Here is a 70,797-nt window from a genome sequence, read left to right as displayed (position 1 = left end):
CCTATGATGGCAGTGCCAGGCAGAGAGACAGAGCGAAAGAGACAGAGAGTGCGACAGAATCTGAGGATGAGCTCTTGTAGTCTGGCTTAGAAAAAAAAAAAGACTTAATCCACAAGACCGGCTCGGTCGAAAGCTGGAAAGATTGAAATTCTCTTGACTCCCTCACTCCTCAAGAGATGCTGCTGCTGCTGCTGTCACTACTGTTACTGCAGCCCCCTTTTCCCCCTCCTTGCTGGGCCTATTCTGTAAACGCAAACTTGTCAGAGGAATCACATCACAGAGGCACTGACTGTGTACACACACACACACACACACACACACACACTCTGGCCCACAGATACACGGGTAACAGAGTGCAGCAGGGCCTTTAAAATATTCAGTGCAAATCAAGCAGTGGAAGGTGAGCCGGTACCGGTAAAGAGTTTCCCTGACAACCGCAGCACATGGACCAATGATGAGGTGGCAGAGTGGAAGCGAGAGAGCAGAGGACAGGCACACTTTAGTGTAACGTGTACACACACACACACACACACACACACACACACACACACACACGTAGGGATGCACGCCTATGCACACACCAAAGCAAATAATGCAGTGCTGGAGCTCCCTGGAAGGGGTGTGCTCTTAGAGCACATGGTATATGACCCCGCCCCCATTCTCCACTTAAAGAGCCATCAACTATTTGAAATACCAGGGTCGTACAATAAATATGCAAATCTATTCTTGTCATGTCCTGCTGGCTCTTTACAGGAACAGGAGGACACAGGGGTAAGATATATGCAGATCAACAGGTATATCTGAGCAGCATTAACAGATACCGAGTTGTGCTTCAGTTCATACACTGACAATATTCTGGATATGAAAGGGTGAGAAATAAAGAGGGTAAAGAGAGAAGATCTGCTGAGCATTTGAACCTGTCAGACACACACAGTATGGCAGGTGCCATGGAAGGGAGGGAGAAATAATAATAGGCCCATGAGAAAGATATTGCAGGCCACATTATTGGAGGCTTGTCCAATAACAGTGCAAACATCAGCCTGAACAGCCATTATAGTGGTGCTCACGCAGGCTAAGCTCACATCTACCAAGGCAAATACACACGGAGATCAAACAACCAGCATGACAGCTTGAAATCTTTCTAAAAAAAATACTGTGGCTCAAGACAGCAAGGCGACAAAATGATTAGACACGACCACTGATACCCACGGAGACAGAGTGCAAGTAAGTCCCGCCCACTCCGGAGGGGCAAACAATTCATCGCTCTCCATTGACTTTGCATTGTGTGAAGGAGCCTCCTTGTCACTTTCTTAGTATTTATTAAAGAACACATCCAATTCACATTTCCAAGCATCTGCCGTATAATATAAAAGACATTCAGGGCAAGACTTGCTGCCTCATCTCCTTCGGGTGCACAAATGCTGTACGACCACACATTCACGAAAGAGCAATCTGATCTTTGTCCCTGCAGGATAGAGTAATGCTGTAATCCTATCCTGAGACTTAAACCGGAGAGGCTGGGCTGCACACCCTCCTCACACCTATTGAATATGTGTGAGAGAGACACACCAACACGGGATTAGATCAAATATTTTTGACTGCCGTATAGACGGATACATTTGGCAACGCACAGATATAAGATTATTGTTGCATTTAATTCAAAGATGAACAGCTAATTTAGTTGGCAGGGAATGTCAGCTGATAAAGAAAGAGATATTGAAACTGGTCTTGCCACTTAGTGAGACAAAATAAACAAAGCATTTTTGCGCAGGCATGTTATGGGGCAACTATTGGATGGCACAAATTAGAAAATAAAAAAAAAATAATCCCGTAGGACACAGTCACAACATTATAAAGAGCTTCACTGTTATGATCAAAGGTGGTCGAACGGCTCACAGCATCATGGTTCGCTGATTAAACAGTTTGAAGCCAACAAGGTGAATAGCCGAGGTTTAGAAATGGTTGAGTAAAAACGTGATATTGTAAACTCCTTATTCGCGCACAGTGAAGTCACAGCGAGATACATCTGGGACAGCAGAGCTTATCACAGAGTCCTCAATAGGTGTCGTAGACTTAACTCAGTCAAATAAACAATAAAAGAATGCGCCCACTTGATACACTCAACGACACACCCACTTAACATATAACATCTGTATTAAGGTTGCTAGTGAATGAAGATGAGGCTGGATAAGTAGTTCAGGATGTGAACACACTGTTGCACTGCTCTAACGACATCCCAATCAGTGACGTCACAGCAGGTGTTTTGCCATTAGCAGCTAATTGAAAACACCTGTCGTGCGTCATTACTAATTGAGAAATGGCCAGAACTGAAATAATACAAATATTACTTAAACGCTCTGCCCTTTTTTGATTCAGTATTGAACTACAATAAGGGGATTATCCACAGTATTCTTCTTTCTTTGATTCTGGCGACACGTGGCCATTGCTTTGATGATTTGCCCTGAAGAGAAAATGATTTAGACTGACAGCAGCTCATACACTGTCAAACACACCACTATTTTATTTTGGCTTTTAGGTTTTTATGTAACATTTATTTCACTACGCAAAGAGAAAGTGTGATTCAAAAATGACATACTGCCCGACAACACAGAACAGGAGCTACATAAAACAAAAACCGCACTTCATTGCAGCTCATTTTCAGTCCTAACGTTGATACAAAAACGACACCATGAAATAACAGTTTATTGGGTCACGTCCGGTTAACTGGTGTTGTAGAAAAGTTCGAGGTATTAACACGACAAACAAACCCTCTGCTCGGTTCCATGAATTCACCTGTCACGTCAACTGGAGACGCTTTACGCACGACTTGACAAAATGTCAGCAACAGGTGTCCGACAGCGCAGGAGGAGCTCAAGACGTCTTTCAACAAACAACAGGTGAAAATAAAAATGTTGTAGTTTAGAGAACAGCTCGTGTTTATTAAACGTCAAGCAACCGGTTGGGTGAGTCGGTTTCGTAGTTAATCCCACTCCCGTGACCGACCGGCTCAGAGTCTCTTCTGGAGTTTCAGCGTTTCAAACGTCGACAAAATCAACAGAAACCCCTTCAGCTGAGCAGTGCGCGGTACTTTAAATATCAGCTCGTCCTTTTTTTAAATAAAAAGCTTTAAAAAAAACTTTTCCGTCTGTAGGAACTCACCTTGGGACTCTGGAGGAGATGCGTCGATGCCATCCTGGTCCGCCATTTCTCCTGACGTCAGCTGAGAGGGATCAGCTCCAGGAACCCGAGAGGACCTGCTGCGGTGATGTCGAGACGGGCCGGGCACCCTCCCACGGACAGGTGGGGGGACGACCCAGGCTAACACCTTCTAGTGTGTTTACAGCACAGAATAAACTTTTCGCACACTATTAGTATCAATCATCAGACATTATCAGACATTTGCGTAATTCTGGACCTTTAATGCACCTTCATAAACCAATAAACCTCACCTGTTGTGTTCTTGCCTAATCCACTTAGAAATTAAACATTTAGTGATTTTATGTCTGGATAATGATATTTGTACTGCTTGTACAATGACTGCTTGATAAACATGAGACAGGACAAGGTACACTGTTCAAGTGCAACATGGTCTCAGGTCTGTCTGAAGTATAATGCTGACATCCAGTGGCAATGTGAGTGTAACAGAACGTCTTACCAATGCTGTGATCTTTTGACCTGTATGTTTGGTGTCTGTACAAGTTTAGCAAAGCGGTCAGTCATACTTAGTCACCTTTTTGACATGTATTTATTTGTTATATATTAATTAATGGTGTTTTCGATAACTCTTGCTAATTTTACCTTAAGTCAGGTTGAATTTGGGTGGAGCACAGTTGTTACTAATATCATTACGTATCGCTCTGTTTTATTCAAGTGTTTCAGTAAGCCATGACAGTGTGACACTGAGCCCAGCATGCACAATACCAATACCAGGGCCCAAGCAGTTGCTTGGAATTTAACCATCATTAATTGTATCATATACACCTGTGCTTTTCATACTGTGACCTACCAGAACATCCTCTGTGAAAAAGCCCTATAATATGGGTATAAATAGTGCCGTCCTACCAGGTGCAGCAAAGTGAACATGTCGCTTTGCTGCACAATATGTGACAACACCTGTGTGGGCTGATTATGGGTGTGTAGCACATTATCTTATATATCTCCAGATAAAGTTGTGCTCTGTGACAGCTCTTACTGGTTTGTTTTTAGCTTTGTGACTGATTTATTTTTTAATGGCTTTCAGTGATTTTTTAAAAAATATTATGTGGCTTAACAAGTCGGATAATTTTTTTTCAACCCAAAAAGGAAAACTTTATCTTTCAAGTTGTATGAAAAATTGAAACACACCTGATGTGGAGCTAGGATGGTTTTTCGCTGGACAGCAATTTTTAGAACAATTTTAGAGCAATGGTTTGAACTAGCAAACAGTTCAATGTATGGCTATTGTTATACATGACCAGCAGAGGGAGCCCTCTTCTTAAATGTATAATGTTTGACTCATCAAAACTACACTCAATCCCATTATAGGGATTCAATGCCGTTCTCATTAGGTTTCATTGATACATCAATAAGATGTTTAAATCACAAGATTCAGCTACTGGCAGAGCTATTAAAACGAGTATTGTCTAATACCTGGAATATTTATGCATGAATAACAGTAGCTTTGATTTATCACATTACCACAGATTTATCAATTCACCAAACATCAAAATCTGGCCTCAATGAATAACAGTGCATAGAAATATATATAAAGGCCGTTTCACCTCACAGTCACCCTTTAACCCACAAAGAAGCATTTCAATTAAACAAAATGAGATTTGAGACTAAAATAAACCAGACCAGTGCTATTTGAGCAAGGATTCGCTGCTCCCTGCTGGATGTATGCTAATCTCCGCTCATATCGCTGCTATTTGCCAGACTGTGCAGGTTTGATCCCCCCCCTCTTGGACCCCCAGTAGTAAAACGGCTATTGATTGGTGCAGGGACAACCAAAACCATGGCAACCAGCTGTTTGGCAATTCCTCTGATGGAGGAGGTGGAGGGAGGAGGTTTTGGCCTAGAATAAGTGCATCTCTGGACTTGACAGGGTCGGAAAAGGAAAGAATGGGGAAATGCTGATTGCAAACAGGGGAATGCACCTTTTCAGCTCTTTTGCAGTCGTATTTATACTCATTAACTTAGATTTGATCCTAGCCCCTTATTTAATTAATTTTCAGAGAAAAGCCCCTCAAGGCAAAACTACCCCCTGCTCCTCTTTAGCGTCTGTTTTTCTGTTTTTGTTGTGTCAGAAGCCAGGAGGGTGAGTACAGGGTTCAGTCAGTGTGGGGTGGTTAAGCCTGAAGTGGCGTTCAAGGTCACATGTGCATGATGAAAGTCTCCCCAAACTGCCTGTAATTGGTTCCCAAGGGACAGGCATCCTAAAGATTCTCCCTACACAGGCATCGATCCCCTCAATGAAAAGAATGTACACACCGAGTCTCTGCATGGCATCGAGTATTTACTTTCTGATCTGACGTGAGAGAAATTTTGTGTGTTTGCTTGACTAAATGAGTGCAGGATTCCGAGGGAATGGATGTCAGACGTTTCAACTTTGGGATGCTGATCCTCTGGTGGATTAATGCTCCGGGCTCCTCATGGAAGATCAGCTCAGGGTCGAGCAGATCGAGGAACCAATTTTTGAGGACAAGCGGCCTCTCCTTGCTCCTCGCTGATTTTATTTGGATAAATTTGTGTGCTTACGTGTTTGTGTGTGCGCCTGCACAGGACCCACAGCGTGGGCCAGCAAACATCAGAGCGGAGATCAGATACGTTTCTAGATGAAGCAGGCGATCTAGAGGGATGTGGTATTGAAGCCCCCTAAAATCCTTTTCTATAACATCAACATACCCATGACTAAATAAGCAACGATCAAAGTTTAAGTCTTGGAAAAATATTTAAGGTTTTATTTAAGAGTTTAACGTTTAAGAACTCAAGCCAATCTGCTTCATTAGGACTGTATTGTGGTTTGATTGGTTGGAATTGGTTAAAAAATTCCTAAAGCCTGATTGGTGCACGGAAGAACGTCACCTTTTTTTATTTTCAAATGAGCCCAGACAAAACATAAACACACAAATCTCTAATGTGACATAACCAAAATTCTGTGAATTTTGAGTGTCACGTAAAATCAAAGCTTCTGTATTGTAATTCGTATAACTATTTGTTTTTAAAACCGTAATTATGAGGTGCTGAGCAAGTGAAGAAAATCTAAGAGATAATGAGATAAACAATGCATAGACTGCAAAAATGAATTTCAAACCAGCTTGCAGAGACATGCCGCTGTGTTAACGATAACAAAATACAAATAAACAGATGTAGCGGTGATAACACTTTAGCAACAGATATTGGATTATAGATGACTCCCATTGTGTTTTCCCATTTGATTTTTTATTCATTAAGGTTTGCAGATGATCTCATCATGGTGAATCCACACGTACTCTGGCAATTAATAATGAAGCACATTGCTATGCAGGTTTAATTGCTGCCGTCGAGTAACCCACATACTCTATCACTGCTGCCTTTTCACAGCAGAGACAAAAGCAGATTAACTATTAATTGTTATTGCACCACGCAGTACTTCTTCACTCCTGTGTTTTTTTATCTTACATCTTGTCCTTTTAAAACTGACTCCACCTGCCTCTCCGTCTCTGTCCTTACGTGTGCCTCTGCCGCCCTGTCTCTTTATCCTCGTGTTACCTTTCATGCAGCAGACAGACGGGACCATGTCTCCATAGCAACTCGCAACTTTTGTCGTTGTTTTGACAATTGAGACCGTTCACTTTAAGCCTCACTTTTCATTTTTGTGATCAACAAAACAAAGGAAACCAGCAAATCACAGGATTCAGGATGCTTTAACTTGTCTGTTTTTTTTTCTTGATGAAACAATTGTGTACCTATGGATCAAATAAGACCATGCAACGCCCCGAGCATGTCGTCTGTGTTGTTGTGTTAGTATAATAGCCTCTTTAATTATCTCTGTCTCTACATAATTCACTAGAAACAGATGGCATAATAGAGAATGATCTGAACTCGCCCCCTGCAGATAGACAGATCCCCCACCAGCACTCCCCCCATGTTGTCTAAATAGACTTGCCCTGCCTTGAGCACACACTTGTACACACACACACATACTCAGCTGCACAGGGCATGCTGTATCTAGGAATGAGACCCTTTACATCGGACCAATCTAATCCCACTGCATATGCACAGAAAGGGCCAATCACAAGAAAGAAAACAAACCTCAATAACAAGTAGTCCACACACAAACATGCCAGCAGACATATGGCTATGTGAACCAAGTAAATAGTGCTATTAATTCTAAATCCCTGCCATTAATCCCTCGGGTGGTCGCAGTGTTATTGTCTACACTGCAGTGTTTTACTGACATCCAGGCATTTATTGTGTTGGGTGGGGTTAGGGTGCTACTTAACAATAAGGCTTTACATACACAACATATGAAAATGGTCTAGCACCTGTCTATTCTAATGATTTGGGATAACTAAGGACATTTATACAAAATGTTGTCGTACAATTTTGAGGTGCTTGTACTTTACTACGCTTCTTTCTACTTCTACTACAATACATTTCAGAGTGAAATAATGTACTTGTTACTCTTGTAATTTTACTCAGTTCAGGGGTAGAGTTGGGTACTTAAAACTAGTTCCAGTTCGTCAAGCTACCGCAGTAAAAATATTACTTATGCATTGATGCATCAGTATTGGCATTGAGTAATGTACATTTGTACATTCATACAATCTCTTTACTTTCAAGTACTCAAGTACTTTCATTTTGTACTTTCATTTTGTACTTTCATTTTGTCCAACCCATCATCCATATTAGTGATGACAGTAGTCACTGAGGTAAATATTAGTATAAAGGCTTTATATGAACTTCTCACCAAAACTGCTTCAGACAGCTGCACTAAAGCAATTCCCACTCATTCAGTCAAGTCTGCTATGTGTGTGTGTTCGCCTCCAGCTGCAGCAGCAGCAGCAGTAGTAGTAGTCAAAGTAGTAATGGCAAAAGTGGTCGTTGTTGGCAACAAAGTCTGTGTGGTCATGTGCACACCTACCTCTTTTTATGCTTGAAGAGCAAGAGTTGTAATATTCATGTCTGGGGTGCTGGAAAATTGAATGTGCTCAGCGAAGTGAAATTAAATAGATTTCCCACAAGATAAACTGCAGGTTTTGCCACACACACGTATGCAAGCTGTGTAAGTGGAACACGTGCATGTGTGTTATATAGTATTTATAGAGTTGGGAAAGGAGGTTGTTCCCAGGGATTCGGTTGTACTTAGAGTTGAAGTAGAATCAAATATTCATCAGTAGATGTCAAAGACACACAATCCGGCTGGAAATTACTTAATTTGGCGTAACCTCGTCTGGCCCACTTTGCAAAGCACTTTCTTTGTCTCTAGTAACGTTCCCGTTGTCCTAAGATCACTTGCAGGTTACAACAGGGATGGTAAGGAGAGAGTTCTGATGGAGCAGGTCTAGTGTGCAGGGTTACCCCCACTTCTCTATCTCTCTGTCTGGGTAATAAGTGATGCTGTATGGCTGAATCGCCTGTCATGTGAATGAATGAGCAGACCATAACAGCGTGACACGTCGGCTCAGCATTTGTCTGATGCTGCAGTTGGGTTCCACAGCAGTGGAGACGAGATGGGATCCATCTTCCAGCAGAAGGGAACTGGACGGGGGGGAGAGAGGCTGCTGGTGTCAAGGCCGTCTCTCATCTCTCCTTTTACCGCCCTGGTCATATTCTGTGTCTGCCTGTCTATTTTTGCTATTCTCAATCCATCCCCCCCCCCCCCCCCCCTCTCTCTCTTTCTGTCTCTCTGAAGTATTGGCATGATGGATCACTGAATCCACAAGGGAAGGGGGGAAAAAAAAGAAGAAGAGGAGAGTAAGCGGGGCGGAAAGGAATGTATAGAATCAAGAGAGAGAACGACAAAATGAGGAGGGGGATGGGAAGGCATAACGTTTACAGTGGGGTTTGCTTGGCGATTTCACATTAGGAGATGTTTTTTCTATTGTATTCCTTGAAAATTCACTGTGGCTTCAACAGTGTAAACAAATAACAGCTCGTGTAATTTTTCATTTCCTCACTCTTGCCAATCACATTTCATACGTCCATACAATTTCCCTTTCTTCTGACAAACAACTGTCTCCATTCACATCAGTTTTAATGGTCTGAAACGGCATGACCGACAGCCGCTCGAGGACTGTTGTGCTGGTGTGAGATCTGCTGGTGTGCAGCCAGCTGACTGAACCGGGCACGCTGGCTGTCGGGGAAGGGGGGGGTGCTCCCGTCCTTAGCTATTCTCCTCACATTCACCTTGCAGTCCCAATTATTCAAGGGAGCGTGCACGAGCGCTCCCTGCCAGCCAGGTCCAGCTGTGAAAAGTGGGTCATGGAATTTAAAGGCACACGCAGCCTTGTAGCACTGCACCGCTCAGGCTTTCTGTTCCTCCCAACACGCAGTACGTGTGTGCAATTCTGCCTCCTGCATTGAAATCCACGAGGCTGTTTGGGAATGTGTGTCAGTGAATCAGAAGACATTCACGTTCTCTGCGGGGAATAAAAGCTGTGGCACATTCACCAAGTGTGTCTCTCTCTGTCTGTCTCTTCTCTAAACTGGCCTATATTCTTCCACATGACTTCCTTTTTTAGAAATAAAAATGTATGAGCTTTGATTTGCAGGGAGATTGACTTGTTCCCAGACAGATTGGTGACCATGCAACTTAAAGCTTCATTGTGATTCTTTTTTTCCCTCTTTCTTAGCACCCTCTCAAATTTCAGATCACTTTCTACCTAGCAACAGTGTACAGTAGGGTAGTCCATATGGGACTAGACATGCTGCAGAGAAAGGCTACTCATGCGCACATTGAGCAATAATGTCATACCCTGATGAGCTCTTTACAGAATCAGACAGGGTTGTCCTACTGAACTACTGCCACATTGTGTGGCACTGAGAAGGAACACATTGGCGACCATGATGCTCTAATATGCCCCTTGTGCAGAAACACAGACACACACACACACACACACACACACACACACACAGCAGCTGGTTAACTTAGCTTAACACTAAGACTGGAAACGGAAACTTGTCAGTTATAGACTTTAGTTTTTGTACAAATTAAACAAAAAATATATATTGTGTTAATTGGTGAGATGTTGTTACCTTTGAACGGAGCCAAGCTGTTTCCAGTCATTTCCAGTGTCAAACTATTGCTTTAAATAAAACACAAAGACACACATTCTTTACCCATTAAAAAAATAAGATCACACAGGGAAGGCATCTGTTTAAACAGTACAGAGTCCTTCTGCATTTTTATTATCAGCAAAAACAAACCACACACCACATTACATTTTAAAAACAAGAACGCTTATTGTGGATGTAGAGAAAAAACAAAACTGCAGCTGCAAAACTGAATATTTTAGTCTTAATAATAATAAAGGTATAAAAAGGAAAGTGTATTATTTTGTGAAATAAAAAGCTTTGGGCCAACAAAATGTTCCCCTCAACATGCGACTTTAAAAATACATGCAAACGTAAAGCTTTCTAGTATATGGACACTTTTAAAATACTCTCTACATGAGATCCCGTAAATTATAAAATATCAGCCTATTACCCCTGAACAGTTTCTTGAAAAGAGAAAATCCTATGGAGTACCTCAGCATGAGCCCTGGATGCATCTCATTTGCCTATAATGGCTTCCTCTTCAACTTTTCCTTCCAAGTCACTGATCCAGAAAACACATGATCTTTTTCAACCAAATCAACCACTGCCCGGTCCAGATTGAGGAAAGGAAATGCAAAGAGGACGTCACTGAGAGACTGTATGCACCCCATCAATAAAGACAGACACGGTTCTTCAGACACATTTCTCTGGCATCAATTAACAGTGAAAATGTGTTTTATACAACAAAAACCTGGGAAGAACATCAAAAACAGCACCATTTTTTAAATATTCCTGGATTCTCTCCAACGTGACCGTCACGTTGTTTCAACACAAAAAGGTTCTACAAAGTCGCACATGGTAGCTAAGTCAAAAATGTATTTTTTGCTCGATTATAAGTTCATAATATCTATACTCTTTATCAGTGTTTCTTTTCTCCGTTGTTAGCATGCAAGACGGGTGCTTTGCGAGTGTTATGTTAAAATGAAACATTGCCCTGCTTTTGTCTTTGGCAGCTGAGGGTATATCATACGGCAGATTTAAGTCTGCTCCATTCCTGTCGGTACACGATTGACTGCTCGGAAGTGAAACTGGGCCCAACCCCACAACAGAGTCATGATTGTACCAGAGCTTACAGGTTTTTGAGTGTGTTGGTGCACATAGACAACAATAAACAACTAAATCCACCTCTTAAACCTGGGATTATGCAATTACAACATATTATCTGCAATCTGGAAAAGTTTTAAACATCTTTAAAATTCTGCGCCCACTCTAAGATGTTTTAAAATCTTCTACAAACAATCTCTGTGGAAATGCTGTGTCACACTAATGCTGCCGTGACGTATGACATTTAAGATGTAATACTCCCAGTTTTGGCACACCTTCCCTTACAGGAGCTGACAGGTTTCAAGTTGTCCTCAGGTTCTGACTCAACCATATCTGCCTTTAAGGTCGTCAGTAGTTAAGGTTCAGTGCTGAGAAAAAAGGGAACTGATCCTGAACGTCCTATAAAGGCAAGCAGTTAAGTGGACCAGAGTGTGCGAAACAACTACAATGAATGGGCTTTGTGCTTAAACCTAAACAACCGATATGTATTCTGATGAGGGAGAACAACGGACCACACTGCATAACATTGCAGGTGAAAGGCTGCCAATCATACAGGTTTTGTAGCCTCGCACAGAGAACTGCAACACCCATCATGCCTTGCTGTGGTGAAAAGTATACTAGAGCAGTGGGGGAAAATGCTAAAAAATCTTCACTCTATTTTAGCCTCGCCTGCTAAAATGTCCCCACCCTTTCCAGAGTTTACACGTCACAAAAGGACAGAATCGATGTCTTAACGCCTTGTGCTTAAAATAAAACTACAGAGCTCCCTTACATTTGCAAGCACTGACAGAGTAAGGACAAGCAGGGTGACTTTAAACATTTCAATCACATGAACAATAAATGGCAACATACAGTACATTTTTTAAAAGAAGTAACAGCAAAACACCTCAGTAAAAAAAAAAAAGACAAAATCATGAAGCACTGTGTTTACATAGTGCTACAGCTAATTTCACAATTACTGCAGTACAAACATTTTATTACCACGTCGTCTGTATGGCTGTGTGGATTACAGCATCAGCTTGTAACATGGCTCTGAGATGTGGAGTTAGGTGGTATTCACGTTAAAGCACAGTTGCAGTTCTGGCATGTTTCCAGGGCTTGACATTTTATTGTGGCCGTTTGCTCCTGTACCTTTTCAACAGTCAAATACAATAATACACCTTGTTATTCTACGTGATTGGGAAATGAATGACTAGTGCTATATGCATGGAGTTTATGGTGCCTGTTTTTGCAGGTTGCGAAATAGTTACTAATGCTGTTTACATAAGGTATTCTGTGTGATGACAGTCCATGTTGAATGGGTTAAGTAGGTGGAGCTGAGATGACGTAGTTTATGGCTGACTGATGGTTGACATCACAGCTATTATAGGCCCTTCTTAGTTGGCGCACTGAGTTTTCTCATTCCCCTTATCCTGCCCAGCAAGTCACGGACGAAGTTCTGCAAGGAAGAGAGAAAGAATAGTTAGGAAGACAGGTGCGCACAGACATTCACACACAGACACACAAGCAAACACACAGTCACAATATGTATTTCAAGATGCAACAAAGTTATAAAATCGGATCACTAAATGCTAAAAAAATGCAAAAAGTGCAAAAAGTTTGAGACCACTCTCATATTTCTACGCTAAAGCTAAATCTACAACTAGCAGACAGTTAGCTTAGCTTAGCATAAAAACCAGAAACGGGTGGAAACACCCATCCTGGCTCTGTCTGAAGGTAGAAAGATCTGCCTACCAGCACCTCTAAAGCTAACTAATTGACATGTTATATGAAATAGACAAAACCAGACAAGCTATTTCCCAGGTTTTCCAGTCTTTATGCTAAACTAAGCCAACCCGACTGCTGGTTTGCGCCTCAAATTTAGCATACAGACATGTGCGTGGTATCAATCTTTCGGCAAGAAAGAGAATACGTGTATTTCCCAAAATGTCAGACTATTGCTATTCTATTAAGAGAAGAAAAAAATCACAGCAACAAACTCCTATCATGCTGGCATTGCCCTTTAAATGACAATACTAACTAAGTCAGTAAGGAAGGAGGAGAAAGAGAACCCACATCTTGGGTCTAAGCCAGAGGTTGTATAGAGGTCCACAATGGTGTAACTGTGGTGGCGAATATGTTGGAATATCATCCCCCTTATTATATCAGGGGTGAGTCTGCTTATGACCCAGTTACTGATGCCTCCCCCTGCTCTCCCTCTCTCCCTCCTCCTCCCTCCCCTACGCTGTTGTCTGTCTTTCTGCCTCTAGCTGTCTTTTCATATATTCCGCCGCATCCCTCTGTTGCCTTCTCTTTGTGATAGCTTCTGTCCCTCACTTCATCTCCTCTTATTTTCCCAGTGTACCTTTTTCCTAACAGTGCTCTCGTTCGTTCTTTCATCCTCCCTCCATCACTGCATGCCTTTGTCACATTTCTCTCCATTGCTTCTGTCTTTCACTGTCAATCCCCCAACCGATGCCTTCTCTGAAGGATTGTGTTCAAAACGGCATCTGTGCTACTCCATTACCAAGGGATTACAGTGTGTTTGTGTGTGTGTGTGTGTGTGTGTGTGTGTGTGTGTGTGTGTGTGTGTGTGTGTGACACGTATCAGCGGCTGTCAACCTGGCTGAACACTTGTGTAGCTTTGGATACCAATGACCTTGGAGTGGTTGTCACAGTCTGACCTAATGCCACACACACACACTTGCAGATGACAGATGGGGAGTCCAGACTGGACGAGATCGCCGTATATAGAGGTAATGTGATTGGTCTGCGCTACCTGTACTCACCCAAATAGCTTAACCCAAACACCAATAAATACAAATTTAGTGCGTTATTTTGCTAACAGTGTCAAACAGCGCCTTTTCCATGTTAGTGTGGGTGTATGGCTTTTAGTCCTTTTAACCCTTCGTCGTATTTAGGTCAGGATGACATTGGCAACGGATAATGAATGTGTGTAAGTGTCACGAGACATTAATTAACCACACGTACACATGTAGGACACAATGCTTCAACATGCAGTCTATCCACTGCAGATCGACACGTGAGCATCAATAATGTCTATCTACACACACAAGCTGCTGGGTCGATGGTGTTGAGCGTTTTATTGTTTGACAGACACACTAAACATACTCACCTCTGTTGGTTTGTAACAGTCTATTAATGATTCCTGTGGAAAAAGCAGAAATGGAAGAACTGAGTCAGATGTTGAGGGATTAGATGTTTTCAAATTTTATCTTCACAGGCTTTGGATTTTTCATTTATTCACCAAGATAAACGGTAAAATGTATGTACAATTCCACGCGCTCTGTCATTGGTTAGCCAGCATGATGTCAGGCTATGGTAACAGTCCGACCAGCATGCAAAGCAGTCTCGCTTTTCCTCGTCTGGAAAGCGAGGATTTTGCTTCATCTCATCTAGAAAACATGCTGTCGAGCTCTTAAAGGGTAACTTTGGTATTTTTCAACCTGGACCCTATTTTCCCATGTTTTTGTATTCAAGTGACACATTTTTTAAATCGGTCCAGTATTATGGGAGAACACTGCAGACGGCAATCGCTAAACAGGCTGTAATGTAATCACTGCAACTCCTCAACGTCAATTAAAGTCCATTAGAGGATTTCATTTTAACATTTTATTTGTGTTTAGTGGACGTACATTGCTAGCGGCTGCAGCGTAATCCCTCAATACTGGAACAATTTCAAAAGTTGAATTTCACTTCGACACAAACAGATGGGAATACAGGGACTGGGTTGAAAAATGCAGAAATGATCTTTTAAGGTGGACACCGATGATGTGTAGGTATACCTGTAGTTTGCTGGCTCTTTCATCGTCACTGCTGACCTCCAACAGGTCATCGATGTCTATCTCTACCTCTGGCATCTCCTCCTCCTGAAACACAAAAACACTCTTGGTTAGTGAGCTGCTGAAACAGATTTCCCTCAAGAAGACAACAACAGACACGAGAGAGAGGAGGCAAACAGGAAATGAAATCGGAAAACTAAAGAATCTTTGTTCACAAAACACTGATGCAATGGCTTGTCATGTTTTTACATCCTTTTTCTGTTTTTAGACACTAACCCCGGACCAAAACCAACCTCAATTACAGCTTCTCTCATGTCTAGTTCCTTCATTTCCACTCTGTATTCAAAACACTGTTTACACATTTCTGCACTCCAAAGCTCCAAACAGCTCCAACACATATTTGCCTATTAAGAGCAGACATCATATGGAAATGTCATTGTGCTACACCGCGCTGCCGGGGCCGGGCCGTTTAGTAGCTCGGTGGTTAGAGGCTGTATTCTGCTCAACACCACTTCAAAAGGTCCTGTGTTCCTCTGGTTCATTTTATTCCACCACAAGGCTTGTGCAAAAGAGGCACACAGGGAGGATCAACCCTTTCCTCCCAGCTACCACTTGATGTATCTTCAAAACTTTCCCTTCTGGGAATTAATGCCCCAAAAAAAAAACATCTGCAAGTGCAGCTTCTCTGTCCAATTTGTGGCATTTACCAACTGCTCGGTAACAACATACTGCATGATTGCAAGAAAATGGACTCTGCTATCTCGCCCCAATAGCACATAGAAAATACGTCCATATTAGATGATTCTGCACCTCACAATTTACGTCCAATGCCAACATATATTGTCAATGCAGGAAGGGTATACCCTTTACTGAAGGAGGTGGGAGGTGAGGGTGAATGGGCGTGTTGCAAATGAGACTTTCATGCCGTAGACCGCCATTTGCGTCACGTTGCAATCCTGCAATTATGTTTATGTGTCTTTTTATTACCCGTAACCACAATCTTTCAACGATCTTTGCCTAAACTTAACCATACCTTATCGTTTGCCATAACCAATATCTTTCACAAGCAAGAACTTAAAAAATCATCATTCATCTCTCTCAGCTTATTGATTTGGCTGTTTGGTTGAATCATAATGGCTCTCGGCCAATTCAAAACCACATATAAAACCATGGTCAGCTGTTTAAAGTAAATAACTGGCTGATGATAAGGCGATCATATATTAAGGTTTTGTTGCCGTTGGTGTGTTTGAACGTTTCTCACTTCCTTGATGATCAAAAATTGATGTAAAATAGTTTGCTATAACCTAGACAAAAAAAAAACTTGCTATTTTAGATTGTTGGGCAGTAAGTAAGAATGTAATAACTTCTTTGGTGCATGGTGGATGGTCCCTGGTTCCCTCTGCACAGGACACAACACTAAAACTGCTTCTAGGTTTAAATCATGCCGTGTATGTGTGTGTGTGCATGTGTGTTTATGTGCTCTCAGAGGACTCCTTTATGCTTTTGCCCGGAGCGTGCACTGGTATTCAGACTCGGGAACAGAGAGGATGGAAGGACGATTTGATTTGTAGCTCTCAGCATTAAAGAGCAGTCGCTGTGATTTCCCTTTCTGCGAGTGTGGGTTGATGTGCACAGAATGGAATTAGCTCACAATTATACCTTTTTGAAATTACAATACCAAATGCAAAAACAAGTGGTAAGTGTGGTACATTATGTGCTCCATGTTTGACAGCACGACTGAAAATGAAATAACTATTGCAACTGGAGTTATTTAACATTAACTGCGAGGATGACTATGAAACATGCTTCACATAAGCAATAAACACAGATCCCTAATCTCAAAGAATCCACTTGACATCAGTAAACTCAAACCTTGTTTGCACATATCTCATTTGCATTTGTTCACGCACACACTTTAGCATCATACATACACTTGCACAGAAGGCTACGCCACCTTCATCCTCGCCTCTGAGCCGTTAAGAGGCATTTACGCAACCTGCATTTTAAGCATCTCAGTCTCTCTACAGACGAGCGTCCCCTTTGACCTCTTCCTCTGAAATCACTCGCAGCGTCTAAGCGAGAGGGTCTCGCTCTGAAACCCCCCCCTCGTTAAGGAAACAGAGAAGGAAGGCGGAGAAATGAGGGAATGTGGCATCATATCAAAGCCTGTCATCTATAGAAGTGTGCGCTGTGGAAGCAGAGGACTGAGGTTATATGCAAATGCAGAAACATCAGAGGAGTTATTTCAATCTGAGAAGAGAGATTAAATGGATGGATTATGTTGCCATTTAAAAGTATCATATTAAAGGTTTTGTCTATTTTCACGTCAATGTGGTCCTCTATACTGTCCTAGAAAGCCAAAGTTCATATAGCTACTTTATTATTTAAGATTAATTCAATACCATATCAAACTATCATGCCATAGAAATTTGCAATTTTGGAAAAAAGACCCGTTTTCTGTATTTGAAGAATCATTTTTGATGCGCGAACATAGTGATTGAGTCTGTTATACCACATAAATAACAAAGTAGCAAATTTGAATTATTATGAAATTATTATGAAAAAAATGTAACACCAGATAAACTAGTCCTGCTAAATTGTAGCTTTACCGAGAAGCAGTAATTGCCGCCTCGTCTGAAATTGACATGATTTGATGCGGTTAAACTAATGGTACCATTAAATTACATATTAACTATAGGCAATTAAAGATACGTTTATTACACTAGCTCAAGCAAGAAAGCTAAAGAAACAAAAACATGTTGTCTTGTAGATACTGCCTTTGAGTTGTACGCTTTAGATTTTCTATGGCAGTATGGGTGGAGAAAATCCCCCGTCCTTTGGGTGGCTCATTAGAAAAACTCAAAAAGGCCAAGCAACAGCATTCTTAATTTAGGCCTTAAAAACATTCACAGACAAAGATGAGCGAGTTTCATTCCCTGAGGACGGATGAAACCCATTAGAGGTCCAAACGAATCCTCACAGACGGATGCCCCTTCTTCAAAAGGTCAGCTTGTTTACACCTGTCAGCAGCTACCTGACGGTTCTAAAATGTGAGCAGGGCACTGAGATAACGACCTCGGTCATGAATGCCAAAAACAAGATACGAGGGATAAACCCAACACCCCCAAAAAAAACAGTGAGTGGTCTCCTGCCTGCATGGTTTGCTGGTTTCTATAGGCTAGAGAACAGATTTAACATAATAATAGAGAGGAATAAGTGAATCTATCTATCTATAGTAAGGTGGTTATCACTCAGTCTGACTGCTGTGCGTGTGTGTCTGAATATTCCACTTGTCAGCAGGCAGTCTGTCACCCTCTGTCACTGTGATTGGTGATGACCAGGTCAAGCATGGCCTGTGTGTGTGTGAGGCATGACTGCAGGCTATCGGCAACGACGTGAACATCCTCACACACACACACACACACACACACACAAAAGTCTTTGCCACCATCCGTCAGAGAAGCGCTCACCACAGGGCTTTGTCTCTCTGTGGAGCTTGTGAGAAAGTCCCTGAGTGTGTACTTAGTACACTGCGTGCAATGACAAGAATGGAAACACTCGCACTCTTAACATGTAGATGAACACTGAAGTTGTCGCTGTTCTGCTGGTGATTGAGAGTCTGAAATAGTCGAGGTCACACCCACTGCCCACGGGGAAAATCATTTTCCGTCTTGCCAGCAGTGGAAGGGTGATAAAATGACAGCTCACAAGGCCAGGAGACATAAAGGGACACACACATACACACACTCACAGGAATACTGAAACATGGTGCCAAAACAACATCTAATTTTGCGCAGATTTTGTAAGACATAGAGGAACATGTTGAAAAAGCATTCATACAGCTCATATGACCTCATTCTAAAAGATATTACATGGGAGATACAGCTTGATATTCCTAACACCGTGTGCCGAGATGAAGAAACAACCTCAATATCATCATCAGTGTGCCTGAAAGCATACTGAAGTGGTCAGTTGCAAACTACATTTGAATTCTTCCTGTGTTTTGAGTACGTTGGGCATTCACACGACAAACAACGAATTAATTATACTTCGAAAATTATAATGAAAAATGACTTTGTTCCTGAGTGTGGTGTTGAGGATTTTCACAGGTAGAAAAAAAGTGAAAAAATTGTAAACAAATATTTTTTGTGGCGGTTGTGAGTGAAGTTATAATATTAGAAATTGTTACCTCTCTGTGCATATTATATACTTAATGTTAGTAGAAAAGTGTGATCTCTGTATTTAAGTGCCAAAAGAGGGCACTGGCAACATTATGTATAGTTTACAATGCGATAGTGTGAAATTGGGCATGGGATTAATAATGTGTGTGTGTGTGTGTGTGAATGTATTACAGAAGAATAAAAGCATAATCTGTGGCCAATGAGAGCAAATGTGTGTTTGCATATAGAAGAAATACATAGTGATGAAAACAGGAAAAGAGTCAGTGTGTATCTAACGTGTAGACGATAGTGTGTGTGTGTGTGTGTGTGCAAGAGAGATAACAAGGAGCGAAGTGTTTGTTGCAATGAAGGCAACTCTGAGTCGATTTTGTGAGAGAGCCAGCGAGCCAAAGAGAGCGAGACAGGCCCGCCAGTGTGTTTGTTTTTGTGTTTGTGCAGAGAAAGTGTGTGTCAGACTTGTTTTCACCAACAGCTAAGCAGCCGGCAGCGTTTTCAGTCTGGTTCGTCTGCAATGAGGTGAATTTAAGTTAGTGCCCGACCCCGTGACTCACCTCAAACTCTGTTCAGACTCCATTCAATCACTCTCCATGAACAAAGAGTCAAAATCCCCTGTGACAGGGAATCACTTCACTTGGCCTAGTGATTCATGATTATTCCTATTCATAGACGACTTACATGAACTGGAACTACCAGTTGCATTGAACAGTGGCTAAGACTTCTTGAATAGATAATTACTAAGGCCAGTTATACAGAAAGATAATTATGTTAGGCGGGTGCAATATAATTTTTTTCGTGCGTGCACAGAGGTCCACAATCTACCAATAATGATTAGATCATAGCTGCTAACTAGTGATTGAAATATCAAAGTAGAACTTTTGTTTCAGCTCAGAAATAAAGTCAGTTTGTAGCCTAGCTAGCATTCATCAAAGGAAAAAGCACACAACACAACTGTCCCTGTAACCTCCTTAAAAATACAGCATATAGTATTAGGTCTGAGTGATGTGGAGAAAATCAAATATCACAATATTGATACTGGTATGTAGGGCTGACCATTTGTGCTTTTAAAAATATTTACACCATTACATTTTTGATAAAAAGGCTAATATTTAAGGCAAATAATACAACAGCTCACAGTCTGGTAAGTACAGAAAATTACATAACTTTACTGTGATTTAACCTCTAAAACCAGGAAAAGGCACTTATGCTATATTATGATAATTATACAATATCCAAAATCAAAAGTGGTATTTAGTCTCATATCACAATATCGATATTATATTTATATTGCCCGGACCTCGTATATATCCCTCAACTCTGCTTGGTGGAAGAAAACCTGCCAAATTTGACTTTTAGACATTACTATGCCATAGAAATGTGCAATTTTGCAAATAAAATAACAAATAAATAAATAACAGAGGTAAAAACTGAGCTGCAGTAAAACGTAACAATGATTTTCTAAGGAACATAAAAACACAAAGTAATCAAACCCACAGCCAGTGTAGTCCATATAACATAACACTGTTATATTAGTTTATTTTGTCGGGACAATCATGGCAGCTGTCAGGTACAGATGCTGAAAATGGAGGCTTAGCAGTCGACACTGCTGTCTGTCTGTTGTTATTTTCTCTCAGGGCATTTTCAGTGAGTGTGTGTGTGTAAGTGTGTTTGTGTAAACAGACACGTCATCTGAAAAGGGTTTCATATAGAGGTAAATAAAATAATAACACCCATGGCATCTTTAATCACAGCTCTGTATGCAAAGAGATTTCATAAGTGAAATTTCAAGGCATGTTTGTATTGAGACTATGCAGAGATGAGATTAGGCCTATTAGAGAGGTATGCAAGGCCGCAAAAAGGGAAGTGAAAAGAAATGGAGACGGCTACGTATGAGAGTAGTAATTAGAATACATAAGAGAAATGAAGATGCAGGTAGATGGGGAGTGCACAGACGAGGTGGTCACTGCGATGATGAGGCAGAGGAGGATTGTACAACACAGTAAAAGCTCACAGCTCAGCTTTCTGTGTCACATCAAAAGGATGAATTCATCTGAGGAGCACCCGTGTGAGCGGAAGGAGCGAGAGGAACTACTGCATGTCGGAGAATGGAGGGCGATGGATGGGACGAGTAAAATCAAGGTATACAAGAGGACAAAGTTTTCCATGTCTAACAAAGTATAGGAAAACAAAGAATGTATTATAGTAGATTCTATCGACTATAGTATATCGTGATACCCCTACTTGGAACAGTAACGTCGGAATGTGCAACGGTTGAAAGACGTTGTTTCCGACTGTGCAGCTATTTATACCGTGCTCCCACCCTCGTCTTCGAGCACCTCCCTCCTCCCCCTCCGGCGATGCAATTTGCTGAAACCATACAGCAGGGATGATGTGACTTCACTGGATAAAGTTAGCTGCTGCAGCAAAAGCTCTTTCCCACGCTGATTCAGCTGTACTCTGGAGGACATTGAATATCAGAGAGGGGGATTGGGAGGGAGGAATTAATCCTCAAAGGAGAATCCCAGTGGAAAATAACAATGATTCTGCATGCTGAAATTTGGAAGCTAATCGTGATGTAAATGTCTTAATCCTTCATTCACTGCTCTGTGTGCTCCATGGTCCTGATGTCACTCAATCAACAAGCTCAGCTAGGTGTTGGTATCCAACCATCGTGTTGCACCTCCAATCATTTCCTGAGGAGAGAGCCACAAACTCAGACTCATAGAGCCAGGGGTCAAAGGCAGTCCCACTGTAGATAACTAGCGTAGTACTGATTCAGTTACAGTAAGCGTTGGATGTCATGTGTTATATACGTGAGCAGCATATATTGTGCTTTAATTGTATTCCCCAGAGCAACTGTGTTCCCATTCATTTTACTTTGTGATGTAGGGTGACGGTGAGCTACGCGCTTCCTCAGAAGTGCTTGTCGGATTCCGACATCCACACCCACTTCATGCCGTGGTTGGCCAGCCATGCAGAGGTGAGACAACCTTCATTTGTTACACAACTGTATCTGTCACTTTTGACAATAGGAATGCCTTCCAGGAGGAACACTGTCCCACATTTAAACAATGCCAAACGCAGTGAAGATCATGCACTTCAGCGCTAGAAAGACAACATCGTCCGCACACAGAAGAGATGCCACTAAATGTCACTAACCTGAGAACTCTGCCAGACCTCAGAAGCAGCTTGAAATGCGTAAACAGAAGATTTGAGGCCTCTTTATTGGCACCCACATCCACCTCTAGCAATTCTTTGTGTGGCAGCTGCTGACGCACACATGCTGTGTTATGCTACTGCTGCACAAGGTCAAAATCACCTCATCCTCCTTTTTGTCAAAGTCCTGATTTAAAGCCCAGACAAAGTATTGTTGTGGATTCGACCATGAAACAGCATCCGTCTTGTGACACTATTTCACAGTTTTGTGATTTGTGATTCATTGTACTGTGTTTACCAGGCACACAGCTCCTCCCCGAGGCTAATGCATTGACAGCTGGGGCCGATTTTGGACCTTTGCTCTCGGTGCAAAGCGAAGCTTCCAGCCAAACTGGACTTAAAACTTCAATAGCACCAGGGTCATACACTGTCAGCCAGTCAAATTAATGGATTTATTCAAATTCAGAGGCAATTAGGAAAAAGCCTTTGTTGTGAGGCCATAGAGTGGAAGCAGGGCTTTAGAAGCGATAAACCAAATTGAACTTACCAAGTTACTTTGTACACATTTAATAGATACGGGTTGTTCCTTGCCGAATGTGCACAGTCATTCAGCACATGCAAAAGTAGACCTGCAAGTAAACAACACACCGATACGAACACACCCCGCTGCCTTGTCAAAACAATAATCTTCCTCCGCTCCGTCTTTCCCTCAGTCTCCCTCTCGCCGACACGTGCAAATGACGACAGTGTTTTTGCATCTTTTTCGCTGTGCCAACCACAGAGAGTGAGTCAGTGTTATGTTTATAAATTGTGTTGGCCTGCTGACAATGAAACCAGTGATTAACTGGATCATCTTGGGATGGAAGAGGATGTCATAGTAAGACAAGAAAGTCAGTGTGTGAGTGTGAAAATTCAACATCTCTTACCTTTCACGTTCTCAGCGGCCTTTTCTTTTTTGCAACTCTGGTTGCTCAATTTACATCTGGCATGTCACTCGACTATGATTGCCAATTACACTTGCCACTTTCAGACTATTATTTTTTTTGCCGTACCGCTATGCCTCGGGACTCGATGGCTATATTTGCACGACCCATAGTTCAAGTTAATAACCTGCAGACATTTCGCTCTTCCCAGATAATTTTCTCTTCTATGCAGCTGGCAGACTGATATGCCTCCCTGGGGTTTGTAGAAACATCTCAAACCATTATGACAGCATTGTAGTATCACAGCTTAGCCCATAAACACAGCATACAGGGTTAATAGAGTGGGAAACCATGAAGGACAGGGAGGAAATGGAACAAGAAAGGTGTAGGCTGACAGCAAGAAATATGACAAAAACGTTCTCATTTCAATATTTTATCATCATTTTATTACATTTTGGGATGACGTTCGGTACTCTATTCTGTGGTGAGGTTACCACACTCTCGATGTAGCAATTAAACCTTTTCGTATACTTAGAAGCCATATGTGATTAACGGTGTCAACTACAGACATAAAATGGCTAATGTACATGTATGTGAAAGCCACCAGGATGACAGCAGAACAAAACGCTCAAGGGAGAACAACTGAGAGGAGGAGGAGGAAGAGGAGGAAGAGGAGGAGGAGGAGGAGGAGGAGGAAGAGGAGGATGGAAAACAGGTGGGTGGCTGTCCCGGTGGGTCGGAAGTTGAAACAAGAGAGGAGGATAACGGTAGAGAACGTCAGCAGGATGAAGCATGTTTGAAAAAAAGAAAAGGGGAACAAACACATTGTAACCTTTGTAATAGATATTTGACACCTTTCTGCTGTTTACAACAGCTGGTGGCTATCTGCTTGCTAAAAGGTCGTCTTGTCAACACCTCTGATTTGTTTAGCAGCAGATTCACGAAGCTGCAGGTGCTACGTGAAACGTGTCAACACATGCTCGGACACAGACGCTAAGCGGGCATCTATTTTTGTCCGTGCAGTTTAAATGGCGGGGAGATAAATGTCTGCCCTCCCTAGCACAGATAACAAACTCAACAATGACCTTCGGTGCCAGATCCATAAACACATCAGGGTCACCCATTAAAACAAACATCCAAATTGACTAAATCTCCCAGTGGGTGGATCTGTCAGCCTGGCTGTAATTAAATTAATGGTGGCAATTCTGGATCCAAGTTTATAACGCGCGCATGCATTGTTTCTTCCTCTTTTTCTTTTTCTATTCCCACACTTTCTCATTGCTCATTCCCCTCGCCCCGTTCTCTTTTAATACAATTTTGACCCTGAGCTGATTAACTGTAACGGGGAGCTACCACTTTCAAAAGTAATGAGGCAATCAAGCTTAGTCCAGTGAGATGTATTCAATTGGTCACTGAATTAAATCACATCCATCAAGTAGGTGATGGATGCACATTTTAATGGGCTAATGAAGGGGGGAAATAATGACGACACCCCATAAACCTGCAGCTTAACAGGAGCCTAGATCATAAAGTAGTGTCTGCCTACACATCTGTGTCTACAGTATTTGTGCAATACAGTAACTTCAACGGTAACGTAATGCCTTTGTGTGTCGATATGTGTGTGTTTATCCCCGGTGTGCTATTCCTAAACTTATCGAACACTGCTAATGACTTGGCTTGAATTGCACCGTTTACTCCTCCTCTGCTGCCCAATGAGGTTCACATGATACACTGCCGTCCTCCTTCCCAGCAAGACAAACATGAAAGACGAGTAAAGTGTAATGTTATTGACCAGGTCACAGGAAAAGCAGGGGGGAGGAGGGGACAACGATACAGACAGAGAGAGATGAAGATGTTTCGGGGGGGGGGTTCACCCGAGATGTCAGTGTTGATGTCAGCAACCAAACGCACATTCCTTTGTCCACATCGCGCACACAGAAACCCACCGCCTTGAGACATCCCTCCTACACAACACAGTGTGGAAACTAACCAACCCCCCTATTGAGGTGATGATCTAGAGAGAACGAGAGCAGCAGACATAAGACTTAGTATTATCCAGGAGAAGATGCTCCATCTCTTGCTCCATTTGGTCCAAATATGCACATTGACCTATGTGTGTGAGTGTGTGTGTTACAATTGAATACAAGGGCTCGTGCTCATCCATTCATGACCGATCGCCACCCCCATATCTGCCAAAGAGCAGCGGAATATCATCAACCCAAAAACAGCATGTAGGGCCTCTAATACACGGGTTGATAGAAACCCATAGACACAAACACACACACACACACACACACACACACACACACACACACACACACACACACACAGAGCCCGAGGGGCAGAGCGCTGCATGTCGGCAGTGTCTGTATCTCGCACACATGAATAAGCTTCATTGAGTGGGGCTCTATTGATGCAGAGCCATGAGAAAGTAGGGCATTACAGAGTCCCTCATTCTGCAGCATGCACCCCAACAGCACACGCATGAAACTGCAGAGTCAGATGTACCGCTCTGTTATGTTCTCTCACACACACACACACACACACACGCAGAGTGAAGTCGTTTTCTCAACAGCCTCCATTGATCGTGTTGAGGTGCTCTCAGACGGACATCACCGTGGTGACCAATCTGCCTTTTAATCAACAAGACTTGACCTCAGCATTAATCGGCCCTCCGATACAGTCTAGTCGGGTCGCTCACAGTGGGCTACTGAAAGGGTGACTGGGCTGTCTTTTTGTCAACACATGCTTCAAAGAACAAGGGCTAGAAGCTTAAAGGATTTTTGGTTTTATAGATTTGAACTTCAAAATGAACTCAAGATTAGACCCGAAATAAATCGTTTGAAATAGATATTGATTTTAAACAGAAAGGCCAAACATCCTGTGGTTCCAGGCTCTCCAATATTTGCTGCTTTTCTTTTTATTGTGTGATAATTTTGGACTGTTGGTTGGACAATTAGATGACATCCCCTTATGCTGTAGGAGATCTATAAAGGCATGTTGCACTTTTTTCTTACATTCTTAGACCGTCATTAATGAATAATTAACAAGTACCAAAAATAATCTGCTCTTATCGAGATATAGATCGATTCACTGCTGTGTAGCATCAATGACGGACAGTAGCCAAACGGCTATTTATTTATACAAAAGTGTTTGTGATTATTACTCTAAACTGTCATTTATGGACAAAAACATAACAAGTGAGGAGAAGTACTGACTGTGAAGGAGTTCGAGGGAGAAAACACTGCAGCACCATCTTTAAAGTGTGGCTTTGTCAGACAACAACCGAGCAGAAAATGAGAAGGAGATAATAAGATGCTGTGTTCCAGGGCTGCGCTGTATTAAGAGCTGTACTGGGAGCACTCGAGTCTGTGGCATTTCTCTCTCCTCTCTCCTCTCTCCTCTCTGTCCTTTTGAACAGCCAAATGAACAGAGGCAACATATCCTAGGAGAGCAGAGGGGATCCATCTCTGACAGAACTCACCTTCTGTTATCCTATCGCCCAGAGAGAGGAGGAGGAGGAGGAGGAGGGACAGAGGCTCAAGGCAAATTAAAACCAAAGTCGGACAAAAGAATTTCAATAAAAGATACAGAAAGAGGAAGTAATGAATTTGTTAAGTAAATGTCACATTCAGCAGCAATAGTTCAAGGTTAAATAAATAGTTTGACATCTTGTGAAAAGAGATTTCAGTGTGAAGCTCGATACCTCCGTCATGCCCGTCATATGACGCTAGGTCGAGCAGAGTGTTAGCTTAGCTTAGCATAAAGACTGGAAACCGGGGGTTAGCTCTGGCTCGGCACTTAAGTCTTCGTATGAATTAAACAAAAAAAACATACACTGCGTTGATTAGTGCGCTTTAGAGATGCTGGTCGGCATAAACGTATTATCAAGTTCATCCCCTGATGCAATCTGCTAAATATGTCTGCAATTACCTCTTGGGGCTTGTAGGATCTATTTATAGGGACCTACTTTATTTTATGCATGTGGTTTTGATAGGGTAGAGGCAAATTAGATTATTATCAAATATCTATTCATTGATGAAGTGTTTGCCGGTTGGCATTTTGTGACGCCTTGCTGCATTTATTATGTATTTATTTACAAATGCAGATTTCTTTCATTTTTATTGGAATCTGACCATTTAATGTAAGCTTTTTCTGGCCATATTTGTGATTGCTACTAAACAGTGTTTTATATGATACTATATATACAATATGATATTAGTGATTGCCATAGAGTTTGGTATTTATACCTTGCTTTTGCATGTCAGGTATGAAATGGGTGATTGGTTGCAGCCAATACCTATTTAATAAGATCTAGTTTCGATACAACGCATACAAATGTACGTTTGCAAGTTAGACAGTGTGCGGGATTTTGTTTGCAAAGCAGATTTAGTTACCTTTAGACAGAGCAGCCGTCCCTGCAGTCTTTATGCTAAGCTAAGCTAACGGCTACTGGCTGTAGCTTAATATTCAGCACACAGACATGAGAGTGGTATCAAGTCTTTTTAAATGTCCCTTCTCCTTTTAAGTTGATTTCTGTGTAGGGAATAATATTTTTAGTTACTTTGAGCTCATTGCGATGCTTTAAATCAGCTTGCTGTTTCTTGGACTTGCCGTTCTTGTGTGAGAGTACTTTAGGTCTTTGCTTGTCCTGACCTATGACCTGAGACATATTTTGGACAGGACAAATTCTCCCCTACCTGTTATTGAAGACAAAATCCAATTTCATCTCTGAGTTAACCCTTACTGCACTCCATCACCTTCAGCATCAGCACCCCCCCCACCACCACAAACAGACGCTCTCTCGTATCAGGTTTTCTTATGACATTGATACAGCGGCTGACCTTTACGCCAAACCAGTAGTCTCCCCCCCTCTCTATCACACACCACATAGTCAACACAAATAAAATACACACCCACGTCTAATTTAGGTCTTGACATGGAGGTGTTAACAGGCGTGAAGGGAGTGTGACTTCCTGTTTACAGTAACGTGACCAAACATCATGAGTAAAGCAGTAAAGTTCAGCTGCTCGAACACTGCCGTCATGTATCTATTCATGGACCAACAGATGAAAGCAAGCCTCAACAATGCACCACGGTGACAACATGTTAAAAATAATGATGTACGGGTTTCATTCCCTTCTGTCCTCTGAAATGCTGCCAGCTTCCATGTCTCTCTACCAACAGCCAGCAATGATATCAGACTGGCAACAATTCCAGAGAGTCAGGGGATTATCAGGTGATATTATCCCATTTGCTGTGTGAAAGACACAATATGAGGAGGTGTCATGCTGCTGTTAATATACACTGACATCTAGATTGAAGAGAAAGGCGAATATTGCTCGACTGAGATGCGTGCTGTCCGCTCATCGAAAACATAAAATAGATCAGTCGATCCACGCGGGGAAGCATCATACGACTTGTAGATCAAGCGCACCTGCTGACGGCAGACTGACACGCAGCCAAGAGCTCATCCGGCATTGAAATGTAAACCAGTCCACACTCAAGACGGGCTATGCAGCTCTTTGCAACTTAAGTCAAAACCACGGCAGGGCTCTCGGGTCCAAAGGGTTAAAGAGAGGAGGAAGCTTGCAAACAAGATGACAGCTGTAAGAACAGCAGCTTCGGGTTATAGATGGCTGCAAAAAGATGAACCTTTGTTGACGTTTAGGTAGGTGGAAGCAGTTTGGAGCTGCGGGAAATCGTAATGGCGGACAGCCAATTTGCCTTCAGCATGGGGAGATCATTTGCATTGCAATTGCCAGCATACAAACTACTGAGACAGATCATACTGCTTTGATGTTGACATTCAGTGTCCTGCTGAGATTTGTGCAGGTGTTTCCCTTCTGCACATGCGCACACACTGCAATCAATCTTAGTGATAGTCGGAGACGTGTTGCCGAAATGAAAAACCACACGCGCCTTCTGCTTCATATTTAAATGAAACGCATCAGCAGCATCTTCTGGCATTTTCATGCTCGCAGGCAGGTGTGGACGCACGCGCACGCCGCCTGTTTCCTCTCTGATTGGCTGAGTCTGAGGTGACAGACTTAACTGTATGCCGGCGGTGTGCATGTGTGCATACAGTATGCGTGTGCCTGGCGGACCCTCTGTTGCGAGGAAGGGGGTTAGAGCCAGAGGAGGTGATTGGCTGGTGAGGAGTCACAGCATCAGCACATCCTTAACCCACTGCCCTTCTTACCTCCCCCCATCCTCCCCCTTCCCCCCTCCCTGCGAGCATACTGTGGGGAGAACACACATGCACTTACACATCACCTATAGAATCTCTCTCCAACGCCCCCCCCCCCCCCCCCCCTTCTTAAATGTTAAAGAGGGCGCAGAATAATGGGGCTGTCAATGTCGTGTTGCGACAGATCATCCCCTGAAAGGTGAAATGGGTTTAAAAGGTCAGGAATCTGCCTCAGAAACGACGGAGGAATTAATTCCAAGCGTCGCTTCACACACACACAGGGAACCTGAAACACGACCATGGCCACATGCCTTTTGCTCTCGAGGATTACCCGATTGAGAAGTGAATACAATGTGTATAAAATGACTGCAGAATGCAGTTTCTCAATCTACACCTCGAACATAATGTGGAATATGGACACGTTCCAAAAAGATCGAGGCGACATGGTGCGTAAAAGGCGCAACCGTGCGGTTTCTCTCTTCTCATTCTCGATTTAGTGAAACCAGCCATCACTGTCTCTCCCTCAACGACAGAGGGGATGAGAGGCGTGTAAATGCATTGTGTCAAAGTCGGAGTGTGAAGAGCAACATTATTAAACCAGACAGCTTTTGTGTCGCTTTTGACGCCCCTTCTATTCTCGCCTCAGCCATGAACCAGCAGGTATCAGCGTTGCAGAGGACAAAGAGACATCAATAAGCCAGAGACACGGACTGTTTAATGGAGGATGATGGGGTTCGCTGTAAAATATGGGGGCATGTTACTGACGCCTTTGCAAAGACAAGGACGGAGCATCGAAAACATCACGGATGAGCTGCAGTTTTAACTGATCCAGATAATGGAACTCAAGATATACAGCACGTGTAAACTCTGCCAAATAGAGCGGGTATTAACAAATGAAATATGTTAAGTGCGTTTAAATTTGATATACAGTTGAGTTTAAGTCATTTTAGGACCCTTGTCCCCGTGTGTCATTCTGTCCACCTGTCTCCCGAGACGTCCATATGATTTTGAAGGTGTCGGTGACAAGTGCGCCTACTAACTAACCTTACGTGATTTAAGATGTATGGTCCGCTCACCTCACAGTCATACAACTCGCTGAGCTGCTCGATGATCCACTCCTCCAGGACGAGTCTTTTCCGCAGCTCCTTCCTGTCGTACTTCACCGTCACTTTGCCCTGTCTCTTCTGGACCGGGTCGTCGCCGGCGGTGATGGGGCCGGACCCCACGCAGCCAACTCCGGGCGCACCTTGGAAGAAGACGCGGCTGCCGACGGTCGGCAGCGGGGCGCTGGTCTCGGTGCTGGCGGCCGACATTGCGGGATGTTTTCGGGCTTATTATTTAAGAAATATGTGACTGAGTTCGGGGGACCGCTGTGCTGAAGGGAGACTGCGAGCTGCACATCAGACAGGAGAATGGTGGGGAGCTTTTAAACAGCTGCTATTTAAAGCGCAGCGCCGGAGACAGCCGAGAAGGCGGAGCGTACGCTGCAAGAAATGAGCATTTGAGGCGCTTGTCTGGTGTTAAAAATAAGATATATTTCCATTTAAAAAAAATAGAAAGCCCTTCTTCTGTGGAGTGGCGTGAAATTACGAGTTTCCAGCACTATGTTTCGTAAGGGGACAAGCAGCCTAATAGTAAAACATGGCAGGATAAGACCGTACCTCTAATTTGTAGAACATTGTTCTGCAATGATTTAAAAAAGGGGGGGGGGGGCATTTTATTTGACATTACTTTGAAAGATGCATCAGCAGTTTCTGCTAGTTTTACAAAGTAAAAACATCTTCTAAACAGTGACAAGATCATTTCTTAAGGTGGGTATTTTTTTTGGAGTGCGCTTGCCAAATTCCCTCAATGGTGCTTGTGTGAGCACCAGCGCGCACTGGAGAGCGAGCAGATGCTCGAAAGCGTCAGCAGAGGGTCTTTCTCCAATTCTAGCCAAGCTTTTCTGCCCCCTTGTATTATCATTCATTGATTGAATTACTTCTATCGTGTGTTTATGTTTGTGTGATTTACAAGTATAGAAAAGGCTGATGTGTACACCTGAAACTGGATCAACTGCATGCTTTTTGTTTTGTTTTTAATGAGACCATTCAGTGTCCCAAAGATGTCAGCCTGGCATGGGAAGAGTTCTTGGCGACACCTGCTGGATTTACACATACATATGAGTCGGTTTGTCTGCACTAGTTACAGGCTGCTGACATAAGAGGTATAAAGTCAATAGTCAGATAACCTACTTTTATGATAAGATAACAGTATTTGGTGATTGGTTTCCTTACTTTACATACATACCTTTTTGATTTTCGATCCATTTCATTTATTGTGTGTTATAGATGTTTATAGATTGTCAAAAGGTATTTTCTGTGAACATCCAGTCCGAACTTAGTGACATTGTGATCATAATGTAGATGCATGTGATAAGGACGCTCACCCTTTTGGAGACGCCTACATTTCACTATCTTCGGTTTCGGAGAAGATCTAAACACCAATCAAATAAAAAAATTCTGCAGTAGCCTAAAGTACAATCACCCATTTAAAAAAAAATTGACATATTAAAGAAATGACAAAACATGGTTGGGCTTTAAACAGCCTTATACTCTCATATACAGGGATTTGAATGTGAACTTTAGACATAGTTTAACAACCTATGGGCGCTCAACTCATGAAAGAGGTGGAGATTTCTTCTTCTTTTTTTCAAGAGCAGTAGCAGTCACAGTTGGGCAGAGCTGCAAGTTCCCCTTTCTAGCTCTGACTCAGCATAAAAACCCATTTTCCAAAATGTAAAAAAGAAAACATTAATAGGGTTTATGGACATCCGGTTTGCACTCAGCCAAGTACCCGTATAGTCTTCTGTCCCCTCCGGCTGTCATGGCTCTCCTGTCGGTCCTCACGCCTATCCTGGCGGTGGTCCTGTGCGTCGTGATAGGCTTCATGCTGGTGAGGTCACGGGAGACAGAGACCACCTCCACGACCTCCCCTGGAGAAGCTGAAGGGGCACCAAAAGCGGACTTTAGACCGTGGGTGGACCAGGACCTAAAGGACGGTACAGAAACCAAAGGAAAAGACGACGGTAAGAGCTGAACAGAGGTCGGTTTTTTTTTCGAGGGAGTTGAAATTTTATTTGACTTGCAGGTCGAAACAAAGTATATGTAGGCTATATAGGCCACAACCATCTCTCAACACAAAATGAACATATTTGAAACTATGTGAAAACCCTTCATCAACATGGGCTCAATGTCTGCTGCTCTACACATTCATTCCAATGCTTGGTTAATCAATAATGGCATATGGCCTGTATAGGTATAGAGAGAGCGAGGGACTTTTCTCCATTTCATTTAATATCATGCAATTTTTTTTTTTACTTTGCCGATTCAGATTAAAAATACAAATATCAACAAATAAGTAAATATATTATACCGTAAACTTTATTCCTCTTGGAAATTCACAAGCTTCCAGCAGTATGTAAAGTAATTCAAATTAGCTCAATTACTAGCTGCAACATTAACGTGATGCACACCCTAATGCATCAATAATTATAATTCAATAATCTAATTACATTATTCTAAAGTGGGCCATTCTGCCTAATGAGTACTTTTACTTTTGGTATTTTAATTATTTTTGATGCTAGCTCTTTTATTAAAGAATTTTCTTTACTTGTAACCATATTCATAGACGCTGTATTGCTACTTTTACTGAGACAAAATATTTTACTATTTTCACTAGTGGACATTATCAAAATTATAGTCACATGATGCATATTAATATATGTTTGTGATTAATCATATGAATCAAAAATGTTTTCTGATGAATTATCAGTTTAGCCTTAAAGATGACTTGAACAAGAGTATTGAATTCACCAATGTCCTTGTTTCACATCCAACAAGACGTTTCATATGTGAAGCTGCTCCATGGTCCTGCCTTTGTGCCTCTCATTCTTTTAGAGGATGGCGATTGGGTGGACAGCAATGAGGAGGAAGACATTCTACACGTGCCCTACTCACCACCAGGTTACCCAGTGGAGACGATGCTGGAGAGATCCAGGGATTTTTACACTCTGATGAACCAGAGGAGGAGTGTCCGATTCATCAGTCCAGAGCCAGTCCCACGAGAAGTCATCAATAATGCCATCCGCACTGCAGGCATGTGCAAATTTAAAGAGGACAAATGGACCACTTTCAATCCGCCATAAACCAAAATAATAAAGAAAAATGGCAGAGAGCACCAAATGTTTTGGCCTTTTTAATTCTTCTCTGACTGCTCACCCCTCCTTCCTTTGGACAGGTACGGCCCCTAGTGGAGCCCACACAGAGCCCTGGACGTTTGTTGTGGTGTCAGACCCGGAGATCAAGCACCAGATCAGACGGATTGTGGAAGAAGAAGAGGAGGTCAACTACCGTCAGAGGATGGGGGACAAGTGGGTCCAGGATTTGGCCAGATTTAGGTGAGCACCAATACTTACGCCACACTCACACATTTATATTAATATATTTGTACTAGAACTAGTAACCGTTCTGCGCTGATATAATTCAATTCCCATCCCCTTATCCTAAATCTTAGCCCGACTTAAACAATGATTATCAGTCATCATGAACCAATGGAGTGTATAACTACATTTTCCAATTTCATTCTTGTTCTTATTTGTTATATGGCTTAGGAACATGATCACATGATGTGGAGCACAAACAGAACATACAATAATAACAATATGACACGCACGTCTTCCCCTTTTTTCTCCCAACTTCCTTCCTCATGCAGGACAAGCTGGATCAAGGAGTACTTGGATGTTGCGCCGTATCTAATCCTCGTCTTCAAACAGATCTATGGGATACTACCAAATGGCAAGAAAAGGACACATTACTACAATGAAATCAGTGTCTCCATATCGTGTGGCCTCCTGTTGGCTGCATTACAGGTAAGGAATAACATCACCCTCTGAAATATAAATCAGCCAGTCCCTGGTTTCTTGGTCATGAATGCCGTTAAAACAAGTATATAGAACTATGTGGATCTTCTTGAAAATGCATGCAATTACCGATAAATGAACATCTGTTCTCTCTGTCCACGTTCTTATCAGAACGTGGGACTTGTCACCGTCACATCGACGCCCCTAAACTGCGGCCCCCAGCTCAGGCTCCTCCTCAAACGGCCAGCCAATGAGAAGCTGTTGATGTTACTTCCTGTAGGTTACCCTGCTTGTGAGGCCACAGTGCCTGACTTGAAACGCAAGCCTCTGGATGATATTGTGGTCCACATATAACAGAATCAGTCTGTGGAGGAAACACAGAGAGAAGTCTTCTCTTCTTTGCCCGCAGCTGAACAATCAAGAAGATATATACCTAATGTGATTAGAATTTTTTTTTTTAAATCATAAAATCATATTTTACCATCCATTTTTGCTCATTATCTTAATCATTCACCGTTATGGTAACAGAAACAGGTGTATAACCTTGTACATCCCTATATGGGAGATAGTGGCCACAGTAGTACACATGTTTAATCATTCAAACAAGCACAAGGTCAACTTGCGCTCCTACCAAACAAAGATCTAAATGGTTTCCAGCACTGCTGCCAAGAATACGATACAATCTGTTTTCAGTTGTTCGCTCTGGGATTGCTTGTGTGATTTGTATTTGTACCTTTAAGTTAACTGATAACAATAACAGTTTATTGAATTTTCTTTTACAAGTATTCCTTTAAGTAGCTTAAGTAGCTGAAATGTAATGTCCTTGGGCATTAAATGAAGAGTTTGAGTTACATTTTTGTCTCATCATAATGCTTAGCGTTATTTGTATTATATGAGTGTCACTACATGTTTTCAGAAGGGGAACAACACCTCTCAATGAGTTCTTGATGAGTGGGGTATGGTTTGACATCTTTATTCTTTTAGCGCATATTCAATAGATCATTCATGATTAAAACTCATAACCCAGAACCAACCAACCCAACCCTGAAAGAACATTGCACTGGTGTCCCCCTGTAAAGTACTCATGTTGGGGTTTTTGTGGGGCCTCTCAGCTAGAATTTCCTCTTTTTACACCCAAAAATGATTGAACAAGGTGTTCACAAGTGAAAGAGGTGGCTATTATAAAGTCCTTTGTTATTCTTAATGAAGTCATCAAGTATGTTTCGCCTATCATCGTATTCATTTGACTGGTTTAATCAAGCTCAAAAAGCCATTCACACCATTATTCACACTTGAAAATTGTTTTATTTGTGAGCTTTAAAAGCTCTTGCTCCTGCTCATCTGTAAAACCACAGAAAAAAATTCACACTCTGATCTTCATTGCCACCTCTGGGGGTCAGTAGCGCCCAGGAACAGCGCTGAATCGACCAGTGAAAAAGACGAAGAAGAAGAAAGGCAACATTGCGCATGCGTACACCACGTACACCGATGATCAAGAGCTGTCTTGGCTGGATGCTAGCTGGCTAGCTAACGGTCTGTCAAGTCGCACACATTGGGCTAGAAGGGGGAAGAAGCGCAGCGGTGGAGAAGAAGAAGGGCGACTCAAGCGCCGCTACGAAATGGCCGGGCAGCAGTTCCAGTACGATGACAGCGGCAATACCTTTTTCTACTTCCTCACGTCCTTCGTCGGTCTTATTGTGATCCCGGCTACATATTACCTCTGGCCCCGGGATCAGAATGCTGGTAAGGCCCGAGATGTCTGGCTCAGTGCTAACTCGGCTAACTCATTAGCAGAGCTAGTGTAACGTGAAGTTAGCTTGTCTTGTAACGGTAAAGGCTCACCAACTGGCACTCTTGTTAATCTGGCTAGCTTGCTACTCGATGCGGAGAGGCTGTGTGACCTAACCCGACGTGTCATTAACTTGTAAATGTAAGTTAGCAGACGCTACAAAGATGATGCCCACGTCTCTTTCACTGTTCAGAGTTAAGTACAAGTGTTAACTCGGTTTACCTCCACCAGCTGTAATGTTTCCAATCACCGTCAATTTGTCTTAACGTCACATTTGTAACGTTAGCCTTCTTCGGTGGATGAAAACGAGTTAAGTGCTAGCTTAGTTATGCGAGAGCTTCAACCCCCAAAAACCAGCGTCACTCTCTCTGTTCTCAAGCTTGTAGCTTTATTGACCTTATCCTGATACACTCTTATCTCAGCTACGTTACAGCTATCTGTTTGTTAACAGCAGAGCATATCTAACATGGGTTATGTAACCAATGCGAGCACACTTTACTCAGCTGGTCTACTGGGAATAGTTGGATGACAAGTCGCCATTGATTTTGTTGATACAAGATTAAATATTGCATTATAAATCAGGTTAGTTAACACCATGGCGTTAACAGATACGATATTAATACCTCTGCCTGCTTGGCTAACATATCCACAATAATGATATATTCTCAGTGAGAATGTCACTCACCCATGTTTTACATTCTTAACTTCAAGCACCAGTAATCCTCACCAAATTACCGGTGATTGTGACCAGTATGATGCTACTAGTGTGTCTGTAATCTCTCTCTCTGTCCATCCTCTTTCCAGAACAACTGCGTTTGAAGAGCCTGAGGAGGGTACATGGCCGGTGTCTGTGGTACCGGCTCAGGCTGATGAAGTCGCAGCAGAGCATCGTCCCAACACTAAAGTGAGTCACATTATTTGTGAAGGGTGGATTATTACGCTCTTCGTCATGACAGCTGGCCCGAGAAGTCTTGAGTTGGTTGTTCTTTTGAATTATTCACTGTTAGTAGTTATTTATGGGGACTACGTTACACCTAATCCAAGAGCAGCTTCAGTCTCATTTAAAAGTCTTGACGTATGAAGAGGCAAAAGGACCACGCTGTCCACAGCGTAGGCAGACCCGAGCTTATATGCGTGTGTGGAAGCGCTCGTGTTTGGCTGATGTTGTTTTTCGTGTGTAAACCTCTAAGTGAGTGTAAACACCGCGTTGCACTGTTTAGCATTTCTCTTCACACAAACGTGCTTTCTCAGTGTTGTTTACTCAGTGTGTGTGTGTGTGGGTTGATGGAAAGATGGGTTTTCAAGTGAGGTTCAGCGTCTCTGGAGCATCCAGCATGTACATACATCAGTATATAAGTGGAATGAATCAGCCTCTCGGTGTCTGTTTTCCCACTGTATCATAATGCTGGTGTTTATTACAGGAATCCATCATGTATCTTTTTATTTTTTTCTGTTTTTGAGCCGCCCAGACAACTCAGGCCAGTGGAGCGGTTGTCATAGCAACATGCTGCAGAGTTAGGCCATAGGGTTTTTGCCATTGTCATGGAAACAAGTTCAACTTCAATGCATAACCAAACAACAACAATGTCAGAACATGTCCCGCCCCCTCTCTCTGCTTTGTATGCAGTAGTCTAATGTTCGTAGCTTTACATCCTGAAAGCTAGATGACATTGCAGATTGCTTCTGCTTCCCTGTCTTAACTCCAAACAGTCTGGTAAAAATGAGACGGGCCTGATGTTTTCCTCGAGTGTGTGTGTGTGTGTGTGTGTGTGTGTGTGTGTGTGTGTGTGTGTGTGTGTGTGTGTGTGTGTGTGTGTGTGTGTGTGTGTGTGTGTGTGTGTGTGTGTGTGTGTGTGTGTGTGTGTGTGTGTGTGTGTCAGACAGACAGACATACTTTTCCTGTTTGTGTGTTGCCATTTTCAGGAAAGCGGCCTTGTTGTTCGGCTGGGCTGTGTTCCTGCTGCTAGCCTACAAGGTGTCCAAGCTGGACAGAGAGTACCAGGAGTACAATCCATATGAAGTCCTCAACTTGGACCCGGTAAACCCCCCCCCCCCCCCCCCACACACACACATCCATAAAGTCTGCTGTATTCTACAAAGCCTCTAAAGTCCCCAAAACACGTTTGATCTTGTGCGCACACGATATTGGACTCATAACTTCTGAAGATAAAACGTGAGATAAAAATATAATTTTTCATCTCTTTTGAGGTAACGCTGTATTGTATCTGTTACTCACGCTGTATATATGTGGTGTGGTAATGAATTGTAAGTGTTATTCTGTCTCCAGGGTGCATCGCTGTCACAAATCAAGAAGCAATACCATGTGCTGTCCCTCAAGTACCATCCTGACAAAGGTGGTGATGAGGCCACGTTCATGAGGATTGCCAAAGCCTATGCTGCGTAAGTGTCCTTTAGGTCCTCACTTTGTGTGCCAGACAGCAAGAATGCTGCTTTTTTATCTTTTATTTAATCCGTCACATTGAGATTAAGATGTCTTTTCCAAGAGAAAGAGTACAATCAGCAAAATGGAAACTAAACGAAAATAAACAGGAATTAAAAACAATTACTAAAATCATAGTTATGTCCTGTAGTTACTAGATTTAAATGAGAGAGGAGATGTGAAGTAATTTTGAAGAGTTTTCTAATGAATGTTTGCATAATCACACATATTTATCAATTGAAAGGCCAGAATTTTGAGGTAATTGAGTTATTTACTTTTTCCACAGTCTGACCAATGAACAGTCTCGACAGAATTGGGAACAATACGGTAACCCAGATGGTCCAGGAGGTGAGTGAAGCCGCCCATTGTTATCAGTTTAGATGACATAATTGTGTATCACGCTATCTTTACTGCAGCAGGAGATTTTGCCTCTCATGTCCGTCTCTTTTTCCAGCAACCAGCTTCGGTATCGCCCTGCCGGCCTGGATTGTTGACCAGAAGAACTCAATGCTGGTATATTCTTATTGAATCTGTAATTTTAATAGATAAACCTAACTTGATTTGCTTGAAATGTTTTGTATTATACTAGCAGAGAGCCACTGTCATCAATAAATAATTATATTTTGCTTTCTCCTGTAGGTGCTGTTGGTATATGGACTAGCCTTTATGGTCATCCTTCCTGTGGTTGTGGTAAGTCATGTGCAATAGATGGTATCAAACAGTTGCCCTCTCTTCTTCTTATATTCCATATTTCTCACCTTTACTCTCTATTCCTTTTTTTGTGCATCCATGTCGTAGGGCACATGGTGGTACCGCTCCATCCGATACAGCGGGGACCAGATTCTCATCAACACCACTCAGCTCTTCATGCATTTCATGTACAAGACGCCCAACATGAACATGAAGCGTGAGTCTCCCTTCTTCTCATAATATACAACGAGACTTTGACCAGATGCACCCATAGTTAACAACCAGCAGGTTTCTGTTTATGAGTCTCTGTGTCCTGTCATCTCTTTTTGACTCATTCTGATTTTCACCAATTCTTCCTTCCAGGGTTGGCGATGGTGTTGACAGCAGCGTTTGAGTTTGACCCTCGCAGCAATAAAGACGCCACCATACGACCAACGGACAACATCGAAGTGCCACAGGTGATGACAAATGTCAATGCTTTTGTAAAGGTGTTTGTGTGTGAGCAACTTCCTCGGGCTCGCAAAGATTTGCATCCGTGTGAGGAATTCAAAGGGAAGAGTATGTGTGTCAATAAACAACCTCTCCTGTCTGTCTTGCAGTTGATCCGTGAGTTGGGAAATATCAACGTGAAGAAGAAGGAGCCTCCATTCTGCTATCCATACAGTTTGAAGGCCAGAGTCTTGGTGCTTGCCCACCTGGCACGCATGGACGTATCAGAGGAGTTGGAGGAAGGTAGGACAAGCTACTCTTAAGAGGGCCATGTCCGTTGGAACACTGCTTACTGATTTCCTAATAATATGATACAACGTGTGATACATGTATATTTGGGTTCCAGATCAGAGGTTTGTGGTGAGGAAGAGTCCAGCTCTGCTGCAGGAAATGATCAACGTGGGCTGTCAGCTTACCATGATGGCCAACAGCAGAGGAGGTACACGCACACACACACACACACACACACATGCATACACACGTAAGTCCAGTTTAATGGGAGCAGAAGTTATCACTTTGAATAATATTCTCACAAGCTTCAACCCACATAAGAACGTCTTTGATAATTCGGCCCCTTACCTCCAGGTTTCCATGCTCCTCGACTGGTCACCATAGAGAACTGTATGAAGCTGACCCAGATGATAGTGCAGGGTCTGCAGGAGTCAAAGTCACCGCTGTTACAGCTGCCCCACTTTGAGGAGGAGCACCTCCGCTACTGCATCTCTAAGAAGGTAACTACAGAGTGTCTGCACACGCAGAGAGAAACAAAGGTTTCGGTCGTGCAATGGGTCAATGTATATTCTGCCTTCTCTTCTCTAGTATAAAGTTCGGAGCCTCCAGGACCTGGTGAGTCTCAAGGACTCCGACAGACGCAGCATGCTGCGTTTCTTGGGGGAGGAGAAGTACGATGAGGTCATCGCTGTGCTGGGCAGCTTCCCTCACATCACAATGGACACCAAACTGCAGGGTCAGTCCGAACACTCCCGCTTACAAACAGACTCCGTTTGTCCACCAGCCGACCGGTGACATGTCTCCCGTAACCATCTTAGTCTTTTACACGACGACTGAAGACGTCACTGAAGTATAGAGAGAGGTGTATAACATAAAGGGTCTTTTGAGCAATGCTTTAGCAGTTTCAGATCAAAGAAGTAGTGATGTAGTTATGGGCCACACGATAAAGTATGAGCACAGTTTCTCTGGAAATTAAGTTTGAAAACGTGTGACGTTGTCCAGTTTACCCGAACTACTAATCAGTGAGATTTTAAATCATTTTCCACCAAAGTATTGTAGAACTACACAGATTCCTTTGGTTACTGAAAGATGTATTTCTTTTTTCTTTGCAGTCCTTGACGATGAAGACAGCAATAACATCACAGCAGGGTCTATTGTCACAGTAACTGTCACCCTAACAAGAAAACGGATGTCGGTAAGGATTTGTTTGCATTTCGTCAAACACTGACTTTATCCTACATATGAAGGAGTCACTAGAAACCAACATCTGTGACTCCAATGGATTTCTTTTTTTAAATGTTGCCTTGGAGGTGCAGTTCCATGGATGCCCACTAGAGTGTGCTGTGGACTGTAAGCATTGTGGAAAAGCATGAATTAACTGTGGCGTGAACTGTGTGTGCAGGAGGTGTTTGAAAAGGAACAGGACTCCACACCGTGTCTATCAGAGGAGGCTGCCGCCGCTGCAGAGGAAGCTGTAAGGAGAACACACACTCTGACCCATTTAGACCACACCTTCACTCTGTTTGGGTCCGATGATTAAAAGCTTAAAGAAGTCGTGACGTGCGTACCTGACCTTGTTTTCTATATGTGTCAAACAGGGAGAGTCGAGTAAAACCAAAACAAAAGTGTGGCAGAACAAGAATAAAGCTGCTAAAAAGACAGCCAAGTCAAAGAAGAAAAAATTAACCAAGAAGAAGGCCACTCCTGCACCTGCTAAAGCCAAGCAGGCCAATGGCAACGTGGCAGGAAATGTACGTGTCCAATCCCTTAACTATTCATTTTCATTTTAAAAACTATGCTGCGTGCATCATAAAACCCTGTTGTCAATGTTGATATCCCAGGAAGTTGCAACAACAACAGCAACAACAACAGCAGCAGCAACAACAGCAGCAGCAACAACAGCAGCAGCAACAGCAGCAACATCAACAACAACAGCAGCAGCAGCAGTTGTAGTGAAGGAGGAAGAGGAGGAGGCCTCAGACAAAGGCAGCGAGTCGGACGAGGCCGAGGCCGAAGCCAACAAGGACTCTCCCAGCGAGAGAGACGAAGACAGCGACAAGCAGAGCGACACAGAGGTGGACGAGATGGCTGGCGACGATGAAGAGGTCAGAGAACTTCAGTATCAGGGGGCCAGGCTTGAGCATGTGGTGAAAAGATCTAGTTTTGTGACGCGTGTTTAAGTCTTAATAAACAACGCTCGGTGAATGTAAAGGAAAGGGAAGCACTGCTTGTACGTGTACCCGACCTAATCCTCCACTCTTCCCCGTCAGGAGTGGGAGGCGTTGCAGCAAAGCATCCAGCGGCGGGAGCGGGCTCTGCTGGAGACCAAGTCGAAGGTGACGCACCCCGTCTACAGCCTCTACTTCCCCGAGGAGAAGCACGAGTGGTGGTGGCTCTACATCGCCGACCGCCGAGATCAGACCCTCGTCTCCATGCCCTACCACGTGTGCACGTTAAAAGACACGGAAGAGGTGGGTGTGCCGTTTGAGTTTGGATAACACGCAGGTGGCAAGCTAATGCCTTTACAGTACGACTCTGAGGAGAATATCATATGCCATTTTAAGATGAGATGAGATAATCCTTTATTAGTCCCGCAGCGGGGACATTTACAGGATTACAGCAGCATAGTGGATAGTGCAAACAAGAGATCAAAACAAGTATTATAAATAAGTAATAAAACAGTAAAGAATATTAGAGATAGATATATATAAGGCTGTATTATGGCTTATGCTTTAATCCGTCTGGAGTAGAAGGTTCTTAATGTGTGTGTGGCCTCCTCACACATCCTGTTGCTAGGCAACCCTTTGCACTTTTGTTGTTATTGTTTCCTCAGAGGAAGGTGTGTGTGTGTAAGTGTTTATTTTTGCACCTGTGATCCTGGCGTTCTCCGGCAACAATGATCGGCGAGGTCGAGGCCTAACGGGGCCCCGTGTGAGTGCACGACCAGCTGTGAAGGAATGTAACGACGACAGGTCGAAAAATCAATTAGTCCGTCACGTCAACACTTCCTGCTGTTGTTTTTGCCGTGCGGCTGCGTGTGTGACGGGCAGGTTCTTTCTTCGGGGAGGACACCGTATTCGCGGCTCATTCGCCGCTCGCCCGCTGAATAATAATTAGTCTCATTGTGCTGATAATTCGATGTTTGCTATATGTAATCACAGCCTGAGGGACTGCTGGTCTAATATTTACAGTTGGACCCCATCATCAGGTCATATTCATTTTATTCATTCAGAACCTTCTTCACAACAAGTCACCTTGTTTCTTTATGTGGTGGCTATTTTAGTTTGACATCAGCAGTGACCATCGAGCCACAACGTAGCATCGCCACATGCTTTACTGTAACACGACACTTAGTGCATCGAGCAATCACTCACACAGTCACGTGACTGCACTTGGAGTGCTCCTGTTAGATTTGACAGCTGTGTGTGTGTGTCGTCCCCCAGGTGGAGCTGAAGTTTCCGGCCCCCTCCAAGACGGGCAACTACCAATATTCTATCATCCTTCGCTCTGATTCCTTCCTGGGACTGGACCAGATTAGACCACTCAAGGTGACAAGAAGTGTGTGTGTGTGTGTGTGTGTGTGTGTGTGTGTGTGTGTGTGTGTGTGTGTGTGTGTGTGTGTGTGTGTGTGTGTGTGTGTGTGTGTGTGTGTGTGTGTGTGTGTGTGTGTGTGTGTGTGTGTGTGTGTGTGTGTGTGTGTGTGTGAGAGATTGCTTGGAGGAAGTCGGCTGAGACAATAGACCCCCGCTGGCCACAGCCAAAATGTACCAGCAGCTCGCTGAACAATGGTGCTAATTGCTGCCAAGGTGAGCTAAGGTGTGACTAAGGGGACTAACAAGCCATTCATTCATTCCAACACCTGATAGACATTTACATAGTGCTCTTATGATGTGAATTTAACTAAAAAGGCTTTATCTTTAATTTGTAATCAGTTACATGTTAATTAATTAAGACAAGGTGACTCTACATGGCCTCTGCTGCATATTCAGTTTGCAGTTTAAAATTAGATTCTTTACTGTAAATCAAATGTATTAAACATTGCACACTTTTTTTTGTAAAATTCTCATTCTCGGCTCCTAATCGACCACCTCGTTCTTGTCTCGGCCTCAGGACTCTGGATTTTATTTCTAGACCGGTCGAGACCACAACTCCAGGATATCACTAAGCTACATTGTCCCATTTATTTACTAACATCATTACTGTGATGGAATGTAAAAGGCAGCAATGTATCAATGATCTATGCAACTCTGCTTTTGTAATGGTTAATGACTAGAGAGTGTGTGTGCCGCTGTAAATTGACAACAACTTCTCGATCTTGTGCCGTCCTAGCTGGAGGTCCACGAGGCCAAGGCCATGCTGGACAACCACCCGCAGTGGGACATCCCCGACACGGAGGAGGAGGACGAGGAGCAGGAGGACAGCGACGGCATCGAGGAGAGTGAGGATGACGAAGAGGACAACGACTGAATGCGACTATATATATATATATATATATATATATACACACACACACACACGCTCAGCCCCCTCCCCTCCCTCCCGGTGGACTGGCCACCCACCCACTCCTGATCCCACAACAGCACCCAAGAGCAGCGAACGAGGAGCAGCAAAGCTGTACCCGCCACACACACACACACACACACACACACACACAGACAGAATCACCGGGGGCAGTTTATACACACAGAGCCCTCCTTCTTCTCTTCCATTTTATCTTTACATGGGCCGTGACCCCGCCCCTCCCTCCCTCCCCCACCCCCCCTTTTCTACAGAGACTTGTTCATTAACTTTCCGTTGCTGGCGGAAGAGAATTCTGTGAATACTTACCCAGGCCTGTGTGTGGGTGTGCACGTGAGAGTGGATGCTGTGTGTGTGTGTGTGTGTTTGTAACCCTGTATGTGTTTGTAAAGGAATGAAAGATTGACACACTGTGGACTGGAGGACCTATTATCTGGGCTCTTTTTCTCCTTGGAGTGGGAGATGTACAACAGCTAATTCCGTTTGCAAACTTAACAAAAACCCATGACCTCCGTATGGACTTCATGACATGGCTCTCGCTCCTAATTTAAAGAATCACTCGGCGCCAATGTTTTCCACACCAATGATACTTTCTATTGTACAATTAAAAACTGCAGAAGTGTGAGCTTTGGCCCTATTTGTCGGGGATCACGTCAACCATTGGGACCGTTTGCTCCTTTCAGCACACGGGAGCACAGTTCGGTCTCTTCAGTGTTTTTTTTTTTTTTTTTACTTTCTGCTGTCAAACCAGCAGGTCACTTGTCTGTACTTGTACTCACTGTATGTTTAAGGAGAAGTCTGCAGATAGACGCTGATCTCCACTCGGTTCCATTAATCACGCTCGTTCGTTCCCTGTGATTCGTGTTTTTCAGAAAGAGACACCTGGTGGTTGAAAGCAGGTGATTCTGGAAATGAATTGACCTCGAGTATAATGGGGGAAACGGCATAACTTGCAGTTTTCCGATTTTTTTAATTATTGAGTACTCTTCTTGTCCATATACTATATACAAGTTGTGAGTTTCAGTCTTTCTAACGGGATCAGATACTGATATAAATTTGTGTGTGTATATGTATATACACACACACACATGTATGTGTGTGTGTATATATATATATATATATATATATATATATACACACACATATCCTTCTCTTCATCCTTTTTTTTTTTCCTTTTACAATTGTAGCACATTCCAGTATAGACTCATTGTCCGAAAAGGCCTTATAAATACAACTGAAATACCACAACATACAAGTCCTTGGGTGCTATGCACCAGTGTTTCTTGGGAGAGCAGAAGAAAAGTTTTTTTTTTTTGTGTTCTTTTGTACCAGTATTTTTTTCTTTTATTTCAGTTTAGAGTTATTCTCTTTATAGTAAACTATCGCTCCACAGTCCTGGAATACATATCGCCGATCTTGCTGTGACAAAACCTCTAAAGAGTACAGCTTCGTCTGTCTTTTGAAGAGGATTGGCAGTCGTGCGTGACGTGTGATCGGCCCTGTGTTAATCGATCGCTGACTCAGCGCAGCACTCTGAAGTGTCCCCAACAAAAACAAACTGTTGAAAGTAACTTTAGGGTGAGACTAAGCATAACTTGTTTCTGTAGCCAATAAAGCAGGAGCTTCATTTTGTAATTACGACCTATACCACATCTCAAGGATTTCTCTTTTTTTGTTTTTCTGCCTGAGATTTCTGGCTATCCAAAAGAATCCACTTTCATTTGAGCTTTTTTTTTTTGTTAAAACAAATGTAACACATTGTCTTGTTTTGTTCCAATCTATATATATATTTTTTCATCCGTTATATTCCAGTGCAAAAAGAAAGTCGGAGCTTCCTTGTGCGGCTCTGGGGGCTCTCACTGTTTGTCAGCGGTATGAATATCTGTGGACACGCTCTCCCGACACCACATACTCACAAAAAACACATGCGCTCACTATACACCCTCCTGTAATTGCGTTCAAAGCCGGTAATATTGTACTCCGAGTATTTATCGCTCTGCAATAGAATGTAGCATCAGTGATTTGTTTCGCTGTGTGGAAGAAGAAAGAAAACAAAAAAAGAAACTGCAGTGAGGTTAAATACGACACCATCTCTCCCATGGCAGACCTTGTCCAGGCGACCGGCCAGCAGGCCGCCTCAGTTTGGACAAAACTACCCAATGACTCTATCTGCCACTTTTGTTTACAAAGGAACTGTCATTGTAAATGGAAAAAAAGTATATTATTTGTATTTAAAATCATTTCAAATAAAAACTTTTAAATGAGATGGTGTCATTATTTCCCTCATATAGGTAGCTTATTACACATAACATGCTTATAACATCCAGCGAGGATGCCTGTCATGTTTTCTTTTTTTGGGGTAATTTAATTAGTTTCACACCTGTTAGGGAACTTAACCATGTAGGTGGTTGCCACTGTTGTCCCCCTGTCTTTTAGAAGGATGCTGTCAAACTATTCTGTTATATGTATTCTACTTTATTGTGCTCAGGTGGTGCATATTCCTGTGTAAGTATAGGGGCCCAACGGCCATGCAGACTAGTTTCCTCTTAATGTGAACAGGTGTGGGAATTGTCAGTTTTGCAAATTCGGGGTCAGTTTCTCAAGATAACATCACGAGTAGACCACAATCCTCCCAATATATCTTAATGCCGTTACACAAGAGGCTGCATCAAATACAAAAAAATAATATTCTCAGGCTAACAGAAGGTAATAGTAAACATATCTCTAATATAAATTGCTATAACTCAAACGCTCAAACATATCTATCAAGGAGTGTTTCTGGTTTGTCGGAAGGGGGCTGAACCTCTTCAGTTGGAGTGCTCCTGTGCCGTCGCTGCCTCTCTGTCTGAACCAGGGCAGGTAATGAGGAACAGCCTTAAAGCCGCACAGGGAAATCCTCCTCACCGACAGCACCGGGAACGAATCAGTCGCGCGTCCCCCCCCCCCCCCTTTCAACTTGCACCCTCGAGGACGTTACAACTCCTGCCAAAAGAAATCCGTCGGGAAGGTCAAGCCGCGGACTCCGCTTCCTGCGTCTTCCGCAGACTCCGGACCAGCCCGCCGGTGCTCGCTCGCTTCCCGCGCCGCAACTGCAGGGGTGGAACCCGGACCGACCCATGCCGAGAGTTCGCCGGTGCTCCCGCCACTCGTGCTGCTCCATGCACCAGCTCAGCGTCTGCACGCGCACGGCCCGCGGTGGAGAAATGGATTCCCGCCCCGTTGAATCGACCCGTCGAGATATAGGTAACGACCCACAGAATCGATCCCAAAAAAACCGAACTTTCAGGCATCTCTTCTCCTGACATTGCCGGACACGTATGTGATCGCAGACTATTGAATAAGACTGCAGTGTAGAAGTCTAACCGACAACAAGGTCACCCCAAACTCACCTCAGTCCCTGCAGAAGTCTGTAGAGATAAATATAGAGATGCAATCTGCTGCCTGCTAATGTCATGATGCTACTTCACACTTCAAACCTAATACAGAGATTTCTATTAGAAATGATAAAATACTGAACTCGTCTTTGATTTGACATGCACTTATAGGCCTATGTGATATTGTTAGGGATCTTTTGTTTTCCTTGTCATCATGCCCACATTCATTACTTTCTCATGACACACCCAAAAAGTTAATTCCAGTGCTGCACGCCTTTGATAAATTCCCATTTGCCTGAAGTAGGTTATGCATACAAGTTTTTTTTAGTGCTCACATTGTATGATCCAGACAGTTAACCGTTGACCCCCCCTCCCTCAAACCAGACATTATTAGCTTGAAGCCTCAATGCAAACATGCAGGGTTAGTTTGCGTGCCATGTATGCAAATAGTAAAGAAGACTGCAGCAGCTCTTATTTCTTCTCAGCAGGAACGTGTGCTTTGTTTTGGGGTTTGAAGCCTGGCCAGTGTATCTAAAAAATATAAGTTTAATAAATGATTGGACTTTGCAGAAGGACTTCATTCACACACAAATAAGTAGTGCACGCAGACATCATGCATTGGGCGTGGGTGTGATTTCTTTTTTTTTTGTGATCCATTGTTGTCACATTTCCAGGTATGAAGAAATACTGGGTGGAGGCATGAGATTAAAGTTATATCACGGAAGATTGTAATCCATCTTTTCAGCTACAAGTCCACTCTGTGCTGTGTTTTTGTTTCAGATTGTGCCGCACACGGCTGCAGCTGTGGGGTCTAACTGAATCTACTGACTTAATTGCTTATTTCTAATGCATTTCTGTAGACTGTTGCAAAACACAATTGCAGAGAAGCTTACAGATGTCGCACAGTTTAGTTTTGAGCCTTTGTTCCTCTTTGCAAGGCAGTGTTGGAGAGAGCTTTTTTAATAAAGAAAAGACGGTCAGCACTGAATTGCAGAGGGAAATATATTGGGTGGCACCATTATTGGTCCTTTCACAGTGACTGGTTGAATCTAAGCGAGGCTTTCACACCTAACACACATTCATAGCATTGTGCAGAAGGTCAGTGTTCACAAGGAGAAAGCAGATACACTCTCATAAACAGCTGCGTGAGTAGAAGCTGGTTGATTTTCTGCAGGTATTGTGTGCCCAGAATTCCGCTTTTTCACCTCCCCAAATAAATTGTTCAAAGAGTACGGCATTGATTGGCGGACAGGAGGTGGCATTTCGTCTCCAGTTATCTGACTGCAATTTCATTCAGTGTTTTTTAACACAAAAAAATCCATAAATCCACTGCCTGCAGCTTCTTAAAATGGAAGCATTTGTTGTTGTTTTTTTTCAGTCAGCTGTGTTTATGAATTTAATATCTTTGGGTTTTGAACTGAAGATCGGACAAAACACAAATTGAAGCTTATTAATGATTTATTTAACAACTGTACACTATGATCATATCAGGACTTAATTGGCAAAATAATCACATTGTGGATGCTAGATTTGAGAATGTGCACTTTTGACTTGTTTATTCCACATTCTGATTCAAATGAGGCTCTTTATCAGCTTGTAGACAAATAAAAACGTAGACCTGGAAATCGTCAGTAAATTTATTCAATTTACAAATCAGATGTTATTGTCATTGGCTTTTGCACTTTGCAAAAGAATATTCACTTTGTTGCTGAGCCTAAAGCCCACTAAGACCTGTACCTTAGAAATATGTAGGTCATTCCCGACTGAGTTTCTCTCAATCCCTTTCAGGCATTTTCTCCATCACTGCTTGTGTATTCCACAGCTTATGGGAATGATCAGCAGCTCTGTGTGTGTGTGTGTGTGTGTGTGTCCGTTCATTTTTGATTTTGTTAAGGAAATCTCTCCAACAGCTACACTCCTGGCGGAGCTCCAAGCCACAAGTGTTTTGGCAGCGTGGCAAGATAAAGTAGTGTTCTGCTCTCATTGGACTCAGAGCCTTTAGATAGAAACAAGCATTCCCCTGTGTGTGTGTGTTTGTGTTTGTGTGTGTGTGTGTGTGTGTGTGTGTGTGTGTGTGTGTGTGTGTGTGTGTGCGCGTGCGTGTGTTGCACTCTGTTTCGTCAAACCTAACTATTTTCATTTCGGTTGTTTCACGGTGCTCCAGATAGCAGCTGTGTGTGTGTGTGTGTGTGTGTGTGTGAGAAGAACCATCTTCTTTCATGTTTTTTAGGATGACTGTTTGATGTTTCAGATTTTTATTTGGCAAATATGAAATATTGGGGTTGAGGGCAGAGTTTTTTCATCTCCGACCTGATCGAAGCTGACAGTTTAGCCCTGAAGAACGTTTTATCTGTTCTTTTGTTTTCCACTGCACGTCCTTTTCTCATATTTCTCCTTTGATTTTTATTAATTTAAACTTACAATGGATGGAGAGATTTTTGGTGTCGGGGCTTTGTTGATATGATAAAGAAACTGTTGGAATATTTTGCCCTTTTCAGCATGTTAGCATTGTCATTGTGAGCGTGTTAGCATGCTGATGTTAGCATTTAAACTATATATATATATATATATATATATATATATATATACTGTGCTCTTTATATACCTAATTTTTGCGATGAGACAGAATGCTTTAGAAGTCATGTTGTCTAATGGGGCAACCCAAAATCTTACCTCTAAGTAGGCAAGAAAGGCTATACAGTTGCACACATTAAATGTGCTTAGCCTGATGGTGGTAAATAGAGCCCTGTGGGTATCCTCTCCAGCTTTAAATACTGCAGGACTAACAGCCCCCAAAGAAAATAAGATCTGCTTGCAGAGTGTAGGGTAATGGGTAATAATGTGAACGTTTCCATCAGCTTTCAAAACTCTCACAGCTTTCCTCTTACTGCTCTTCCCCTGCCTTTGTTCCATCCAATACAGAGGAGACTGACAGTTAACGTTAATCAGTAAATCCAGCACCCCGGAGGCCAAATTGCATCCACTTTACACCACAATAGACACATTGTCCCCAATACTTTTGTCATTATCAAAGTCATATTCTCCCATTAGCCACCAGTTTATTTCTTTGACCTCTGGACTCTTGACACCGGTATAATTACACATCCCCCCCCCCCCAGTTTCTTTTTTTCTCCTTTAACGCTCTTTTCTCTCCCCCTGACTCTTCACTTCCATCTCCATCTTTCCTTCAGGCTGCCAACTGTTTGCCTTTTCAACTCTCATTGTTGTGGATTGAAAGGTCTGAAATTAAATTATCGACGACAGGTTCTCAGAAGTGGAATATTGAAGCACATTTTCATGAGCAAAGGGTGATTAGTAGAATTTTAGATTGATAGAATATGAACTGTGAATACATTCACATTTGACAGTCGGCCTACGGACCTTTCCCACGTTTGATGCATATTGTTGTTTTTGACAGTTTTATCTCTTTCTCCAGTGTGATGTATCTCACCTTCCCCTGGCGGGCTGCGAGGGCATGAGGCTGCGAGGCAGGCGGGATTTCAACCCTGACACCTACCTGGAACTGGCCCCTCCTCCTCCTAGTCCTGTGGCCTGGCTGCCTGGCGTCCTCAGCAAGGGTGTACGCCTTCGTCTGCGCTTGGATCGACGTGACAACCGTGGGCGGGGCTGCTGGCAGCTGGTGGACTTGGAGGCGGAGCCAGAGCCAGTTGGGCGGAGGCTGAGGAGCCGGGGCCCCGACACCTGTGCTCAAAGTAAGAGTTGGTTCTTATAAAGGGATTCTCAGCACTTTATTTTGAAGAGGTGATTTTGCCAGACTGCTGGATAGAGGTGTAAGAAATATAAAACAATAAAAATACTACTTTAAATATATCTAAGCTAGAGGTATGTAAGAGTTATTAGTAAAACATACTCATTATGGTGGCCAAATGTCACATTCTTTATTTTATGGCTGGATCGTTATTATTAATGCAAGTGTGTTGAATTTGGATTTTTATTAAAAACAATGCCTCATATTTGTAAGGTATTCTTATATGTTGTATATGAAATACAAATCTGTAACTACAGCTGAAAAATGCAGTGGAGTAAATAGTACAGATATACCTGACTAAATGTACTAAGTTACTTTCCACCACTGTTGAACATCATTAAATAGAAATAGAGCCACTCAAGGAGTCGTTTTCAGACGTGTGCAGTCCAGACGTGTGTGTGTGTGTGTGTGTGTGTGTGTGTGTGTGTGTGTGTGTGTGTGTGTGTATGCGCGCGTGTGCAAAGAGGGCATTTAAATATTTCTGGATATGATTTATTAAATTCTCTCATCCCCCTCCCACCAAAAGCTGATGAAAAGTGCAATACTCTCCACCTTCCCTTTCTTCTGGAGAGTGTTATGTTATGAAGGAGCTCAGTGGAGATAAGGAGGGGCAGTGTGTGTGTGTGTGTGTGTGTGTGTGTGCGCGTGCATGTGTGTTTGGGTACCTTATTTAATACACACATTGTTGTTTATGCATTTATTTATTCCCACTTTATCACATGACTTTGGTGCAGGATCCGATTTCACCGTCTGTTACCATGGCGACACCCTGTCTGAGCTGTAAATAAATTCAAGGGGTTTGTTACATTGATTAGAGAGAGCACACACACACACACACACACACACACACACACACACACACACTAATCTATTCCAAACAACCAGGCGAGGGTATATAGGCTAGTTTATAGTTAAAATGCAATTATTCTATGCATGCATTTTGGTGTGTGTGTGTCTGTGTGTGACAGTGTTTAGACTGTTTGTTTATATCCGTGTAGGTGTGCAGGTTAGTGAAGCATTAGCATAATTCACTTCATTGCAGTTTCCCCTCTGCATAAGTGAAAACAGATACAAATCTCTGTCCCCTGAAGCTGGTGATTACATTATGTTAATCATTGCTGATCATTGCTGCATTACTGCGGCCATAACGGTCGGCTCCAACAGCTTTCCAATGCCGTCCTCTGACATTCAAAAAAAAAAAGGAGACAATATCCCTTAGTCGGAAAATTAAATTGGGCGTAGGGGTTCACCGGTCTCTTAATTGCTTAATTAGCCGTAAGCAAATGAGGCTGCGGTCCCAAATGTATCCGCGTTTGGATGCAGCGGTGCAAATCTTTCCCCTCGCCTGCAAAAATTGGTGTTGCTGCCTCATATTGTCAGCCAGTGTTAATGGGCACCCCCCCTCCCCCCCCCCCCCCTCCTCCTCATATCCAATTCTTTTAAAGTAAAAGATGATTATCTGTTCTCTCTCCGTCTGTCTCTGTCTGTAATGTGATGCGCTGTAATGAGACACGACTGATTGAGGAGGGACATCAGGATTAATCTTCCTGTGTAATTACTTATATGATTTATGGGTCCCTTCCTTCACACGCGCACACACACACACACACACACACACACATGGGCCTCCTCCCATCATGGTCACTGTGTTCCAGCACTATCACAGCCCTATTGTCCTGACCTTGCTGTTTATTTTCCCCTTTTTTTATTATCATGTGCTTCAAGTAATGAAATACTGCAATTTGTCTGGCCTGTCACGTTCAGTGTTAACACAGCTCGTGAGCGGCCCCTTTACAGCAGGCTCCTGACACGTCTTTTTACACGCCAGCAGCGGCTCCGCTTGCGAGCGAGCGAGGCCAAGCCGGCGTTTGATCCTCCCTGTGGAAGGTTAACCTGATTTTCATTGAGCATTAAAAACCCACCAGCGTGGCTTCTCTGACCGCGAACGGGAATCGGCGTAGCAGCTTGAGCGTAGCTAATCGATACGTTGTGTTGAAGGGGAAACACCTGAGTTGTACTCCAGACTTGTAGACAGTCAGAGCAAATAGGCTCTCTGGAGCCTGCTTTTTCTTTTAATACCTGCACCTCAGTGGGTATAAAACGTGCCTTTGGCTGGTCGTTTTTCTGTCCATGTGTCGATTGTTTATTATAGATAAAAAGAAAAGCATCGTACATGCCACTAAGACACAAAGGCAGAGGAAGTCTATAAATAAAAGGAAGGCTGTGAGCTTTGAGAGCATTATGATCTTTCATCACAAACAAAAGCAGCAGAGTAATCCTGAAGGGCTTCTGCGAGAGCCTTTTGATGTTTACTGAGAGAATGATCTCTTCACCTGGAAGTCAAGACTGTATAAGAAAAGTTCAAGCAATGTAAGAGTCATTAAAAGATTTAATTCATTAGGATTTAAAAAAAAAAATGTGTAGGCTACATTGTTTCCTGTGCAGAAATTTGAATTTCTTCAGAGACAATTTGAGGACGGATTACAGTTTGTAACCCGAGCGCTTGTAGCACAAAACATTGCACAGCGTGAATCCCTTGTCACTGGCTCTAAGCTTTTTTTGAAGACGGAAAAGAAAAACCCTGAGCTGTGGCAACTGTAATTACATTACAGCCCCCCCCCCCCCCCCCCACACACACAGACACACAGACATCGTTTTGAGCTCAGCACGTCTGCCGGCTGCCGCGGGATGTTAGAGGCGTGTTGCTATGACGACTGAAAGGGGACACAGAGGAAGGGGGTTAGGGTAGAAGGGAAGGGGAGAAGGGGAGGAGGGGGTTGTTTTGGAGGAAGATGGTTGGGGATTGAGAACAGAGCGAGAGAGAGAGTGAGCGAGAGAGGGTTGCCGGCGTCTTGACAGTGTGTGGCGGCAGAGAACAGTTGAGGCAGGCTGTCGGAGAGCCATCAGGGGATTATTCAGAGACCTGCTGCTGGAGCGGAGCATCACGCAGACAGTGAATACCAGACGGCTGAGTGCATGGTAGGCAAACCCTCAGAATAATCATTTTGTGCTAATTTTGAAGATTTTATTTTTTCCTGATTTGGTCTGAGAGGCATCATGCATATTCACATGCTGTCTCTGTTCCTGTTTTTCCTCCTCTTGCAATGACACATTCCTTGTCATCCCCCCCAAAAAGAGGATTTTGTTCTCTAATGGTTGCCAGTCTCGCTGCACTGAATTCAAGCCAGTTCTGTATCACATCATTCAAGCTCTCGGATATGAAATATGAATTGGTGTACGACAGCATGGCAGCTAATTACTACTAATTAGTATCAGCCTCCGTAAAAAGCGCAATCAGCACAGAGCACCTTAGCTTCAGATTCAAAGGCCATTTCAGGTAAGCGATTGTGTTGCATGAATGAAATGATGGAGAAAGGGATGTATTGTGAAAGTCATGGCCATGTGGAACAGAGACAAACACTTGATACACTGCTGCGTGTGTGTGTGCGTGAGAGAATGTGCACTTTGATTGCTTGTTTGATCATGTGGGTGTTGTAGGTTTATGTGCTTTGCTTTCACTTCCTCTGCGTGTGAGTGTGCGTATGTGTGTGTTTTTGTCTCTCTGTGCAGTAATGATATTTATTGCACTCTTTGCAGTTGGAGAGGGGGAGGGGTGTGATGAGTACAAAGCTGTATGTGGCTTTGTTTCTACTATTTCCTATAGTTTATGTGTATGTGTGTGTGTTTGTGTGTGTGCAGGGGCTAGTCTCACATGTACATGACAAGTTTCCTCTTCAGTTCGGAGCTGAGGCAGCGGTGCGTGCAGTTTTAAGCTGCCACTTCCTGTTGCTTTGAAATTACCTTGACTAATCTCTCTGTCTCCCTCAGGTCTGATGAGTACCTTGTCTGTCGGCTCAGAGATGCAGACTCCCGCTCTCGGCCCCCAGTTCACAGCGGGGCCCCAGGGTAAGGTGCCTGGCAGGAAGAGAGGACGGCCTCCTATCCGTAAGCTGGAGTTCCAGAGTCACTACGTTGAGCCTGTGTCGCCTCTCAAGGTCCCGAAGAAGAGAGGCAGGAAACCTGGCTTTAAGGTCAGTCACTCATCCTTTTAACTGTAGTAACACACACACGGTGCTACATTTTAAAGATAACTTGTTGCGTTTTATTTTAAAATAGAAAGCAGGCCTCTTCTTCCGTGCCTTTAGCTGGTGCTTTGCTAGGTTTGTTGTCATGATACCACAAACGTCACATACATGCTAGTAGAACAGGAAATAAACAAATGAGGAACCCGCTCATCAAAACACTGCTCCATAGTGCCGCTAGTGGTCAGAAACTCAACTAAGTACTTCTAATAATTGCTGCCATTGACACTGTCACCTGTATAAAGTTTAGTATGTACTTTTGTCATTAATATTGGTATTGATAATGGTACTGGTATTGTTAATGGTAGTTTTAGCAGTATTTCTCTAGATTCTTTTTTTGACATTTTGCCTTCACTTATCCTACAGTGTTGAAATAGACATTAATCATGGGGAGGGAAAGGGCACGACATGAGTCATGTGTAATGAGAATACACTATAGAGACCTCATTGATTTGTTTACGTGTGTGTGTTTGTGTGCCTGTGTGTGTGTGTGTGTGTGTGCAGCTGAAGCCCAGGATGGTGATGTCCCCACTAGCTAACTCTCCTCCCAGCAGCACACCAGGACCCGAGATGGGCTCCATCCCACAGGATGCTGCTATTGTCCCCCACTCTGCCACACCACAAGTCCTAACAGGTAGCACCACACACAGACTCCTATCTTAACCTTTACAAGCTTGTCTATCCAGTAACGTGCTGTTGAATGATAACGGGTCTGTGCAGAGTGAGAATTAGAGAAGCAAGGTTTTTGTTCTTTCTATTTACAAGGTCCAATGAGTTATTTTTAAAGCCTTGAGACCTGGAGCCATTCAGTATGAGGAAGCGGATCCTAACATTTTTACACTTTGTGTGTGACGTTGTGGTTTGAAATGCGCCCTCCCTTCCTCTTTCTCATCTTTTCCATCGGTTGGCTATACCCCGCTCCGACTGTGACTTAAATTCAGTTCTAAAATACACACTTGTCAGCGTGGTGCCTTTGCTGTTTGCTCTCTAAAATACACAGATGTGTGTTCTCTGTGTCGAGATATGCTTTTAGATGTAAAACATTACTTTGTATGTAATACTTTGTATTACTTTTGCATGTTGAATCAGTGTCTATGGGTGAGTGTGTTTACATGCCCTAAAATGAGAAATACGCGCCTTCACGCTTAACCCAAACATGTTATTTCTCATTCCTTTTCAATCTTCTCGTCTAGCTTTCCTTTTCTTTCTTTGGCTCTGGAGAAAATCAGCCTTTTTCCACAAAAGAAAATATGTTTCACACAGCCAATCTTTCTGTCTCTCTTTCATTTTTTTTCTCTCTCTTTCTCTCCCCTCCGTCTGTCCTGCTCTGAATAAGCAAATATTTAAAGATTGCCTTTAGTGTATTTGAGGTGGGAATGGGAATCTCATGTGTCAAGGACCAGCGGTTTGCTCTTTGTTCTTGCAAATCATGAAAAGCGCTTGATGTCAGACTGTAGACATTCAAAAGTGAAGTGCACACACATACACACACACACACACACATTACACACCAGTGTGCTCCCCGTGGTGCCATCCAAACAGATATGTAAATCATTTCTCTTGTGAAATGGAGAAGCATTTCAAAAATACTCCCTGTATTGTAGGGATATGTTTTAGCATACCTTCTAAGCAGTGTAAACTTCCTTTCAAATACATTATTTTGTCGTCTTTTATGATTTTTACATGGTTTATTTAAGAATATTTGAGGTTGTAAAGATATAAAAAACCTAATGTATAAGGATAGAGATAGTGTTTATATAAAACAATTGACAATTGAATACTTCTGTATCTCAAGTGTTAACACATTAAGCTTGTACTGTAGGATATGAGGGCAGTTCTGCAATGTGTGTGTGTGCCAAAGTATTTTCCTCCAAACTCACATGCGCAGATCTTATCACATAATTGATTTTTCAGAATACAATAAAATACGTTTGACCTTTGTGTGAGCACAAAGTAGAGGCCATTCACAATCATCTCCGTGGACTATTTCCATCTTCTAAATCTGTCATCAGGCGGGAATCCATAACCGCCCAGCCCTGGCATAACCAGCAGGCATCTACATTATTGACGAGCTGAGAAACGTTCAAAAGGGGCTCAAAAGGGACCACAATCAGAGGAATTACTGACCTTTCAGCAGTTTCACATCCGTACGGTTACAGGCTGAATGGGGCTTTGACACTGTGTTTATTTTACTCAGTAATTAAAGGACATGAAAGATGTGACTGCTGTTTAATGTACATAGGGCTGCAGATGCTATATTGGTCCGATAGAAATATTCAAATCCTTGACGTCGATATAAACAGACCGACGTTGCCTCGCTAAAAAGACAACATTTCCCAAATGGGCTTGGCTTGAGTGATGCCACTTCCTGTCGTTCCTCTTCCAGCGGAGACGTCAATGCCCGATGACTTCTTATGCGACCCACCAGTGGACTCCAAGCGCTACGCGATTGACCCCAGCGACTCTGCCTTCAATGTCATGACATCCCAGTACCCGCCAAAGCGCTCCTATGGCTACCGTGGCAGCAGTTGCTCTACCCCAATGGGCTTGTGCAGACAAGCATCGAGCCCAGGAGGCTTCCAGGATGCAAACAGGACTGGTGAGGCTTTGCTGTGGCATTTTGCTTAGAAGTGTATTTCGCTTTTTTACATCTTTTAAACAGCTTTAAAGGTCCTGTACCCTCATTGTCAAACTGCACAGGTGTTTTCACTTATTTGCCTGATTGGTGCTCCTTTCAATATAGTGTGCTAAAGTGCTTGATTGACATCTCTCTCTCTCTCTCTCTCTAGTTGCACCTGTTAAAGCGGGATAACTTGCATATCCATCTTAGCCTCTTCCGACTAAAGCTGGAGCCAATCAGTCAGGTTAATTAAAAACACCTGTGTGGGTGTGCAGAACCTTTAATCTGGGAAACCCCTAATAATTACCTGCACACTTGACTTCTGTATTGACCATGAACAAAATTAAATTTTGAAGCATACCATTACTTATATAACATTACATATCATTATGACATGATATGCCATTTTGTGTCGTATATTATCCTATGATTTTTTTTTACTGTTTTAGTACATTCTATACTATTGCATTGTATGACGTTTTACGACATTTACATACTATGACCTCTTTATGTTATACTATTCAGTGAATTGTGAAGAGCATACTACACTATGACTTTTAATATGACATACTATACTATGACATTTATCTAAACATACTACACCATGATATGTTTATAAATGTGTTCATGACACACTAAACTATGACATCTTTTTTGACGTACTATAGTATGACATTTTAATGATGTTTTATGGCATACTATATTATGACTTTAAATTATATTTTGATATTTCATTACTTTTTTATGGCATAATATACTTTGACATTTTTTGGGACATACTTTGTTATTAAAATAAATCATGGCATACTATAACATGACATTTGTTATGGCGTACTATGTCATGGAATACAGGGGACTGGGCTATGCTATAGACAAAACAAAGTCCATTACATACTCTGACCTTTTTTTTGGACATTCCACAAAAATTGTCCTTTTTACACTTGAGTTTTCATACAAATTAAACATGGAAGATACAATGTGCTAATTAGTTTTAGAGATACTGGTAGGTGCATTTTGTTCCCTTTAGACAAAGACAGGCTAGCTGTCTCCTCATGCTAAGCTAGGCTAGCTGTCTCCTCATGCTAAGCTAAGCTAAGCTAACTGTCTCCAGGCTGTAGCTTCATTCTTAAATGGTGAGAGTAACTTAACTATGAGAGAATGATCTTCTCATCTAACTCTCAGCAAGAAAGCGAACAAATGTATTTTTCCAAAATGTCTAACACTTCTTTAAGTTGAAATTCAATGCTGCAGACTTAATGTTTTGTCATGTTGGAATGTCAGTGTTTTCTTCATTTGTTTGTTTGCTTAATTGGATCCCTAGCTTACAGTCCAATGCCAGACTCTGGAGAGTGCAAGCGTCCTGCTGGTAAGGACCCGTCCAGCTGGAATGTTGAGGAGGTTGTTTGGTTCATCAAAGACGCTGACCCCCAAGCCCTGGGACCCCACGCTGATGCATTCAGGAAGCATGTGAGTCCAGACTGCTATCTATTGCTAAATCTATTGCAACAGAGCTTGATCTTGATCTCAAACAGCCTGAGCGCTAGTCACACGGCTCTGTGATTTGTTTCAGGAGATAGACGGAGACGCTCTGCTCTTGCTGAAAAGTGAGATGATGATGAAGTATCTGGGACTGAAGCTGGGACCTGCACTTAAACTCTCTTACCACATCGACAGGCTTAAACAGAACCGGTTGTGATTTGCTGCAGAGGAGCCGAACCCTTGATCGCCTCTCACTGAAACTGCATCACTGCTGATTCTCTGAAACATTTTCAGCCATCAGCAATACATCATGAATGCCTTTGGATGCTGATTCTATTGACACATTGGACATGTTGACTGTACATATTAGGACTATTTGCAGCTGAAACACTTATTTCATTTTCATCATTGTTTACTGGGTATCTAAATGGCTTTAGATTGTAAATAGTTCAACTCCACGAAGATGGCAGCTACTGTCTAGTGAAACGTGACCTGTCCACTCTTCAATCTTAATCATGGACACTGTACCAACACCTCTGAAGACCTACAGAGACCGGGAGCTTAACAAACATGTATGGTGCTTTACCTTGATATCATACTTAAACTTAAAGTCTTTGTGTCAAGGCACAATGCTGCTGCCATTTATGAAATAATAGTTTTGTTAGTTAGTTCTGTTGTAAATTGATGATAATGTTGACCCAGGTATCACTCCTAGACACACGCTTTAACTTGTTACCGATCTCTCAAACTCTTAAGCAAGTATTGAAACATTTGAGTTATGTTGAAATACAGACACATGAAAAACTGCATTACAGACAAGTGATGTGTAACAAAGAGATTTGCTAACATGATTTGTTTTTTGCCACAAACCACAGTACAACAGTGTCGCACCAATCAGAGGTGCGTATAATCATGCAGCGCTGATCAGGACAGGATGGAAAGGAGACAGAGATATACATTGTTTTTTACCACGTTATGATGTGTACATCCTGTTACATTGAAGTGCTGTGAGAGAAAGCAACTTGTAGCAAACTCATACAGTACAACTTGGTGCTCACTGAAACCACTACAAACAAAACACGTGACAATTGAATCACTCTCCTCCTACACTTCACCACTGTGGCTGTGTGACTTCCAGGCAGATAGTTTACATTCTTCTCATGCAATAGCTCTTCAGTCATTTTGAATATAAATGCATCCGAGTCATGTTTAGCTCTGTCAGAGGATAATGAAGTATTTCATCTCTAAACTGTACAAAGTGACAAACCATTAAGTAAAAATATCTTGAGCATTAATATCAACATTTTCAGCAGCCGCCAAATACAGTTTTGTCATGTTTCGTACAAACAACTTGTATACACATTAATGATCAGTCACATGCAGTGTATGACAAACTTGTACAACTTTTGGTTAAATATGTTTTTTTTCTAACTGTACAGTGGCCTACTTGTTACTCACTTTAATCGTCTGTGTTATATGTGTTTTGCTTACATTTTTTAATATCCGTCTGCAACGCTTATGTGAATACAGCAGCATGTATGTCTACGTATGAATTATGTATTTCATAACTTTCTCGAGCCAGAGGGAGCTTTATAAGCATTAAACCTTCACATTTTATTTTCCAATCTATAAACTTGATTTCAGTGGTTTGCAGGAAATGAGGGTAATGTGTTGCACAGTAGCCGTTTCCCAAAACTAGAAATTTCCAAATTTCTCTGATCAGACTTGTAATAATAATAATAATACTTTAAATGTATATACCGCTTTTCTAAGTACCCAAAGACGCTTAACACTTGTAACCCATATTATATAAATTTCGACTCCCTAATGACCTTTCTTTTCTCTTCAGTATGTTTTTTAAAAAACACCTTTTCCAGAAAAAATAAACTTTCTTGTTCAATGAAGTGTAACTTATTGTTATTATTATTATTATTAGTAGTAGTAGTAGTAGTATATACGTTTTATTCATTCATTCAGTGCTCAAATATATAAATCAATTAAATTGTATTTATTTTAACCTGATTTTTAACTGTATACCGGACAAGAACTCGAGACCTTTATTTTGAAGCGTGCGAGATTAACGTTGCTGTTGTATCGCGAGAGTAGCATCGATTCACTTCCTGTATGAGTGTAACACGATTTTCCTGCCGCTCCGTCTTCCACAAATGTGTGCACTTGCCAGCCAGAGGTGAACATGGCTGAACTCTCGGAGAGGACGCTGCAAGTCGCCGTCGTGGCCTCCTTCGCCGCCGGCTTTGTGGCGGGCTGGCAGGCGAACAGAATGAGGAGGAAGTTTCTGGACTGGAGGAAGAAGCGGCTGCAAGACAAGCTGTCAGAAACTCAGAAGAAGCTCGATTTGGCTTGAATGGTAAAGGGACGTTTGTCTTTGCTACATTTAATTGTGACGTGTGATTACTTGAATAGTCTGCTTCTAAATCGGTAAGGTAACAAACGCATATTGGCCAGAAAATCACTTAAAAGGTAGATTTTAACCGAGTTTAACTGCTGTTTCTCAACCCCATAAGGAGGCCCTGTTATGAAAGACAATAACTCATAAGGGTTACAAACTGTGTCTTGTCTTTGCATTGCTTTAAATATAATACCAGTATGTACTTCACATCATTTCCACAGAGAGCAGTGATGTATTATTGTATTATTCTGTATTTTCCAGGTGTGGGGCTGTCTGGTCTAATTGAATGCTGGTGTCCTCTGTGAAGCTGCTGGATGTGCTACACCTCCCATCACTGAGGAGAAGAAGTGATCTCAAGATGAACTACTTGTGTTCTGCACTGCCTACATGTTTTACAACACTTTAAAAAATCAAGACTGGACTTGATATATTCTGTGGTCTATCGATGGGAATACTATAATTGCTTACACACCACTAACCTGGAAGAAGGTGATCATGGCTTCAGTGGTTTTCCTTTCCGGCGTGTCTGCATCATACCTGTTCAAATAAAATATGGTGTTTTTCATGTTTCTCTAACTGTTGGTTTTGTTCAACTTGAAAGCTGATATTCCACATTTAGGTTACAGCTTTGTAGGTTATGGGTTTTCCAATTTTTTGGGGGGGCTTTTTTTTCATTATTGGATTGGCCACGTACATTATAATGAATTCTAATGTATGAAATCATGTAAGTAATCATTCTGAACTCTTCGGGGTGGTAGTTCAAATTACCTGAATGCCTTCAGCCTCAAACATGCATTTGTGCTCCACCACTGTTTGCCCTGAGTTGTGGCTCCATCTGCTGAATGAACGTGAGAATCACAACTTAGACGTGACACCAGTTAGAGCTATAATAAAGATAGCATATAAACAAGGTTCGTAACAAACTAATTACATACTATACTACGACTGATATTTGTATTGCATACTATACTATGACATTTTAGTACTTTTGTAAGAGCCATAACATGTGTTTACTAACTTTACAGTAAACTTCTTGAAATGCTCCTGACTGCGTCACAGCCATCAGTTAAGCTACATCAGTGTGTGGAGCAGGGCAGTTTTTCGACTGGTTTGTCAACTTGAGCACAGAGTGAATATTGTAACTTTATTTTTTTTGTTGCGAAAACCTTTTCAATAAAGTGAATGCCTCTGAAGATTAATTTTTGCACCGGGTCTCTTGTCTTTACACAGAATGTAACAGTAGTGGTGATGTGGATTACCTTACAGAGAGGATTGCCGCTACACCTCATTAAGGCATACTATACTATGACTTTTGATGTTTTTGACACTATAGAATGGCATTTTTTTATATATACATTTATGGCATAATATAGGTTTATATGCTATGACTATGATTTTTTTAATGGTATACTATACTATGACCTTTCAATCAAATTTGTGAATGCCTCACTATACATATATATATATATGTATATTACTTTTTCATTACATTTTACCTGCATACTATACTAGTATTTTTTTTGGCATACTTAACTGTGAATTTTTTCACATTTTTATAGCATTGAACTTCCATTTTCAATATTGGAAGTGATTTTATCACAATGGTTAATTGTATACGGTTATGATAGTTATACTGTAGATGTTTATTCACATTAATATTAATGTCTTCAGCATTACAAGTACACAGCTTCTCGATGGGTGGTGCTAGTGCACTTTAATACTTTATGCACACAAAACAAGTATTTGCCTTCAGCATTCCAGTCACTGGCTTTGAAATTAAATCTTGTGAGCAGATCTCTCTTTTTCATCCTCACCAGTCTAGCAGGCCTTTAACCGCCTCTCAATAGGCTTTTGACAAGACCGTAAGAAGTCCCTTTTTCCTGTAGCACTCCATCAGTGGCTTGATGAGAAAGAAGTTGGGGAAGGTACTGGAGAGGGATTATGTGAAGTTAAGATGACAGACAAATACAAAAACAATCTTTACTGAGCTTCATCTCGCCCCAAGAAAATTGAATTTGCATGTCTCATAGAGTAGAAAACAGCCAGATGGTGGTGTAGTTGTCAGTCCTCATAATCTACAAAAATTATATTTATTTGTAGACATTTTAAGAGACGATCCCCTACTTTATACTACTTTATATTAATGATTGGTTACAATAACAGGAAAACAAATATTAGTAACTTTTAATGGTCATTTCATTAAACTAAAATTATATTTCATATCACTTAATAAGCTTGGATCAGTGGAGAAAGCTAGCATATTTGTACATCTTACCCTGTGAATAAAGTATTTATTTTTGATCAAATCAGAGTTGCTCATTGGTGGAACAGTAAAGCAAGATGGTTTTGATGAGTTTCATTTTGTTTCTGTCGAGTTTGAATGAAGTGTGTCATACGATGAGTTAAAAAGACAATTGAATTAGTCTTAATACGATGAAAGAGAGAAACATGAATTCAGAAGGTTGTATTTTTCAGTTTAGGTGTGAGATTACTTCCTTTATTGACATTTATTTTGTTTATTTATGAGACAAAAAAAAGCCAAGAGAGTTTGTGTAACGTAGCAAACTCACCACGCGCAATGCATAGGTTAGGAAAATGGGGAGAAAAGTGTCATAGTGATGTTTCCTCAGCGAGAGAGGAAACATCATTGTCCTATAAAGCAATAAACAAAGTACAACAACAGGGAATGCTTCTTTTTGTAGAGAATACCTATTTTCAGTAGTGCATTTACCTGCATAAGACATCATTCTTTCCCTTCCCTAATATTACTGTCACCACAAAATTGACCTCAGTAACCTCTCACACAAGTCACTAAAAGACCAATAAAGAAAGCTAATCAGCAATGTATAACTTCAGATCCAATACAAAAAAGCACATTATATATATAAACAGATTAAATACTCAACTGAGTATAGCTACATTTTATAATCTAGTCACATAATACAAGGATTGTAATTAGAAAACAATGTTCTTGGGCATTTTTCAGTTTCAGTGACTCTCTTTTTAAATTCACTTGAATGGCATAGCCTAGTTTTTAAGGTGAAAAAAGAGAGATGACAGACAGCTTAGCGGGAATTAAAAAGTGTGGGAGTGTGTTGACAAATGGAGGGGAAAATGAGTGTCATGAAAGAGAAAGTGTGTAGCTGTTTGTGTTTTGGATGTTATTCGAGAGAGGGTGTTATTGTCCCTCAATGTCTAATGCTCTGGCTAAATTGTGATGAATAGCTTGCTGGAGTGTGGTGTGTGTGTGTGTGTGTGTGTGTGTGTGTGTGCGTGTGCGTGTGTGTGTATGCGTAGACGGCAAATGTCTCTTCCCTGTTTATTTTGTACAGAGCTGTGTGCGATGGTGTGCAAACAGCAGTAGTGGTGCGTATAGTAGAAGTATCTCCAAAGAGAGATGTTGACTAGAGGAGATAATGTGTGACAGAGGCGAAAGAAGAGACAGCAAAAGAGAGGAGGAACAACAGAGAAGGAGTGAGCGAGAGTTCACAGCGACTGCTATGAATGATCTGATTTTCCTAATTGGCACGTAGACCTCAGAGCCTATGTCCTTCGCCTGCATTGAGTGTGCTCACTGAGTGTCATGTTTAATAAGCTTCCTGATTGGCTTTCTGGTTGTGTGATTGTGCCCTCTGGCTAGAGTGTCTGCAAAACAGGGAGAGGAGGAGGAAGCAAGAAGAGAAACAAGCACAAAGGAGAAAAGAAGACTACATTTACAGACTGTAGAAGATAGGGGGAGCTGATAATTAATATGCTAGAAATTACAAGACTAAGAGTCAACAGCAGGCCTACTCCACTGGCAGCCCGCGGGTTAGAAAACATATCCTTTTCTAATGCTTTCCATACTCATACAAATATATGTTTATAGATGACTAAGACCATGTGTCAGATAAATACTGAGACTGTGAATTGGCAGTATCTGCAGCAAAGATTTCCATTTAAATGGCGGTGTGAGCATGTCTCTATTTATTTGATTGAGGCTTCTTTTGTAACTTAATTTCCAGCAGGCTTTTTATGTGAGAGGAGAGTGCAGTTTGACAGTAACATCACAGAATGCAGATATTTCATCAACATGTCAGTCTTGCAACCCCTGAAAGAAGTGTCATACTAGCTAATCAATCTAATGTATTGTATCTAAGGCTTTCTTTACAGAGCCTTTATCAGCTGTAAATATTTCTTTACATCTGGCAGATGTTTTTGTCCAAATATACTTACATTTCCCCCACATACATACTGTACCTCTGGAGCAATTTTGAGGTCAGTGTCTTGCTTAAGGACACTTTGACATGCTTTATAGATCAGTAATAAGCCATTAGTAAGAACATTTGGTTTGTCAAAAATTCAACTTATGTACTGTATGTCCTACCAGCCCTTGTTTTGTCTTTTTTAACCTACCGTGCAATCCCGGTTCTTAATAGTAGTTTATTACTGATGCATAAAGCCTCAACAAATGTTGAATTAACTCCTAATAAGAGGATTAGGTACACTTTAAGTAAACTACATTAGAATTGGTCCCTTTATCTTATAACTTTAAAAGGTGTGGTCAGATAGAAAGAATGATATAATAATGAATTACTTTATTTGGAAATTCATGAAATTTTCAGGTGGGGTGTAAAAGGTAGACAGAAATTATACTTAAGTTAAAGATTCTCTAAGTTATAGAGAATCTTGGATCCCTCCATAATAATCCACGGGGGTGCAATTGAGTAAAATGTACTTAAGTATTAATGTCAGTTTTTATCCTCGTTCCAAATTTGATTTGAATCTCTTTGTGACTGTACACATTTTATGCAGAGGTGTGATTAATCTGATCAATAAATAGTTTGGTTCAGTTGGTTTTCCGCCTACAGGATGATTCACACCAAACTTACTTCACTAAAATGAGTCGGTTTGTTGCTGTCCTGTAAACCTGCTGTTTTGAGAGTGTGTTTAGTGGTGTAATGGGCAGAGGGTGGCATGGCTAGCACTGCAGGTTTAAAGCTTCATTTCCTACTGGGAACTAAATGGATGCACTCAAGATGCTCTGGATAAAAGCACCAAATGAATGACAGATGTGGCATTAAGCTATATACAGTACTGGTACAGGCTGTGTGCCCCGCTTATATCCTTTCATCTCTCTTTTTAGTTTTGAGCACACATGAACAATCTGGACAGACTCAAGGGAGTGTTTGTTGTCTCTGCTCTTCAGTTATGGGGTAAAAACACTTTGAGGGCCAGATGCTTTCACTGCTCTTCAAAGAATTTAACGCATCACCAACATCACCACCTGTGAAAGTATCACACACATTGCTCTTAAGCCAAACCACTACATTATGTTAAACATAAAATCTGTGTTGTATTCTTAAACATTGCCTGGAAAAACCGTTATCCATTTGTATTACTGTCTTAATGATGACCTAAAGACTTTCAACATGCAAACCTCAGCTGAATTTCAAGCCAATCTCTCTTTAAAGGAACAGTGTGTGAGATTTAGTGACATCTAGTGGTGAGGTTGCAGATTGCAAGTAACAGTATGACCCTCAGCTCACCCCTTCCTTTTGAAGCGTGTCGGAGAACTACGGTGGACCTCAGGTCCTCGTGACTAAATGATTGCTTTTAAATGATAATAAAGATACATATAGCATCAGTCATTGTTTCTGTCCTCCTGCCTGCTTTGTCTCAGCCCGCAGAGAAGTTTACAAGAACAAAATCAGCAAAACAGTTAAAATACAAACAGACAGCTTCAGCAAAAAATGCTTTTAGCCAATCGGGCTGTGGTTGTGTAAACATGGCGGCGGTGGACGAGAGCGGCCGATTGATTTAGGTTTCACTTTCTTTTACATGTTCATGCTTGTTGAACAGAGGTATTGCTAAAGTATTGGCTTCTTACTGGCATATGTTTTATTGCAGTAAAAGTAACAAGCGTAGTTGCCGTCAACTCGAGTAATCTTCCCTTCACCTCGTTCCCTTCACAAGAGGAGCCTCTCTGCTCGCTGCTGCATCATCTGTATGTCCGTGTGTTTACGTGTGTGTGTAGATGGAGGAGCTCAGCCCAACAGAGAGAGGGCAGTGGAAATGCTCACTTCAGCGTGAAATTAAATTCCACCAAAACATTAAAAAGTACTAATATAAAAGCACCAGTTTCACCAGAGTTTCATTAGCCATCCCTAGTTAATGCAAAAAACACATGAACGGATCGCTGCTGTAGAAACATGACGTCGCAACATGGCAGACTCCGTTGAAGAGGACTTGCTCCCTACATAGATATAAAAGGCCTTTAGCCAAAGCTAAATAAGAGAGAACGATTCTTAGTTTCAGGTCATTAGACACTAATGAAAACATAGTTTTGTATTTCATATTCCATTTCTGCCAATTAATCACACTAAATGTCATACACTGTTTCTATGAAAGCCACAAGGCGCTGCATTGTTAAATACAGACTAAACGTATTAGATGTTTCACAAAAATCTGACAACCATGCATTCTTGAGAAAGATTGAAGATTCGCTTGACGGACTCAGAGTTTTGAAGTTAATTAACTTCAGCAGAGCCATGTCAATTTAAACTGACAACTACGCCAAGTTTTGTTCATTTGAGAACTGCTTTTGAAAGCACAACAATAAAAACAAGACTAAAGGTTTGTAGCCAAGCTGCCGGCCCCGTGAGGCTCCAATGCTCGTTTCACACCAGACAATAAAACTGCTGGATGGATAAAACTTAGAGACACATTTTCTTTGCTTAAATCCACACCACTCGGGGCAGAAATGTAACAATTGGCCTGAGAGTGGAGCCACAAAAGAGATTTTGTTATTATCCATATCCTACAGTGAGCAGCAAGGTCTTTTGAATCACAGCGATGGTAGTGATACAGGAACAGTGACATGGTAAGACATGGCAGAGTGTCGGGGGGTACGGTTGTAACTGGGCTGGCCGTACAAAAAACGTACAATGAATGATAAAACAATGCAACAAATATAAGGATCTCTTCCTTATGGAGGGGTGTGGTTATGATGAGCATTATTGTACCTCAGAATATTATGAAAAAAAGGTCGCATCTGTAGCGCACTGAAAGATGTTATTTCATTTCTTGCTGATTTAATATCAGTGTGTCCATTTAAAATCATTTGCTTTAAATACGTGTTTAAGTTAATTCATATTTTGTATCATTTCAATGGTTAAAAACATTACCCAACTGTATACTTACTAACTGTGAAGGGAATACATTTATTTTACTGATCCTTTAGAAGAGAGCACTGTCGCTTTAAGGAAGAGTGTTCAAATAAAACACACCCACGAGTGATCAACAGGTGCATGCTAAATGTTGTACACGGTGGATCCTCCAGGTGACTTTCACGTTCGCTGAGCAACTTTTACCTTCAGTGAGGGGTTCGAGGACTTTCTGCACATTTTGGCAGCAGCCTCTCCGTCACAGTGGGACGGAGAGGCTGAGAGCACTAATCATATTACCGAGTGGACCGGTTGAAGTGGGACGTGGAGGATGAGCGGACTGGTTATATTATCCTTTGACAATGAACGAGCAGAGAAGTTGAATCAGCAGCAGATTGAGGAGGATTTTGCGATGCAGTAGTATCATATATCAACATCATGGCATGACAAATTATTAAACCATGAATGGTTTGCAAAGAATATTTGGTTTGTCTTTAAAATATGAGCAACATAGTTACTTTGTATAACATCATGTTTTGCTGCAGAGCTAGTCCCTGTTTTAGCAATGTTAGAGCCAAAAATGGTATTATAAATACAACTGTACTTCTTTGTGTGTACATTGGGTGGCGCTGTATTCCTGTCCGGGGCTCGGGTATATAGGTCCTGAAATCACTGTGTTTGTCAGGTGTTTGACCCCGGAAGGGCAAAAGGTTTTGACCGCGATACTATACACATTTTACCACATCGTGAGAAAGAGTGGCTTTCTGTACATTGTTCCACGACAAAAATAAATGTGCTATCGATCAGCAAACAAAGGTCTCTGTGATGTGTCAAAAGCACCACACCTCACAGATAGTTTAGCATAGCCTACCGCAAGCGCGTCAACCAGGCTACTCCGAGGGAGGAGCACCTCAGGAGCTTACAGACACACGACTGGGCTTCTTTAACATTAGTCAAAACCTGGTGCCAACGTTGGAACTTTGTGTGGAAAACATCGGCAGCCGTGGAGTATTCCAGCACGACGAGGGCTGCTCGGATCTGTTCGGGTCTCTGGCAAGGGTTGGAGGACGGAGCTACGGGGCTAATGCTAACGCGGCCGTGGATCATCGGACCACCGGATCATCGCCCGGCGCCAAATGCACAGAGAGGTATGCGTAGCGCTACTCTGTTTATGGCCATTTACATTGTGTGCACACATAACTGGGCATAAACCCAATGCATTGGTTGCCGAAGCGTGCGGACAAGAACAATATACTTTGCATTTGACATTTTGACAATTTATCATGGAGAGCCGCGAGGCGGCGTTGGAC

At 42.2% G+C, this 70,797-nt stretch overlaps 5 protein-coding genes and 1 long non-coding RNA gene across 8 annotated transcripts; 4 read left to right on the top strand and 2 right to left on the bottom strand.

The window, feature by feature from the left end:
* Positions 1-11,439: 11,439 nt before the first annotated feature.
* On the bottom strand, positions 11,440-30,864 carry ppp1r14c (protein phosphatase 1, regulatory (inhibitor) subunit 14C). Its single transcript, XM_076084568.1, has 4 exons — positions 30,628-30,864; positions 15,108-15,191; positions 14,438-14,470; positions 11,440-12,760 (listed from the first exon to the last, which is right to left on the bottom strand). The coding sequence occupies exons 1-4, from the start codon at positions 30,862-30,864 to the stop codon at positions 12,686-12,688; spliced, it is 429 nt and encodes a 142-aa protein (XP_075940683.1). The 3' UTR covers positions 11,440-12,685.
* A 612-nt stretch (positions 30,865-31,476) lies between these two features.
* On the bottom strand, positions 31,477-36,611 carry LOC142941572 (uncharacterized). 3 transcript variants are annotated; one of them, XR_012951487.1, is made up of 4 exons: positions 34,581-36,611; positions 33,811-34,376; positions 33,406-33,681; positions 31,477-32,581 (listed from the first exon to the last, which is right to left on the bottom strand). It is a non-coding gene; the product is annotated as an uncharacterized LOC142941572 (long non-coding RNA). The 3 variants fall into 3 exon arrangements; XR_012951485.1 differs by having other exon boundaries at positions 33,811-36,611; XR_012951486.1 differs by having other exon boundaries at positions 33,550-33,681; positions 33,811-36,611.
* iyd (iodotyrosine deiodinase) lies at positions 32,364-35,304 on the top strand. The gene is made up of 5 exons (XM_076083531.1): positions 32,364-32,618; positions 33,490-33,687; positions 33,830-33,989; positions 34,304-34,460; positions 34,623-35,304. The coding sequence occupies exons 1-5, from the start codon at positions 32,417-32,419 to the stop codon at positions 34,803-34,805; spliced, it is 900 nt and encodes a 299-aa protein (XP_075939646.1). The 5' UTR covers positions 32,364-32,416; the 3' UTR covers positions 34,806-35,304.
* Positions 35,938-46,872, top strand: sec63 (SEC63 homolog, protein translocation regulator). Its single transcript, XM_076083530.1, has 20 exons — positions 35,938-36,194; positions 37,045-37,144; positions 38,164-38,278; positions 38,528-38,640; positions 38,967-39,028; positions 39,135-39,193; positions 39,320-39,370; positions 39,479-39,587; positions 39,734-39,828; positions 39,970-40,102; positions 40,206-40,298; positions 40,445-40,590; positions 40,679-40,826; positions 41,203-41,285; positions 41,493-41,564; positions 41,689-41,841; positions 41,932-42,195; positions 42,361-42,561; positions 43,534-43,638; positions 44,420-46,872. The coding sequence occupies exons 1-20, from the start codon at positions 36,071-36,073 to the stop codon at positions 44,555-44,557; spliced, it is 2,364 nt and encodes a 787-aa protein (XP_075939645.1). The 5' UTR covers positions 35,938-36,070; the 3' UTR covers positions 44,558-46,872.
* Positions 46,707-61,832, top strand: scml4 (Scm polycomb group protein like 4). The gene is made up of 9 exons (XM_076084020.1): positions 46,707-46,748; positions 47,653-47,851; positions 48,657-48,673; positions 51,419-51,695; positions 55,580-55,782; positions 56,338-56,467; positions 58,220-58,432; positions 59,775-59,920; positions 60,024-61,832. The coding sequence occupies exons 1-9, from the start codon at positions 46,707-46,709 to the stop codon at positions 60,147-60,149; spliced, it is 1,353 nt and encodes a 450-aa protein (XP_075940135.1). The 3' UTR covers positions 60,150-61,832.
* A 210-nt stretch (positions 61,833-62,042) lies between these two features.
* On the top strand, positions 62,043-62,907 carry lnc.lemp (lncRNA encoded micropeptide). The gene is made up of 2 exons (XM_076083532.1): positions 62,043-62,300; positions 62,604-62,907. The coding sequence occupies exon 1, from the start codon at positions 62,127-62,129 to the stop codon at positions 62,295-62,297; it is 171 nt and encodes a 56-aa protein (XP_075939647.1). The 5' UTR covers positions 62,043-62,126; the 3' UTR covers positions 62,298-62,300; positions 62,604-62,907.
* Positions 62,908-70,797: the final 7,890 nt, after the last annotated feature.

This window comes from Anarhichas minor, unplaced genomic scaffold (genome assembly GCF_050575085.1).
Source record: "Anarhichas minor isolate MPS153535 unplaced genomic scaffold, ASM5057508v1 ptg000136l, whole genome shotgun sequence".
NCBI classification, from domain to species: Eukaryota; Metazoa; Chordata; class Actinopteri; order Perciformes; family Anarhichadidae; genus Anarhichas; species Anarhichas minor.
The sequence above is the reverse complement of the archived record's forward strand: the minus strand, read 5'-3'. Positions and strand labels throughout refer to the sequence as shown.

Excerpts from the sequence above, each read along its gene's own strand:
- ppp1r14c (XM_076084568.1), bottom strand. The coding sequence starts at position 30,864 with ATGTCGGCCGCCAGCACCGAGACCAGCGCCCCGCTGCCGACCGTCGGC. Across the intron at positions 15,192-30,627 it reads GCGAGTTGTATGACTGTGAG|GAGGAGGAGATGCCAGAGGT; the intron begins GTGAGCGGACCA and ends TTTGTGTTTCAG. Across the intron at positions 12,761-14,437 it reads ACTGTTACAAACCAACAGAG|AACTTCGTCCGTGACTTGCT; the intron begins GTGAGTATGTTT and ends TCTTCCTTGCAG.
- iyd (XM_076083531.1), top strand. The coding sequence starts at position 32,417 with ATGGCTCTCCTGTCGGTCCTCACGCCTATCCTGGCGGTGGTCCTGTGC. Across the intron at positions 32,619-33,489 it reads AACCAAAGGAAAAGACGACG|AGGATGGCGATTGGGTGGAC; the intron begins GTAAGAGCTGAA and ends TCATTCTTTTAG. Across the intron at positions 33,990-34,303 it reads CAGGATTTGGCCAGATTTAG|GACAAGCTGGATCAAGGAGT; the intron begins GTGAGCACCAAT and ends TTCCTCATGCAG.
- sec63 (XM_076083530.1), top strand. The coding sequence starts at position 36,071 with ATGGCCGGGCAGCAGTTCCAGTACGATGACAGCGGCAATACCTTTTTC. Across the intron at positions 38,279-38,527 it reads AAGTCCTCAACTTGGACCCG|GGTGCATCGCTGTCACAAAT; the intron begins GTAAACCCCCCC and ends TTCTGTCTCCAG. Across the intron at positions 43,639-44,419 it reads ACCAGATTAGACCACTCAAG|CTGGAGGTCCACGAGGCCAA; the intron begins GTGACAAGAAGT and ends GTGCCGTCCTAG.
- scml4 (XM_076084020.1), top strand. The coding sequence starts at position 46,707 with ATGGCAGACCTTGTCCAGGCGACCGGCCAGCAGGCCGCCTCA. Across the intron at positions 46,749-47,652 it reads CCGGCCAGCAGGCCGCCTCA|ACTCCGGACCAGCCCGCCGG; the intron begins GTTTGGACAAAA and ends CGTCTTCCGCAG. Across the intron at positions 59,921-60,023 it reads CTGATGCATTCAGGAAGCAT|GAGATAGACGGAGACGCTCT; the intron begins GTGAGTCCAGAC and ends GATTTGTTTCAG.
- lnc.lemp (XM_076083532.1), top strand. The coding sequence starts at position 62,127 with ATGGCTGAACTCTCGGAGAGGACGCTGCAAGTCGCCGTCGTGGCCTCC.